Source organism: Oncorhynchus kisutch, linkage group LG27, assembly GCF_002021735.2.
Source record: "Oncorhynchus kisutch isolate 150728-3 linkage group LG27, Okis_V2, whole genome shotgun sequence".
Lineage (NCBI taxonomy): Eukaryota > Metazoa > Chordata > Actinopteri > Salmoniformes > Salmonidae > Oncorhynchus > Oncorhynchus kisutch.
Genome location: NC_034200.2, coordinates 10,264,305 through 10,336,393, shown reverse-complemented (window position 1 = coordinate 10,336,393; position 72,089 = coordinate 10,264,305). Strand labels below are relative to the sequence as shown.

Sequence of the window (72,089 nt, the reverse complement as noted above, 5' to 3'; positions counted from 1 at the left end):
TTGCAAATAATAATCTCATCAATCTGACAGGCGCAATAGCCAATTCCATATGGAGACCATTCATCCCTTCAAAATATCCTGATTGATTTGACACAACTATTCAACATTGTTAAAATAAAATGTGTGTGAACCTGAATGACTTAATTAGTTTCATAGGCTATTGCATATTGCAGGCAATTATGACCATTGGGCAGGGAGGAAAATCTTTGCGTTACTTCAATGCTCACAGTAGTTGTTGCTGGGCAGATTTATTCTGCCAAATCTAAAGAACCCTGAATCATTTGTTTTGCTTTGAAATGTTTTTCCAGCAGCTGTTGCAAAGTGAGTGGCGCAATGTCAAATATGTAACAGACAACTAGAAGAGAAGCTTGTAAACTCAGACCTACTGACCTGAGCACTTGGACTCGGGAGTCGAGGTTTAGTGACTCGACTACAAGACTTATTGTTTTTCTCTCTTTTCCTTGTCAGTGTCATTTATGATATCCGTAACATGTGGATGTAATGGATATTGCTGTATCATATCTTAGCTTCAGAAGCTTGTGCATAAAATCTGCATTAACATTCTACTTTTTAAAGTGAATCTCACCTTAAGGAACTGTGTTGTGGCCTTCCATGGCTCCCTGTTTTCACTGTGGTATAAAAATGAGGTAACAGGCAAAGTCCCTTTGTCATCCATCACCATCACCATGAAAAGGCAAAGAACTCACAAACAAAGAGGGTGTTGACCTTCATAAATCAGGCATTGGTTTCACTTACCACTATTAGGGCAACAATTAAAGGGAGAGTGACATTGGTTTACCTTGTCCATAGTCTACTTACAGGGTAAATAGCATGATCATTACACAGGTGCACCTTGTGCTGGCGACACAAGGCAACTCTAAAATGTGCAGTTTTGTCACAACACAATGCTACAGATGTTTCACGTTTTGAGGGAGCATGCAATTGACATACTGACTGCATGAATGTCGACCAGAGCTGTTGCCAGATCATTTTATGTTAATTTCTCTACCATAAGCCACTTCCAATGTCGTTTTAGAGAATTTGGCAGTACGTTCAACCGGCCTTACAACCGCAGACCACATATTACCACGCCATCCCAGGAACTCCACATCCGACATCTTCACCTGCGGGATCGTCTGAGACCAGCCACCCAGAAAGCTTATTAGACTGTGGGTTTGCACATCCGAAGAATTTCTGCCCAAACTGTCAGATACAAACTCGGGGAAACGAATCTGTGTGCTCTATATATATTTTTGTTTATAATAATAATGGGGAGATAATGGGGAATCGAATGGGAGATGGCTGATCTCACTCTGTTGGAAAATGTGTCACATGCTGCATTTCGCAGAGAGTGTGTTTTTAGGCGGGTGGGACTTTTTTGTTGTTGCAGGAATTACAGATTTCATTTCCCAAAGCCATTTTATTGGATTTATGCCCAGATGTAATACCTACTTTAGAAAGGCAAACAAATAAAACGCATGCCATTCCGGTGCACATCCAAGTGCTATCCACTCTGGTTTTTGGCAACATTATTTTTCAGCTGGAGCTTGCCATTGGTTTGGCATCTCACAACCCTAGATGAGCTGATTCATGCCAGCTGTTTTGGATGTAATCATCAGCAAGGGTTACAGTTGCATCCAATTTCCATACACCGTCACACAAAAGGTTGAAGTCAAGAGGGGTTTGTTTTCCATCAACGGTTTCTCAAATACGATCAGAGCAATAGATGATACCCCACGTCTCGATAAAAGCACCATCCCAAAACGGGTTCAAATACGATCAGAGCAATAGATGATACCCCACATCTCGATAAAAGCACCATCCCAAAACGGGTTCAAATACGATCAGAGCAATAGATGATACCCCACGTCTCGATAAAAGCACCATCCCAAAACGGGTTCAAATACGATCAGAGCAATAGATGATACCCCACATCTCGATAAAAGCACCATCCCAAAACGGGTTCAAATACGATCAGAGCAATAGATGATACCCCACGTCTCGATAAAAGCACCATCCCAAAACGGGTTCAAATACGATCAGAGCAATAGATGATACCCCACATCTCGATAAAAGCACCATCCCAAAACGGGTTCAAATACGATCAGAGCAATAGATGATACCCCACGTCTCGATAAAAGCACCATCCCAAAACGGGTTCAAATATGAACAGAAAAGATTTCCGCTCAATGAATGTCATATGTGATGCCCAAAAGACGCTACTGAATGTGGTGGCCAGGTGGAACACACGACTCGCTCATTCTGCAGAACAGCAATGATGGCCTTCGCTTACAGGAGGGAGCTGTTGAGGATGGATGGCTTATTGGTGAGTGTTGCCTACTCATATGAAGTATATTTGACATTGCTAAAGCAACTTGATTTGTCCTAATGGTTCTCTCTCTTTGTAGGAGACAGGTTATCTGTTAAAACCCTGGCTGATGACAAGGGTGGGAAATTAACTTTTTGGTCCACCAGCCACTGCGGCAGGAATATGAAAACAATTCTACCAGCCAATCAGATTTTTTTTATCAGACAAAATGTTTTTTCCATAATTACACCAAAGAAAATCACAAAAACATGGATGAGCACGCTTTCTAATGTTTCAAAGGCAATACATGTACTACTAGTAAGACGTAATGGGGTATTGCTTCATTTCATTTTTATGACTTTAACCAATGTATGTTTAAAATAAATCATTTAGATCCAATGATAAAAACAAGAACATCAAGAACGTCTACAACTGAACATCAAGAATCAACAAAGTGCCTGCCCTGCCACAAAATGCTGAGTGATACGACTTATTTATTTATTATCATAGCTCAGGGCTCGACGCTGACATTTTTTACAAGTACATGATGTGCTCCCAAGTAGAAATCTTAGACTAAAAGTTAATGAATCGAAGTTTTTGGTAGTGATCCATTCTCAGTCAAGCACAATCATTAGATGAGACAACAATGTTTCATCTGGCCTTTCAAGGAACAGGCTGCTACTGTGGTAACTTGGGTAACTTGATTTAAAAACAAATCTCAGACTGCGAGATGTCTTCCCAGCAGCAGACAGTTGCAGCAAATGAACATTGAAAAACAACCTGGCATGTGAACAAAACAATGCCAAGAGCCAAAGCACACTTTTAGTAGCCTTCTACATGTGGGCTTTGGATAAAAATAATTAAACTCTGTGTGACCACCCGCCAACGTGGCCTGTGAAATATACTTTCTAACCGCCAAAGACAAAAATCTACCCTCATTTGGGTAGTTAATTTCCTACCCCACTGATGACGGCACAGGAGAGGGCCTGTGAGAACAGGCCCATGCACTTACAAGGTCCATGGTGGAGCACACAATTGGCATTATCAAGGGTTGTGCCTGTGCTTGTCTTCTGTGGTAGGGGCGCATTGCAATATTTGTACATTTTTAATTTTACCTAGGCCAATTACCAATAAGAACAAATTCTTATTGTCGATGACGGCCTAGGAACAGCGGGTTAACTGCCTTGTTCAGGGGCAGAACGACATATTTTTTTACCTTGTCAGCTCGGGGATTCGATCTTGCAACCTTTCGGTTACTAGTCCAACGCTCAGACCACTAGGCTACCCTGCCGCCCTGATATTGACCAGAAAAGGCTTTGCCATATTGTAATGGCTTGTAAGTGTGCTCCAAAATATGTCCATCAAGCCTGGCCTCCCTCTACAGCAGGTGGACCGAACTGACGACCCTATGCATAAATTACATTTTGTAGTTTAGATGAATTTTTTAAATCCATTGAACGTTGGATTTGCACATGTGACCAGTTGCTTTAGTGAATCATTTATGTTATTCAATGCCTCACTCAATTGATTGTTTATTTAGAGGATGGAGTTATTGATCTCGTCTTGTTTTTTCAGGACCGTGTCAGTCGGCACCGTTGGTTCCCGACTTGATGTGGCACTGGCACGAGTTGACTTCCCCTGGTTGGCACTGTCACCAGATAACTCCCCCTGGGTGGCAAGGGGACTGCATCTCTGCGAGTCACTCTCTGCAATAGACGCTCTTTTATGTGTATTAATGACATTGTCGTGTTATTGTTTGATTCATTTTGTTCCGAATCATTAGCCTACAATTATTTGTTTTAAACACAGGACAACGAAAAAACAATTTGTTTTCAATATCGTGATCAATAAATATGAATTGAATGAAATTGATATGCTGTATCCTTACCTTCAACCTGAACTTGCGATGGCCCCCCAGTAGTATCCCTTACAGTAGTGGTTCTAACCAGGGGTACTAGGAGCCCTGGGGGTACTTGACCAATCCATTGGGGGGTACTAGAGAAGATTCATGTGACCATAGACTTACTGGTAAAATGCACATTAGGGGGTATGCACATTAAAATGCACATTAGTTGGTGGTACAGTAACCGGAAATGGGTTGGGAACCACTGCTGTATCTCGTATGATGCCGGCAATTCTTAGTTCTAGAGGAGAGAGGCTCATCTCACTCAAATAAAATGTTATTTGTCACATGCGCCGACTACAACAGGCGCAGTAGACCTTACAGTGAAATGCTTACTTTCAATGCAGTTTTAAGAAAAACGCCTACAAAAAAATGTGAAATAAAAGTAACAAATAATTAAAGAGCAGCAGTAAAATAACACTAGTGAGGCTATATACAGGGGGGTACCGGTATAGAGTCAATGTGCGGGGGTACAGGTTAGTCTTGGTAATTGAGGTAATATGTGCATGTCGGTAGAGTTATTAAAGTGACTATGCATAGATGATAATAACAGAGAGTAGCAGCAATGCAAATAGTCTGGGTAGCCATTTGATTAGATGTTCAGGAGTCTTATGGCTTGGGGGGTAGAAGCTGTTTAGAAGCCTCTTGGACCTAGACATGTTGCTCCGTTACAGCTTGACGTGCGGTAGCAGAGAGAACAGTCTATGACTAGGGTGTCTGAAGTCTTTGAACATCTTCAGGCCTTCCTCTGACACCGCCTGGTATAGAGGTCCTGGATGGCAGGAAGCATGGCCCCAGTGATGTACTGGGCCTAAGGCACTACTCGTGCCTATTAGTGCCTTTTTGGCATTTAACTTAAGATCAAACCACTTTACTTTTTCTCCACTGCTGACCGGCATTCTGAAGAGGCAGCATTCACTGCAACTCCTACTTTCTCCCACACTATGTTTGTACTTTTCCTGGTCAAGCCACAACTGAGTGAGCCAAGTAAAATGTTTTGGTTGCACTCAACCTCTAACACTAGCAGCTTTTATTACAGTCTTGGATCAACAGCAACAGAAATCATTTCTTTTTGTGGTTGAGCCATTTGTATTTCATGGTACGGGGTTGTATATTCACAACGGGCTTTAAAGAGATGATTTTCATCATATAATGGTTAACTATGGGAGTTTCAAAATGCAAATGGCAAAGGCTGTGCACAAGCACTGAAAACAATGGTAATCGACCACCTGTGTGTGTGTGTGTATGACGCTCGTAGGATTGTTTGATAAATCACTATGCATACGAATATTCTAAATTCCTTCCGTATGTATTGTTTTAGAATAGTTACGACGTAATATTGATAAATGAGTCCCCTGGAGTGTGCTACGGCAACGGCATTGGCACTTGGAATGAAACTGCTGCGAGCTTCACATTCTACCTGGTCACCTCAATCAAAACGGCCTATTTTTGGGGCGGATAAAACCATGAATTTGATCAACAGTAAATTGCATAATCCACATGATTCCTCTACCCTGCCGCTGTACCTTCCTGTTTCTCTGGAGCCGGCTGCTGTAATGAGTGAGTTCTGTAATGTTCTCACCCCCCACCCCCTGTGAGTGTATAACATTTCAAAATACAATTACTGGGGTAAAAAACTGCTTTGGAAACAACTAGTTGTCCATATTAAAAGAGAGGATGGTCAGCTTTCTGCAGGTATAACTTTGTAAATCCAAAGTGTGCAAAATGAAGCATCGGCCATTGCGAGTGCACTAGGGAGGCCTCATTGCTAAGTGTTTTTGGTACATTACCTTTACACTTGCGAAATGCACTCGTTAAAAATAACTTCTGTGATCTCCATCTTGCTAGTTAATGTTTTCTGTTTTATTTAAGCGGATAAGGTTGTGACGTAGGCCGTGGCGTGTCCGCCATTGAAACCAGAACCTAGGTCGGGTGTTCGTAGTATATTTTAAAACACCAGGATGTCATACTCATTGCGGCTTTTCGTCTAGTAGAATTCGCTGCACACGATTGAGGAAGATAATCAAGATAAGGTGATGCGCTGTATCAAAATGAACCAACGGCAGGAATCGACTCAATCGAACATTAGATGAGGTTTTCTCAGTATGAATACGCCTGGTACGTTGATATTTGTTGCTTACTGCATTCGTTTTTACGTAACAGTACGTTCTGAAAGTGAAATGATTGCATTTCATTGCTTCCGATTCCAATCTGGTGCCAAGTGAGCCATTCATTTCAATGGAACTCGTCCCCCGTCCCCCCCATGAATAGCAACCCAATAACCAAATTTCTAGGCTTGTGTTAATAGAGACATACATTGATGTATGTATGTACTTTTGACTGTCATCTGCTTGTCCTGTATTTTAGAATGTTTTTCCAGAGGAGTTTGGCCCCAAGTATGACTCAACACTGCAGATTCTGGTGTGGGAGTTCCTGTCCAGACTGGAGAAACTGTTTCCTCCTCCAGACATTAAACAGGTATTATTGTACTGTACATCATTTGAGGTATGCATTACGGATGGGCATTTCTGTGTTTGAGTACTCAAGTACTTACTTACATGTCAGCGTGAAAGTGGGATGAATGCAAAACGTTTACGGTATGCTATCGGTTGCTACAATTTCTGGTTGTTCTGATACAACTGAAAACGGAATGTAGCATTTTCACTGCACTTGACATATATCCCACAAATAATGAACACGTCTTGGAGTTTGAAATGTTGTCTGTGGTTTTAATGTAGACTGCTACTTAATAGAATTTGTACATTGATTGTTATCAATCAAATACAAACCTAGAATCAAGTGCTTGCGCACCATCCCCAGTATGCATGCGGATCTCAAGTAATTATTTGGCCCAAAGTGCCTTTGATTCCCGTCAAGACTTTGAAACGCCATTTTTACTTTCTCCACCTCTTAGACTGCATCGTGGCTCAACCTGGCCCCTGCTCTCTTAGAGGAGTGTGTGCAGTCTGTGGCTCACCCTGAGCCATTACAGGCACTCCTCCATCACCATAAAAATGGAAAACAGTTAGACACCAATGGTAGGTGGGGTACAGGATTTGGAAATAATTGACTTGCCTGTTTGCCTGAATTTCTAATATTTATGGATAGAACGGAGGGAATGCAGGAAATGAAGAAAAAAAGTTCTCATTGATCTCAATAGTTATTCCTGATGTTTACTCGTGATGCTCTCCTTGTTTCTAGCTCTAAGGTCCACTGGTGGTGACTACATCCTCTCTTCACTGTCTTCCCCTTCCTCTGTGAAGGAAGAAAGTGCCTCTTACCAAGCTGGCCCAGAGAGACAGTCCTATCCCACCATGCAGGGATATCAAAGCCCTTTCCCCTGTGATGAACCAGAGATGAGCTGGGACTGCCGAATGGCAGATTGTAGGGTCTGGACTGTAAAGCCACCAGCTGGTTCTGCTTCTGTGGAGGTCGAGGTCGAGACTATAGACGACGCCTCTGATATAATGGTTAAACGCAAGACGATCGTCAAAGAGTCGATCAAAGAGACTAGGAGAGAAGAAGCTGTTCTCTGCCCTCAGACACGCAGCGGGCTGAAAACCAGCCGCTTGACAGCTGCCTGTCTGCGCCGTCAGCCTGTACTGCGTTTGAACAGGCTTGACATGAACAATATGCCGTTCCCCAAGTCCTTGCTAACACTGATTCTAAGGAGGGGGAGACTGCAGGCCGAGGCGACGAGACGCCCAGGACCGAAAAGAAGAGGCAGAAAGAAAAAACGGAGACGAGGACGTGGTGTTGCAAACGAGCAGATTGAAACAGACACACTGGACGTAAGTGACACGCCGCCACCCAAGTCATCACTAACACTGACCCTAAAGAGAGGGATAGTGCAGGCTGAGGCGACGAGTTCCCAGGTACCGAAAAAGAGAGGCAGAAAGAAAGGACAGAAAATGGGACCCGGTATCACAAGATTACAGATTGAAAAGGTTGGAGTACATACGCTTGACATTAGCGATATGTCATTGCCCAAGACCTCGCTAAAGCTGATCATAAGGAGAGGGAAGCTGCAGGCCGAGGCAACGGACGGAAAAGATAGACAGAAAAGAAGAGGCAGAAAGAAAAAATGGAGGAGAGGACGTGGTGTCAGAAATGAGAAGACTGAAGCAAAGGGTGTGAAAAGAGAGCGGTCACCTGAAACGGAGTGAGTGTCCAGCTGTGTAACAGACGTATTCAAATCCAGGCCTCGAGGTCTGCAGTGCTGCTGGTTTTCTTTTCTCCCAGGTAGTAAATTGACTTATTAATATAATTGATTGATCAGAGAATACAGTCACCTAGTGTACAGAGAGGACTGAATCGGTCCCTGATTCGAGGGGTATTAGGGGAAGGATGAAAGCCAACAGTGGTGCAGACCTCAAAACCCAGATTTGAAGGCCCCTACAGTATTGGCTACCCAGCAAACCAAAATTGGTTCTATGAAAGTTCCCAGAATATTTGTTAGGTTGCCACAAATGTTCTCATAACACAAAAATTGTCCAGTTGTACTGATGATTATACAATGTTTGTATAAAATATTTGCCTGCTGTTGCAAGAACGTTCCCAGAACGTTGCTCTTATATTTTGCTGCCTCACTATGTTCTGAAAAACATTACTGGTACATTTTGTTATTACATAACCTGGAGAACGTTTGGGGAATGTTCTGTGGTGGTTGTTACAGATGTTGTGCACAACATTTTAGTGAATGTTAGAACATTCCATGGGTATTTCATTTAATACGTTTTCTGAACAACAACAAAAAAAACGTATGAAAAACATTATTTTCAATGTGTTTGCAAAGTTAACCTAATGTTATTTATAAACCCTAGCTTTATGGTCTGGGAATGTTCTCAGTTTGCTGGGTAGGACCTTGGCAATGAACTCGACGATTGAAAATCATAACTGACTTTAATATTTGGACTCTTCTCAGGGAAGATGCCGAACTATCAGATAATGAACTTTGGACCACTGTCAAGAAAGGGGCCACTGTCGATGAGTCTGGTAAGAGAAGTTCCTTAGTGAGTGTAGAGCAGTGAACATCAAGCTCCTTAGAGATACAAAACTCCTGAATAAAGAAGAAGAAACTAGAAATGACAGGCTTAAAGATGCAAAGAAAGTGGTTACTAGACCTAAATGTCCATGATATTCTGCTGTGAGAGTAGCTAAGTGCTTATCATTCCATTGCGAGTTCAGTAAACACTTCCTCTGCATCTATAAGGCTGCAGTACCTTGTTCTTTATTTTAGGAAAGTTCTGTATCCCTTCACTTTATTGAGCTTTGTTCAACTGTGGTCTATTCTATTTTTATCAAGCACCAGATCTGTCTTGTGCTCTTTTACTTTGATTGAGTTCATGTCAATATGGAGATGTCTTGCTCACTTCTCTCTTTTCAACACTAGGTGGAGTCCGTCCTTCTCCTCATTGTCCATCATCTCATAAGAGGGAGGAGGAATTGCAACAGCCCATACAGAACTTTCACTCAGAGGACCACAGTGGTCATATGGCCAAAGGGCAGAACAGAGAGGAACGGTCAGAGAGTGTACCTCAGGACTCTCTAACTCCTGAGCCATCCAAGATCTCTCACAAAAGAAGCTTCCACTCTGAGCAGCACAGAGGACATATGGCAGAAGGGCAGAACAGAAAAGAACGCTCAGAGAGTGTACCTCAGGACTCTCTAACTCCTGAGCCATCCAACAGCTTTCACAAAAGAAGCCAACGCTCAGAGGAGCACAGAGGACATATGGCAGAAGGGCAGAACAGAAAAGAACGCTCAGAGAGTGTACCTCAGGACTCTCTAACTCCTGAGCCATCCAACAGCTCTCACAAAAGAAGCCAACGCTCAGAGGAGCACAGAGGACATATGGCAGAAGGGCAGAACAGAAAAGAACGCTCAGAGAGTGTACCTCAGGACTCTCAAACTCCTGAGCCATCCAACAGCTCTCACAAAAGAAGCCAACGCTCAGAGGAGCACAGAGGACATATGGCAGAAGGGCAGAACAGAAAAGAACGCTCAGAGAGTGTACCTCAGGACTCTCAAACTCCTGAGCCATCCAACAGCTCTCACAAAAGAAGCCAACGCTCAGAGGAGCACAGAGGACATATGGCAGAAGGGCAGAACAGAAAAGAACGCTCAGAGAGTGTACCTCAGGACTCTCAAACTCCTGAGCCATCCAACAGCTCTCACAAAAGAAGCCAACGCTCAGAGGAGCACAGAGGACATATGGCAGAAGGGCAGAACAGAAAAGAACGCTCAGAGAGTGTACCTCAGGACTCTCAAACTCCTGAGCCATCCAACAGCTCTCACAAAAGAAGCCAACGCGTCAAAGCATGCTCTTTCTGTGGCAAGACTTTCACTGACACACTGGGCTTGACAAGACACATGCGATCTCACATTGAGCAGATGTCACATCAATGCACCCAGTGTGGGATAGACTTTGAATTCAGTGAGGACTTAGAGGAACACCAGAAGCATGGCTGTGAGATGAACAAAAAGGATAATAGTGAGGAAAATGGTGATGACTACTGTGGGAGAACTGTACAGCAAAAACCTGATCTGAAAAAAAAACCTGAGCTAAAAAGAGACAAAAAACCTGATCTGAAAGGAGGCAAAAAACCTGATCTGAAAGGAGGCAAAAAACCTGATCTGAAAGGAGGCAAAAAACCTGATCTGAAAGGAGACAAAAAACCTGATCTGAAAGGAGACAAAAAACCTGATCTGAAAGGAGACAAAAAACCTGATCTGGAAGGAGACAAAAAACCTGATCTGGAAGGAGACAAAAAACCTGATCTGGAAGGAGACAAAAAACCTGATCTGGAAGGAGACAAAAAACCTGATCTGAAAGGAGACAAAAAACCTGATCTGAAAGGAGACAAAAAACCTGATCTGGAAGGAGACAAGAAACCTGATCTGGAAGGAGACAAGAAACCTGATCTGGAAGGAGACAAAAAACCTGATCTGGAAGGAGACAAGAAACCTGATCTGGAAGGAGTCAAAAAACCTGATCTGCAAGGAGACCTAAAACAACATGTGAAAGGAGACACACAAGACTGCTCCATAAAGTGCCATGTGTGCGGGAAAATAACTACTCGTATGCTGGGCTTGCGAAGGCACCTTCTAATTCACTTCAACAATGGAGCATACAAGTGCTCTGCATGTCCAAAGACTTTTATATCAAATGCTGATTTGAGATCGCACCTGAGATCAAAAAGATCTTGCAGGGAGAAATGTTCTGATGAAGTAATTACTACCGGGCACCACCTCAAATCTGTCCCTGGTGAGTACAAGTGTCCTTACTGTGGGGACACTTTCCAGCTCCCAGATGATCTGAGAGGACACACAAAAGACTGTTCCAGAAAGTGCCATGTGTGTGGGAAAACTACTGCTCGAATGCTGGATATGCGAAGGCACATGTTAAAGCACAACAACAATGGCCCATACAAGTGCCCGGTGTGTCCAAGGACTTTTATATCCCATACTGATTTGAAGATGCACCTAAAAACAAAAAAACTTTGTCGGGAGAAATGTTCTGATGTGATGATGAATGAATTACTCTCTTCAGCAGATGGTAAATGTAGGGAAAATGTCAATGAAGCAGGACTCATGACAAGGTGCCAACAACCAAGCTCTAACAACACAGCCAGGCCTTTGAAGAGCATTGAAGAGTTCTTTGAAGAATTCTCTCATGACTTGCAGCAGTCCGATAACAGCATAAGTAGTGAAGTGAACCTGAATAGCCTGAATAGCCTCGACGAAGACTACAGTGACGAGATCAGTCAATACCAACCCATGAAGGATGTTGACCTGAATTGCCTCCACGAAGACTCCATCATGACCACTGAAGACTACAGTGACGAGATCAGTCATTACCCACCCGTTAAGGACGTTGACTTGAATACCCTCCATGAAGACTACAGTCAGGCTGAGATCAGTCAATACCCACCCGTTAAGGACGTTGACCCAGTGGAGGACAGAAGGTCTGTGGATGATTCAGGGGGAAATGAGATGGCCAATGACAAAGAACCAAACTCAACCGAATGCTTAACAGAGGAGCAGGTGTCCCACACTGAGACATGCCCTCTCCAGGATTCTCAATCAGAGACGAGCGGAGAAGTGAAGAACGAGATACAGGTGATACCGGTATCAACAATAGATACGACAATACTAAAGGCACTGCAATTTGAGGTTTTAAGAAAATGATGGACGGCAACAACTTCCTACCACTTTCCCTATATTTAATTGTATTGTATGGCCATAGCTCTCCTAAACCTGGGGCTGTATTCACAAAGTGTCTCAGAGTAGAAGGGATCTAGAATAAGTTTTTCCTTTCAGATCAGAATAACTAAGAGGAGCTGATCCTAGATCAGCATTCCGACTCTGAGAAGCATTAGGAATATGGGCCCAGATTGGAAGGCAAATGGAGCACCAACATGTTGCTGTAACCGAGTGAGTTCCATCTCATCCTCTCTCTGTACACAACCCTTGGCACCGAAGTCAACCGTGCTGACAGACGGAGCTTGTTACTCAATGAGAAATAGTTGCCGTGAGATCTCGGCGCGGGTGACATCACCCCATGACGGCTACCAATTCCAGCCTGCTAGTTCCACACCCACTACACTCACTCCCTATTAGTCTGCTACAGCCGATTTGTAATCTTGAGTCACGGCACCATTGTGACAGAGTGAGTTTTGTCCCCACCTGGGGGGCAAACTCTGTGTTGCCTTTGGACTGGGCTGAAATGACATTACTTTTGTTGTTTGTTTTTTGTTTTTACTTCATGTAAAAATGTGACAACTATATCTTTCCCCTTTCTCTCCCTCGCTATCATTAAGTCTCCACTTTTATATCACTTTTATAACACGTTAATATCATGTGATGTCACTGTATACTGTAAGTTACTTTGGATAAGTGTCTACGCCGTCTAGTATTATCTATCTAGTATTATCGACATGTTTATCCGCCTTGTTTTGAAGTTTTACATAGGTGTGATACATTTAAATTCATTAAAGAAAACTTATGAAAAGGCATGGCTTTGAGTCAGACTGTGCATTTTTATGACTATCATATATATTGTATACAGAGAGGGAAACTGCAGGCTGAGGCAACGGGTTCCCAAGGACAGAAAAGAAGAGGCAGAAAGAGGAAAGAGAGAAGAGGACGTGGTGTCAGAAATGAGAAGACCGAGGCAAAGGGTGTGAAAAGAGAGCACTCACCTGAGACTGAGTGAGTGTCAGCTGTGGAACAGACGTATTCAAAATCAGGCCTCAAGGTCTGCAGTGCTGCTGGTTTTCTTTTCTCCCAGGTAGTAAATGGATTTATTAATATAATTGATTGACCAGAGAATACAGTCACCTAGTGTACAGAGAGGACTGAATCGGTCGCTGATTCGAGGGGTATTAGGGGAAGGATGAAAAACAGATTTAATGTCGCTACAGTGGTGGCTACGCTGCAGGAAGTGAAATCGAAAGCAAGCTATAATATATTGAGAGATAATTCACTTACATTTTTTTATTCATTTTTCTCTACCAAGCTCAATTATTTAACGCCATTGGCAGATCATTTTGCTTATTTTAACTTTAAAAAAGGCTTAATACAAGATACGGTCCTGTGTGGCTCAGTTGGGTAGAGCATGGTGCTTGTGGGTTCAATACCCACGGGGGACCCGTACGAAAAAGATGTATGCACTCACAACTGTAAGTCTCGCTGGATAAGAGCGTCTGCTAAAAATGTCAATGTTATTAAAGGTAAAAAATATTGAAATGAGATAAATTACTTCTATTATGCCTTTTTTTTGGTTAACATAAGCCAAATGATTGGCCAATGACGTTATATAATTTAGCCTATCACTCAATATAAGATATTATGGCTTGCTTAGATTTCACTTTTTGCACTGTAGGATCTTGGCAGTGAACTTACCCATTGAAAATCATACCTGACTTTCATTTTGGTCTGTCCTCAGGGAAGATGCTGAACCATCAGATAAAGAACTTTGGACCTCTGTCAATGAAAGGACCACTGTCAATGATTCTGGTAAGGAGTGTTCCTTAGTGTTTAGAACACTGAACGTTGAGCTCCTCATGCAGAACTTCTGAAATAAAGAACAAACTGTAAATGACAGCATTAAAGATGCGGAGAAAATGGTTCCTATACCTAAACGTCCATGCTATTCATGCCTAGTGCTTATCATACCCATGCGAGTTCCGTAAACACTTTCCCTGCATCTACAGGGAGCTCCAAAAGTATTGGGACAGTGACACAGTTTTTGTATTTTTTTTGTCTCTGTACTCCAGCACTTTGGATTTGAAATGGTACAGTGGTACCACTATGAGGTTAAAGTGTAGAGTGTCCGCTTGAATTACGAGTTTTTTTTAAATCAATCTATATCGATTGAACAATATAGAAATAACAACCTTTTTTTGTACATAGTGCCCCATTTTAGGGGACCAAAAGTATCGGGACAGATTCACTTATGTGTATTAAAGTAGTAAAAAGTGAAGTATTTGGTCCTATATTCATAGCACGCAATGACTACATCAAGCTTGTGACTACAAATCTGTTGGATACATTTGCTGTTTGTTTCAGTTGTGTTTCAGATTATTTTGTGCCCAATAGAAATGAATGGTAAATAGTGTATTGGGTCATTTTGGAGTCACTTTTATTGTAAATAAAAATATAATATGTTTCTAAAAACGTCTACATTAATGTGGATGTTCCAATGATTACGGATAATCCTGAATGAAGTGAGAAAGTGACAGAGGCACAAATATAATACCCCCAAGACATGCTAGCCTCTCACTATTACAATAACAGGGGAGGTTAGCATTTTATATCATACCCCCAAGACATGCTAGCCTCTCACTATTACAATAACAGGGGAGGTTAGCATTTTATATCATACCCCCAAGACATGCTAGCCTCTCACCATTACAATAACAGGGGAGGTTAGCATTTTATATCATACCCCCAAGACATGCTAGCCTCTCACTATTACAATAACAGGGGAGGTTAGCATTTTATATCATACCCCCAAGACATGCTAGCCTCTCACCATTACAATAACAGGGGAGGTTAGCATTTTATATCATACCCCCAAGACATGCTAGCCTCTCACTATTACAATAACAGGGGAGGTTAGCATTTTATTTCATACCCCCAAGACATGCTAGCCTCTCACTATTACAATAACAGGGGAGGTTAGCATTTTATATCATACCCCCAAGACATGCTAGCCTCTCACCATTACAATAACAGGGGAGGTTAGCATTTTATATCATACCCCCAAGACATGCTAGCCTCTCACTATTACAATAACAGGGGAGGTTAGCATTTTATATCATACCCCCAAGACATGCTAGCCTCTCACCATTACAATAACAGGGGAGGTTAGCATTTTATATCATACCCCCAAGACATGCTAGCCTCTCACCATTACAATAACAGGGGAGGTTAGCATTTTATTTCATACCTCCAAGACATGCTAGCCTCTCACCATTACAATAACAGGGGAGGTTAGCATTTTCTTTTGGGGGGGGTATGAAATTTGTGCGTCTGTAACTTTCTCATTCATCATTATTCAAGATTCATTCAAGATTATCCGTAATCATGGCAGCTAGGCTTGGGCGGTATACCATATATAGTGTTTACCGTGGTATTTGGAAATAGCCACGGGATGTTTGTTTTTTTAATACCGTTGAAACTTTAAAAAAATACATTTTCATATTTGCAGACACTTTTTAAGTCCATACCTGCAGGTCAACTCGTGCAATACGTTAGCAGATTGTGTTCTTCATTTCCCAGGTCACATTATTTTACATTATGAAGCTTATCATAGTTCCCCATGAACAGTTGAGCCAGTTACGTGTTTGTTTGTAAATAGCACAACGGGAGAAAGCGGGAGCTGGTGAGTCCAGCTGTGTATTGACAGGGGTCGCTTTTCATCTTGAAAGTCAACAGAGTGATCAGGCACGTTCAACTATAGTTTTCCTTCACAGAAAATATATTAGTGCATCACATTTGGCAGAAAATAGCTTCATTTTCATCGGATGACAACAGAAGTGCAATGCTATTTGGTTTGCAGCCATATGAGTAAATGAGCTTGCGATGAAAAAGCATTTTTTGCAAAAATGATGCATGGCTGTCATATTTCTAATGTTTATCACAGAAAGAATGTAGCCAGCTACATTTCCTAAAGTTAATCTCGCATTTTACCAGAGAAAAGTACCAGAGAAAAATAGCTACACATCAGTCAGAGTGCTGTCTGCTGATAGAATGCCCGTTCGTGAATTCTCATTTCAAATTGACTGAAATTACAATAAGAAGCATTTTAGATCTGATTTACAAAACACAGCAAGAGATTTCTTATGCGTTCTTTTTTTCCTTTGTGAAATATTTAGAATTCTGCATTAACGTGACCCCTAAGTTTAACTTGCTAGTTATCGAAGTAAGTTACTGAATTAAGGAGGAATCATATTGTGTAAGATTTCTGCCGTGTTTGAGAAGTCAAAGCTCTTTGTACAGTTGCCACTGCGATCTTTTGATTTCCTTGCATTTTTTCTCCTCTCCATTCTTGGCCAGTCTGCTCCTCCCCCATCTTCACCAAGCAGAGAAGGCAGGCTTATTGCCCTAGAGACTCCAGACTCCATACAGACACAGTGTGTACACATTTTATTTATTTTATTTATTTTATTTTACCTTTATTTAACCAGGTAGGCAAGTTGAGAACAAGTTCTCATTTACAATTGCGACCTGGCCAAGATAAAGCAAAGCAGTTCGACAGATAAAACGACACAGAGTTACACATGGAGTAAAAACAAACATACAGTCAATAATGCAGTATAAACAAGTCTATATACAATGTGAGCAAATGAGGTGAGAAGGGAGGTAAAGGCAAAAAAAGGCCATGATGGCAAAGTAAATACAATATAGCAAGTAAAATACTGGAATGGTAGTTTTGCAATGGAAACATGCTGCTTCAGAGACAGTTCTTCCTTCAGACAAGCATGTTCATTTGCGAAATGTCTCTTGTTTGCTCTCATCATATTTAGCTAGCAGCCTCTATGGACATTCGCTATTACTTGTGCTAATTTTGTTAGCATTCTGGTAACAGACGCCCAATGGTCTTTTTAGCATGCTTTGGCGCCCCTTGTGTACTAAACTGGTAATAATATAAATCCCAGGATGAGAGAAGGATGGTATGACCAGTGGCGGATTTAGGCATAGGCGACATGGGCAGTAGCCCAGGGCAGCATCTTGCCGGTGGCGGTATGAGGCGCCCGCACCATAAAAAAATACAAAATAAATAAATATATATATATATATATATATATTAAATACATTTGGAATGGTGACATTTGCACAGTCGGTTTTCTATCGCTCATTTGCACGTCAATGATGTCATGTCACCGTGTGGGACTGTGGGCCAATTAACCTTGTCGGAGTGGGTACCCTGATTCTAGTTTGTGAGCTAGGCAGGCTACTGCCTGGAAGGTCTCCCACTCAGAAGTACGAGATGTGGAGGGGGACAGGGGCAGGTTGACCTCAGGTCTCCCCATTGACAGCCTGAGGTAGGGGGAGCGGGGGGGAATCTATCAAATAGCGCACCTCTATCTTTGAACAGTACTAATGCAATTAGTAACGTAATAGGTTGTGCAATTTAGTTTGTGTGTTTCTTGTTTGAAATGCAATAGTGTAATAATCAGGTTCTCTTCTTTATAAGTGTGTTATTCGATTTGTGTATTTGTGTGATATAGGATGTGATATAGTTTTATTAGTGTGTTTTTTGTTAGGGTAATGGGGTAATAATTCAATAATTCTTTTATTTGTATTTATATACTACAGTTTGTTTCTATTTGTCTTTGTTACTTCTTTTTGATATTTATGAGTCTTATTTTTAAATATAGTTTTATATTTATATCGTTTTAAATGATTTATTATTTGTGTTGTTCCAAATGTCGGAATAAAAATGACAGTTAGTGCGGAATGGTGCTTTATGTTTTTGTTGGGGGGGCTGATTGGGGGGCTCGCCCAGGGAGCCATACAAGCTAGAACCACCACTGGGTATGACGATGTGGACATCTGGATACTGCCCCAACCCTAGTAGCATCCACATTGATGTAGAAGTGTTCAGAAACATATTCCATTGTTATTTACAATAAAATAGACTCCAAAATGACACAATACATTATTTACCATTCATTTCAATTGGGCACAAAATAATGTGAACCACTTCCCAAAACAAACAGCAAATGCATGTATAAACTCAATGCGTGTTATGAACATGGGACCAAATACTTAACTTTTTTATGATTTAATACACATATAAGTGAATTTGTACATAGGACTATGTACAAAAAGTGCTGTAATTTCTAAACGGTTCAACCGATATGGATGAAAACACCCTCAAATTAAAGCTGGCAGTCTGCACTTTAACCTCATAGTCATTGTATCATTCCATATCCAAAGTGCTGGAGTATAAAACCAAAACAACAACAAAATGGTCACTGTCCCAATACTTTTGGAGCTCACTGATGTTTTTTTGAGGAATTTTCTGCATCGCTTCGCTTTATACTATTCGTACCTGCATTGAGATGTGTTCTATTCTATTGTTATGAAGCACTGGATCTGTCTTGTTTTCTGACTGAGATAAATTTTTAGACGTTTTTCTTACTTCTTGATGTTTATTTGAGGAAAGTTCAGTATCAGTATTATTATTCAGTATTAAGCTTCAAGCACTAAGCTGTTCTCTTTGACTTCGTTTGAGTTCATGCCAATATGGAGATGTCTTGCTCACTTCTCTCTTTTCAACACTAGGTGGAGTCCGTCCTTCTCCTCAGTGTCCATCATCTCATAAAAATGAGGAGGAATTGCAACAGCCCATACAGAACTTTCACTCAGAGGAGCACAGTGGTCATATGGCCAAAGGGCAGAACAGAGAGGAACGGTCAGAGAGTGTACCTCAGGACTCTCAAACTCCTGAGCCATCCAACAGCTCTCACAAAAGAAGCTTTCGCTCAGAGCAGCACAGAGGACATATGGCAGAAGGGCAGAACAGAAAAGAACGCTCAGAGAGTGTACCTCAGGACTCTCTAACTCCTGAGCCATCCAACAGCTCTCACAAAAGAAGCCAACGCGTCAAAGCATGCTCTTTCTGTGGCAAGACTTTCACTGACACACTGGGCTTGACAAGACACATGCGATCTCACATTGAGCAGATGTCACATCAATGCACCCAGTGTGGGATAGACTTTGAATTCAGTGAGGACTTAGAGGAACACCAGAAGAGTAGCTGTGAGGAGAAGAAGACTGAGGATGGAAGGAACAATAACGAGAACGGCGAGGACAATGGGGATGACTACTGTGGAGAAAGTGTCCAGCAAAAAACAGAATTGAAAAAATATAGTGATCTGCAAGGAGACCTAAAACAACATGTGAAAGGAGACACACAAGACTGCTCCATAAAGTGCCATGTGTGCGGGAAAATAACTACTCGTATGCTGGGTTTGCGAAGGCACCTTCTACTTCACTTCAACGATGGAGCATACAAGTGCTCTGCGTGTCCAAAGACTTTTATATCAAATGCTGATTTCAGATCGCACCTGAGATCAAAAAGATCTTGCAGGGAGAAATGTTCTGATGAAGTAATTACTACCGGGCACCACCTCAAATCTGTCCCTGGTGAGTACAAGTGTCCTTACTGTGGGGACACTTTCCAGCTCCCAGATGATCTGAGAGGACACACAAAAGACTGTTCTAGAAAGTGCCATGTGTGTGGGAAAACTACTGCTCGAATGCTGGATATGCGAAGGCACATGTTAAAGCACAACAACAATGGCCCATACAAGTGCCCGGTGTGTCCAAGGACTTTTATATTCCATACTGATTTGAAGATGCACCTGAAAATAAAAATACTTTGTCGGCAGAAATGTTCTGATGTGATGGCGAAGGAGTCACTGTCTTCCGTAGATGGTAGATCTAGTTTTTTTTTTTGTGAAACAGGTGTCATGACAAGGTGCCAACAACCAAGCTCGAGCAACACAGGTGGGCCTTCAACGATCGGGCCTGTGTTGGGCTTGAAGAGCTTTGAAGAGTTCTTTGAAGAGCTCTCTCATGACTCCGACATCAGCATGAGCAGCGACGTTAACCTGAATAGCCTTCACGAAGACTACAGTCAGGAGGTCAGTCAATACCAACCCATGAAGGAGATTGATCAATCCAACCCGGGTGAATACAAGTGTCCTCACTGTGGGGACACTTTCCAGTTCCCACATGATCTGAAAGGACACACAAAAGACTGTTCCAGAAAGTGCCATGTTTGTGGGAAAACAACTTCGAAGACATGTGACATGCGAAGGCACATGTTAAAACACTACGATGGCCCCATCAAGTGCCCGGCGTGTCCGAAGAGTTTTATGTTCCATACTGATTTGAAGAAGCACCTGAAAACGAAAAGACTTTGTAGGGAGAAATGTTCTGATGTGTTGGTAAAGGAACTACTGTCTACGGTCGATGGTAGATGTAGGAAAAACGTCAGTGAAACAGGAGTCATGGCAAGGTGCCAACAATCAAACTGTTTGAAGACCTATGAAGAGTTCTTTGAAGAGCTCCCTCGTGACTCAGATAAGAGCATGAGTAGTGGTGTGAACCTCTATAGCCTCCACGAAGACTACAGTGATGAGATCAGTCAATACCAACCCATGAAGGATGTTGACCTGAATAGCCTCCGCGAAGACTACTGTGATGAGATCAGTCAATGCCAACACATTAAGGACATTGACGCAGATGAGGGCGATAAGTCTTTGGAAGATTCAGGGGGGAATGAGATGCCCAATTGTCACACCCCTGACGAGAGGGGCTGTGACTAAACTCAGTCAGTATCATAGATCAGACGGCACCACCCTATGTTTACACAAAGAATAGGGAGCTCTGAAGAACAGTTATACCATTAGACAACACCGGTTCTTTTAGTTTGGGTTTAAGTAGAAGAACATGGAAGAGTGGTCAATCTCAGTTTCCGTGAACCACATGAGCGTAAGCTTTTGTTCGGCACAAGATGGAGGATACACCATAAAACAAGTAACACCATCACATAACAAAAACAGGTTTCAGTTCAGGTGGAAGTAAAACATTGCAACAAGGTAATACTTCTCTTAGTAAAACCAAAGCTTCCCGAAGGAGCTCTGCCAAAGCTTCAACACAAACACAGCTTCCCTCGCACCTGCACCTCCCCCAAGGCGGCCACACCCCAAACAGAAAGGGTTATAATGGGGCGGGGAAACACAGGGAGACAATCACATCTTTCATTTAATCACGGAGTTAACAAATACTAAATTAGGATCACCTGGGCTAAAGCATGCACAGTATAGGGCATTTGTCACAACTGTGACACAATGACAAAGAACCAAACTCGACCAAAGGCTTAACAGGGAAACACTGACCCAAGCCCTCTCCAGGATTCAATCTGAGAGAAGAATGAGATACAGGTGATACCAACCTGGTCTCAGTATTTCGTATTATTCTTTACGTAAATTCGATACACCCCATTTAGTATTATATGTTACATTTCGAATGGTATTTACAGTTGAAGTCGGAAGTTTACATACACTTAGGTTGGAGTCATTAAAACTAGTTTTTCAACCACTCCATAATTTCTTGTTAACAAACTATAGTTTTGGCAAGTCGGTTAGAACATCTACTTTGTGCATGACACAAGACATTTTTCCAACAATTGTTTACAGACAGATTATTTAACTTATAATTCACTGTATCACAATTCCAGTGGGTCAGAGGTTTACACACACTAAGTTGACTGTGCCTTAAACAGCTTGGAAAATTCCAGAAAATTATGTCATGGCTTTAGAAGCTTCTGATAGACTAATTGACATCATTTGTGTAAATTGAAGGTGTACCTGTGAATGCATTTCAAGGCCTACCTTCAAACTTAGTGCCTCTTTGCTTGACATCATGGGGAAATCAAAAGAAATCAGCCAAGATAAAATTGTAGACCTCCACAAGTCGGGTTCATCTTTGGGAGCAATTTCCAAATGCCTGAAGGTACCACGTTCATCTGTACAAACAATAGTGCGCAAGTATAAACACCATGGGACCATACAGCCGTCATACCGCTCAGGAAGGAGACGCATTCTGTCTCCTAGAGATGAATGTACTTTGGTGCGAAAAGTGCAAATCAATCACAGAACAACAGGAAAGGACCTTGTGTAGATGCTGGAGGAAATGGGTACAAAAGTATCTATATCCACAGTAAAACGAGTCCTATATCAACATAACCTGAAAGGCCGCTCAGCAAGGAAGAAGCCACTGCTCCAAAATTGCCATAAAAAAGCCAGACTACCTTTTGCAACTGCACATGGGGACAAAGATCGTACTTTTTGGAGAAATGTCCTCTGGTCCGATGAAACAAAAATACAACTGTTTGGCCATAATGACCATTGTTATGTTTGGAGGAAAAAGGGGGAGGCTTGCAAGCCGACAAACACCATCCCAACTATGAAGCATAACATCCCAACCGTGAAGCACGGGGGTGGCAGCATCATGTTGTGGGGGTGTTTTGCTGCAGGAGGGACTGGTGCACTTCACACAAAAAAATAGCATAATGAGAAAGGAAAATTACGTGAATATATTGAAGCAACATCTCAAGATATCAGTCAGGAAGTTAAAGCTTGGTCGCAAATGGGTCTTCCAAATGGACAATGACCCCAAGCATACTTCCAAAGTTGTGGCAAAATGGCTTAAGGACAACAAAGTCAAGGTATTGGAGTGGCCATCACAAAGCCCTGACCTCAATCCTATAGAAAATTTGTGGGCAGAACTGAAAAAGCGTGTGCAAGCAAGGAAGCCTATAAACCTAACTCAGTTTCACCAGCTCTGTCAGGAGGAATGGGCCAAAATTCAGCCAACTTATTGTGGGAAGCTTGTGGAAGGCTACCCAAAACGTTTGACCCTAGTTAAACATTTTAAAAGGCAATGCTACCAAATACTAATTGAGTGTATGTAAACTTCTGACCCACTGGGAATGTGATGAAAGAAATCAAATCTGAAAAAAATAATTCTTTCTACTATTATTCTGACACTTCACATTCTTAAAATGAAGAGGTGATCCTAACTGACCTAAAACAGTGACTAGGACTAGGATTATATGTCAGGAATTGTGAAAAACTGAGTTTAAATGTAATTGGTTGAGGTGTATGTAAACTTCCGACTTCAACTGTATTTGTGAATGTCCGTCATCCATTTCATATGATATGTTACAAATAACAATTTGTATATGTTATGGATTTGCAAAACTTAAAATATATTTAACAAATTTGCAAAATGTACAATATGTTACGAATTTGCAAAACAGATGATATGTTACAAATTCCAATTTGTTGTGGTTGACATTAGCTAGGTGGCTAATACTAATGTTTGCTAGCTGGAAAACGTTAGCTAGGCTAGGGTTTAGGAGTTAGGTTAAAGGGTTAAGTTTAGGGTTAGCTAACATGCAAAGTAGCTAAAAAGTAGTAAGTAGATGAAAAGTTGCCAAAATGCTAAACTTATCCATGATGATATTCAAACATGCAATCTTTGGGTTGCTAGACGTTTGCGTTATACGCCCAGCCAACCACCCTCCTTTCATTTTTTTCTTCAAGTAATCTTCTGTCTTACGTAACCATGTACATTTAGTATGTTATGTCTAGTCTATGAGACCAGGCTGCTGATACCAGTAACTACGGTAGTAGTAGTTAGTAACTAAAGGCACAATCATTTGAGGTTGACATATATATATTTTTTTACAGAAACAACTTCCCTATATGTCTTTGTTCTTTTGTAGATATAGGTTAGGTAGTTTAGTTGTAGGAACACAAAATAAAAATGGGGGGTAAGTAAAGTAAAGTTTGGAAAAATTCTGGAAATACATAGTCGTGATTATGTGAGTTTAAAAAAATCTATTTTCGTTTTGGAGGATGTGTTATGGGGAAGGTGTTTGTTATTTAAGTAAGCATGAACACACTTGGACACTACACTGGCATTTCCACACTCCATCCCCAGGGGGCAGCAGCAACTGGGTCCAGGTGCTGAGTACGGCTTTGATAAGCCCACAGGTGTAGGTAATCAGGAGGCTAGTAGCCTGCCATTTATTGTTTGAGTTTCCTTTTTCGTTTTGGGCATGCCTTATTGTACTATCGTTTTTGTATATATTTATTTTGTCACCATGAACTGGACAAGTCAAGAATCAGCTTGGGCTGCCGACCCAAGGAATCATTACTGAGCTGGACCAAGGTAAGGTTGCTGTCTCTAGGGGGCACAGGCAAACAACACAGTTTGCATACTCTTACTTATTACATAAATGCACACATTACATCAGGTTACAGATTATTTAGCTAGGCCTAGGAGCCCTAGACATAATGAGTGTAGCAAAGTCAGTAGGGTAGTTAATCGGTTTCATAACATAATTGGAGCTTGTCCAGGCATACATGTTGGCATTTGGGTGCTTATGTGGGGCAGGTGTTAAGTCTGGCGGAATTTGAACCAGTTTGGTATTGTGGTGGTGCATTTGTTGAGAAAGTTTGTAGCAAGTGTCGAGCTCGCATGCTAGGAGAGGTTTCCAGCAGCACTAGTGTGGTTTTCAGTTTGTTAGTTAAGCAAGATAGCTGATATTATTGGTCAACAAAACACTTTGGGCTGTCAGCCAAGAGGTTAGTCCAATTGTTTCCAGCTGGTATTCGTTATCTACTGTAGGGCTGGTGAGTGTTTTGCCGGAACATTTTCTGTTGAGTTAATTACTTGTTAATTCCCAAGTTTTTCTGTGGTAAACTGTTGAATATTTGCATGTTGAAAACCTCAACTTCCTACTAAGTCCCACTGTTTGTGCTGCTTGATTTGATTTCTCTCTAAAAACTCCACTTTGAGCTCACAAAAAATGGAATTCAAATAATTGAATCAGTTTTTTAAAACTGAAAATAAACCAACATTTCAGCTAATCCCTCAGCACTAGTGTACATATTGGTATCTTAGTTAAGTTTATTAAAATAAAGATTTTATTAAAATAAAGATTAAAAGTTTGAAAAAATTCAGGAAAATAGATAGGGGTAACTGAGATTTTATTTTCTTGTTGGGGCAGGTGTTCTGGAATATGTTTGGTAGTTAAGTAAGTAGGCCAAGGACCTCGACACCATGAGTGTAGCAAAATCAGTAGGCTAGTTAATCGTTCGTAACAATGTGTAGGAATAGGAATATGGCTGTAGCTCTCCTAAACCTGGGCCCCTATTCTCAAGAGTAGGAGTGTTGATCTATGATCAGTTTTGCCTTTCAGATCATAATAAATAAAATAGGGAGGACCTAATCCTAGATCAGCACTCATCCTCAAAGATAAACTTTAGAAGGCAAATGAAGCATCAAGATGTCGCTGTACAGAATTCCATCGCCACCCTCCGTACACAACACTTGGCTCTGAAGTCAACTGTACTGGCAGACCAAGCTTGTGACTGAGAAACAATTGACCTAAGATGATAATAATATCCATTTAGCAAATGCTTTTATCCAAAGCGACTTAGTGAGGGTGACTTCACTGCATGATGACTACTAGTTCCAGCCAGCTAGTTTCACAAACACTACATTCGCCTCCTAGTAGCCTGCTAGAGCCAACTGCAATCCAAGTTAGGGCAGAGTGAGTTCTGTGCCACCCGGAATGCAAACTCTTGGCTGACTCTGGACTGAGCTGGTGACATTTGTTTTTACTTTGTCAAAATGTGACAACTATATCCCATCTTTTCCCCTTTCTCTGCCGCTCTTTATCATGATCCACTTTTATAACATGATTATAATTCTTATGATGTATTGTCACTATACACTTTGGATAAAAGCTATGGGTTGCCACTGGACCGGGCTGAAGCGACCAGCGTTTTTTGTTTGTTGTTTTTGAACTATGTGTTCTGTGCCACCCGGGACGCAAACTCTTGTTTGGCTCTCGACTGAGCTAAAGTGACATTCCTTTTTTTGTTTGTTTGTTTTTGTTTTTACTTTACGTCAAAATGTAACTATATATCTCTCCTTTCTCCTTTCTGTCCCTCTCTATATCATTATTATCCACTTTTATAGCATGTTTATAATACTCACATATTATGTCAAGTCACTGTACACTGTAAGTTACTTTGCAGAAAAGCATCTACGACTCTTGGAATTATCTACATGTGTGTACATCTTGTTTTCAAGTTCACGTTGGTGTGATACATTTAATGTATTAAAGAAGAAAAATGAAAAAGCGTGGCTTTGGAGAGTGCATTTTTATGACTAATATATATACAGTGCAGTGGCGGTCGGTGCCGTTTAAGATGAGGGAGGACCCTTCATATTCCATTCACCCAGTTCATTGTAATCTTCCCTATACCCATCATGAGGTTGCTACAACCTAGCCTATGAATGAAAGTTTACAACGTAGGTGCACACAGGTCGAGAGAAATTTGAGGCGATGGACAGTGACACATGGACAGACTGTGACGCATTCAGTACCGCCATGCACACTCGTGCCTACATCTGGCTGATCTAGGGTGTAATCATTAGTCCAACAGTTGCAAACGAGAGTTTCTATTGGACAAATTCAGGTATGTTTATCCCCTTCCGTTTGCTTCTATTTAATAAACGTTTTTCAACAATCGGCGGAATGAATACATCCCTGATCACAGGTAAAAACAGTTTCCTTTCATAGCAGCCACGTTTTCCATCTCGCATCTACATGCTCTCCTCCTCTCACCTTTTCCCTTCGCTTGTGGACTTCAATGCACAACACATCAGCTGTATATGACCAGGCGAAAAAAAACTTTCCAAGTTAAGTCATATCATAACCGCTACCCACAGCCTACATCATTGTCACCATATTAGCTAAAGTACTGTCATAGTCAACATAGCTAGCAGAACTAACACGTTAGTAAACCCGTTACAAGCTCTATTTTCATCTCATCTGACCACAGCACCACCTGAAGTTTGCTAAATGGCTTTGGCACTTGGTTTGGAACCAGTGCTATGATCAAATTACATGAAAAATAGAGGACTTTGGCCACACACACCAGCGGTGAGTTTGTCATTCAAATAACAATGCATAGGCAGAAAATACGGTGGTGGAGCTTTGATGTTATGGGGCTATTTTGCTACAACTGGTCCTGGGGCCCTTGCTAAGGTCAACAGCATCATGAACATTACCAAGTACCAGAATATTTAGCCAAAAACCTAGATGCCTCTGCCAGGAGGCTGAAAGTGGGCCGCAAGTGGATCTTCCAGCAAGACAACCCATGTCTACCTCAGATCAGCCTTTCAGAATAGTACTAAAAACAAAATAAATGAACAAAAAATAAACCATATTAACATATGTAGCCTGCAAAACAAGGTTCATGAAATTGACAATTTACTAACATCAGAATATTTTTATATTCTAGCCATCTCTGAAACACACATAATTCCTTTTAATGCAGTAGTAGTTATACATGGTTATACAGGAAAGATAGAAATGCAAATGAAGGAGGTGTTTCTATATACACTGAACAAAAATATAAACGCAACGTGCAACAATTAGATTTTACTGAGTTACAGTTCATATAAGGAAATCAGTCAACTGAAATACATACATTAGGCCCTAATCTATGGATTTCACATGACTGGGAATATATATATTTTTTCTTAAAGGTAGTGGTGTAGATCAGAAAAGCAGTCAGTATCTGGTGTGACCACCATTTCCCTCATGCAGCGCGACACATCTCCTTCGCATAGAGTTGATCAGGCTGTTGATTATGGCCCGTGGAATGTTGTCCCATTCCTATTCAATGGCTGTGCGAAGTTGCTGGATATTGGAGGGAACTGGAACATGCTGTCATACACGTCAACCCAGAGAATCCCTAACATGCTCAATGTCTGGTGAGTATGCAGGAAATGGAAGAACTGGGTGTGCAGACTGTTTCAGCTTCCAGGAATTGTGTACAGATCCTTGTGACATGGGGCAGTGCATTATCATGCTGAAACATGAGGCGATGGCAGAGGATAAATGGCATGACAATGGGCCTCAGGATCTCACCTCGGTATCTCTGTGTGTTCAAATTGCCATCGATAAAATGCAATTGTGTTCATGTCCATACCGTATGCCTGCCAATACCATAAACCCACCGACACCATAGGGCACTCGTTGAGATCAGCAATCCCCTCGCCCACACGTCTGCCATCTGACGGGTACAGTTGAAACCAGGATTAATCCGTGAAGAGCATACTTCTCCACTGTGCCAGTGGCCATCGAAGGTGAGCATTTGCACACTGAAGTCGGTTACGACGCAGAACTGCGGTCAGGTCAAGACCCTGGTGAGGATGACAACCACACAGATGAGCTTCCCTGAGACAGTTTCTGCAGAAATTCTTCAGTTGTGCAAACCTACAGTTTCATTAGCTGTCTGGGTGGCTGGTCTCAGATGATCCCGCAGGTTAAGAAGCCAGATGTGGAGGTCCTGGGCTGGCATGCTTACACATGGTCTGCGGTTGTGAGGCCGGTTCGACGTACAGCCAAATTCTCTAAAATGACGACGGAGGTGGCTTATGGTAGAACAATTAATATTCAATTCTCTGGCAACAGCTCTGGTGGACATTCCTGCAGTCAGCATCGCAATTTCACGCTCCCTCAACTTGAGACATCTGTGGCATTGTGTTTTGTAACAACTGCACATTTTAGAGTGGCCTGTTAATGTCCCCGGGCACAAGGTGCAAGTGTGTAATGATCATGCTGTTTAATCAGCTTCTTGATTTGCCACACCTGTCAGGTGGATGGATTATCTTGGCAAAGGTGAAATGCTAACTAACAAGGATGTAATCAAATTTGTGCAGAACATTTGAGAGAAATAAGCTTTTTGTGCGTATGGAACATTTCTGGGATCTGTTATTACAGTTCATGAAACATGGGACCAACACTTTACATGCTCTTTTTTTCAGTGTATGTCCAGAGTCATATTCCTTTTAGGCTCAGAGACAATCTCTTCACATGATGGCTACAGGTTAATCTACCTTACGTGAAGCCTATTCTCGTAGGAAGTTGCTAAAAGTCAGTATTTGGACTATATGTGTGAAATGTATGTAATATCAACAGAGGTATATATTCTGGGTGACATAAAAATTGACTGGTTGTCATCAAGCTGTCCACTCAAAAAAAAGCTGCTTTTCTTTTCTTAGTCAACCTTGTGTTATTTTTCTTTGTGTTCTTGAACGTAGCCCTGTTTCTTTGTGTTCTTGAACGTAGCCCCGTCCTCCATTATTGTTCATTGATTTCACTTGCGTTTGTTTCTCACCTGGTCTCATCAGCTCCCTATTTAGTTCAGTTATTTCTGTTTGTGTGGTTGTGAGGTATTGTTTGTTTTTGACTGTCTACCTGTGTTTGACCATTGCCTGCCTGTGACCACAATTCCTGCCATTCTGTGAAGGTTGAATAAACATCTGCCGCGCACTACGTGTGAATCTACACCTTTTTCTCCCTGAGTATTCATTACAGTAACTGATGCCTGCAATCTGGTTCAGGTTATCAGTCAACCAACCACTGTTTTTACAAACAGAACAGGAAATAAATCATGCATGTGTAAATCTTCTCTAAAGCAGTATCCAAATAAAGTGCTTTTTGTTACATGCTCCGAATACAACAGTGAAATGCCAGCAATGCAGTTTTAAGAAAATAGAGTACAGTAAATATTTACTAAATAAATAAAGTAATACAATAAAATAACGAGGCTATATACAGGGCAAAGTGAGGTTAATTGAGGTAATTTGTACATGTAGATAGGGGTAAAGTGACTATGCATAGATAATAAACAGCAAGGTATAGGCAAATAGTCTGGGTGGCCATTTCATTGATTGTTCAGCAGTCTTATGGCTTGGGGGGTAGAAGCTGTTAAGGAGCCTTTTGGACCTAGACTTAACAGAGAGAACAGTCTATGACTTGAAACTTCAACAAACTTGAAGCATTTATGAAATTGCTCCTTCCTGTTACTGATAGGCATGCGCCCATCAAGAAACTGACCGTTAGAACCGCCAAATCCTCATGGAGAGATGATGAATTGAAACTGTATGGCTGAGGGGAGAGGCAAAAGGAATAGCAAATAAGTCTGATAAAACAGCAGATTCTCAAACATACAGTAAATTGAGAAATCACTTAACTAAGCTTAACAAAAATAACCACTTTAATAACTTTTTTGTTGATACGATTAGCATACTTAGGCATGACATGCAAAGAACAAACACTGAGCATTCATATTCGTGCGTAACAGACCAAATAATTAATTACAAGAACTGTATCTTTGAATTCTGCAAAGTTGGTGTTTAAGAGGTGATTTTTTTTTGCTATCTATCAATAAGGACAAGCCACCTGGTACTGACAACCTGGGTGGTAGGTAAATTGCTGAAGTTGCTAGCGGGATACAGGCAAAGGCAAAGTTCATTCCACTACCCAAGAATAGCAAAGCACCCTTTAATGGTTCAAACAGCCAACCAATCAGCTCGTTACCGGTGCTTAGCAAACTTTTGGAAAAAACGGTGTTTGACCAAATATGTTCGATTTGACCAATTATTTTGACCAATTATTTTAGAGAAAACTAAATTAACAAACTTTCAGCATGCTTATAGGGAAGGGCACTCAACATGCTCGGAACTGACACAAATGATTTTGGGAGATGTTTTGTTAGATTTCAATTTTTGATATCATTGATCATAACCTATTGCTGAAAAAACATAGGTATTTTATTAGCATCCACATTAGCTGTTGCAAAAGCAGCAGCTACTCTTCCTGGGGTTCACACAAAACATGACATAATAGAGAACATTAATAGACAAGAACAGCTCAAAGACAGAACTAAATATTTGTTTTTATGGATGGAAATTTACCTTCTAATAGAACACACAGGGTTTTGTTTAATGGAAGCCTCTCTAATGCAAATTTGTTTGATTGTGGTGTACCGCAGGGCAGCCAGCTTGGGCCATTATTGTTTTCTGTTTTTACCAATGACCTTCCATTGACCTTGAGTAAAGCCTGTGTGTCTATGTACACTGACGACTCAACCGTGTACACATCAGCTACGACAGTAAAATAAATAACTGATACACTTAACATAGAGCTCCAGTCAGTTTTAGAATCAGCTACGACAGTAAAATAAATAACTGATACACTTAACATAGAGCTCCAGTCAGTTTTAGAATGGTAACTAGCAATAGGCTGGTGCTAAATATCTGAAAAACTAAGAGCATTGTTTTTGGTACAAATCACTCACTCAACCCTAAACCTCATCTAGATCTATTACAGAATCATGTGGCAATTGAGCAAGTTGAGGAGACTAAACTGCTGGGTGTTACCCTAGATAGCAAGCTGTCATGGTCAAACATATAGACTCAACGTTAATAAAATGGGAAGAGGTCTGTCTATGATAAAATCCAAACTCTCATACAGTTGTTCTGTCATCATTATAATCCCTTAGAAATCAGTGGGATCTCGTATTTTTGCAACACACAGTTTGAAAAAGCAGATGATCAAACAAAGCTTTGGTCATCATTGATGACATATTCTAATAAAGTAATACACGCATCGGCACACTCCTTCAAAGTTAGCTGCTTCAAGATTTGGATGCATGCCTTGGTGCTCCGGTATCAAACGTAACATCAATAGGATTTAATAGAGCAATGGTAAGGATTTTTGGTGTGCTGAGACATGTAATGTGTGTGTTTTGGTCAATTCAATTAACCAAAGGTAGCTAGGTCAAATCCTGGACTGCTATTTTTACACAACGTCATTGATAGGTACAACGGTCAACTCTGTCCGATGTGCCTCCAATGATGATCCATGGCACAAAGCCTCCAGTGATGATTCATGGCAAGAAGCTTCCAGTGATGATCCATGGCATGAAGCCTCCAGTGATGATCCATGGCATGAAGCCTCCAGTGATGATTCATGGCACGAAGCCTCCAGTGATGATTCATGGCACGAAGCCTCCAGTGATGATTCATGGCACGAAGCCTCCAGTGATGATCCATGGCACAAAGCCTCCAGTGATGATCCATGTCACGAAGCCTCCAGTGATGATCCATGGCAAGAAGCCTCCAGTGTTGATCCATGGCACGAAGCCTCCAGTGATGATCCATGGCAAGAAGCCTCCAGTGAGGAGTCATGGCACGAAGCAGTCAATGGCAGTCAATGGCAGTCAATTAAAAAACATTGTAATAGTATTTCTGATTGTCTTCTCAACTCACCATTACATACTTTTAATGTGGGGCTATGACTGTCAAATGCAAATTAGTCTGGCATAATGTCTCTTATCTGGTCCTCATCTCTGCTGTCACATCCAACCTGGAGCGATATTTGGTTTGAATGCAAACGAGAGAAATGAATCCAGCTTCACACATATGAGCTGTTGAAGGGTACCATGAGTTGTATGGTGCTTTCAAGACAACTGGGAACTCTGAAAAATACGAAGTCAAATCATGACGTCAGTGATCTTAAGGTTGGAAAGTCATAGTTCCAGAAAGAGGCTTGAGTTCCAGAGTTGCAATTCCGAGTTGGATGACTGTGAAAAAATCATTTTTTTCCAGTCAGAGCTCGTATTTTTTCAAGTCCCCAGTTGTCTTCAATGCGCTGAATTCTGAGATTTCTGAATTCCAAGTTCCCAGTTGTTTATTTATTATTTTTGTGTCAGGAACCAAAACTCCTCCATAGTGACTCGTGAATGCTTGTCTTGCAGCATTCGGTCACATGACAGCTCGATCATCAGTTCAATTTCACTTACCGGCATGTCAACTGAGCCAGGATCACAGTCAAACAGATTGGGTAGTAGGTCCCAAAGTGCTCTTCTAAGCGTTAGAAGTGAGCAATCATCATTGGTGTGGGACACTTACCGATGCTGTTATTTAAAATGTTGTACACCTTTTCTCACCAATTTTATGAAATCCACTTGGTAAGTTACAATCTTATCCAATCGCTGCAACTTCCTTACGAACTCGGGAGAGGCAAAGGTCAAGCGTCATGCATCCTCTGCATTGCTTCTTGACACACTGCTCACTTAACCCAGAACCCGTACAGCTGGCGACCGAAGTCAGGGTGCATGCACCCGGCCTGCCACAGGAGTCGCTAGAGCGTGATGCGACAAGGACATCCCATCACGCATCACATTCCCAGTGGGTCAGAAGTTTACATACACTCAATTAGTATTTGGTAGCATTGCCTTTCAATTGTTTAACTTGGGTCAAACTTTTTGGGTAGCCTTCCACAAGTTCCCACAATAAGTTGGGTGAATTTTGACCCATTCCTCCTGACAGAGCTGGTGTAACTGAATCAGGTTTGTTGGCCATCCTTGCTCGCACACGCTTTTTCAGTTCTGCCCACAAATTTTCTATGGTATTGAGGTCAGGGCTTTGTGATGGCCAGTCCAATACCGTGACTGTGTTGTCCTTAAGCCATAACTTCCTGACTGATATCTTGAGATGTTGCTTCAATATATCCATATAATTTCCCTCCACATGATGCCATCTATTTTGTAAAGTGCACCAGTCCCTCCTGCAGCAAAGCACCCCCACAACATGATGCTGCCACCCCTGTGCTTCACGGTTGGGATGGTGTTCTTCGGCTAGCAAGCCTCCCCCTTTGACGATGGTGACGATGGTCATAATGACGATGGTCATTATGGCCAAAAAGTTATATTTTTGTTTCATCAGACCAGAGGACATTTCTCCAAAAAGTACGATCTTTGTCCCCATATGCAGTTGCAAACCGTAGTCTGGCTTTATGGCGGTTTTGGAGCAGTGGCTTCTTCCTTGCTGAGCAGCCTTTCAGGATATGTTGATATTGGACTTGTTTTACTGTGGATATAGATACTTTTGTACCTGTTTCCTCCAGCATCTTCACAAGGTCCTTTGCTGTTGTTCTGTGATTGATTTGCACTTTTCGCACCAAAGTACATTCATCTCTAGGAGACAGAACGCGTCTCCTTCCTGAGTGTTATGATGGCTGCGTGGTCCCATGGTGTTTATACTTGCGTACTATTGTTTGTACAGATTAACCTGGTACCTTCCGGCGTTTGGAAATTACTCTCAACGATGAATCAGACTTGATGAGGTCTGCAATTATTTTTCGGAGGTCTTGGCTGATTTCTTTTGATTTTCCCATGATGTCAAGCAAAGAGGCGCTGAGTTTGAAGGTAGGCCTTGAAATACATCAACAGGTACACCTCCAATTGACTCAAATTATGTCAATTAGCCTAGCAGAAACTTCTAAAGCCGTGACATAATTTTCTGGAATGTTCCAAGCTGTTTAAATGGCACAGTCAATTTAGTGTATGTAAACTTCTGACCCACTGGAATTGTGATACAGTGAATTATAAGTGAAATAATCTGTCTGTAAACAATTGTTGAAAAATTACTTGTGTCATGCTCAAAGTAGATGTCCTAACCGACTTGCCAAAACTATAGTTTGTTAACAAGAAATTTGTGGAGTGGTTGAAAAACAAGTTTTTATGACTCCAACCTAAGTCTAACTTCAACTGTATACCACAGGTATTAGTAAAATAGTGTTGTAAAACATTACTCAAACCCATATCAGTGCAGCTTGCTTTTTTCCCACAAACATATACACATTTGATCAACAAGTAATCTCAATTCACGAATTCATCCCTGTTCCAATCTGGTCAATAGTGAAATATCAAAACAACACCAAGAACTTAGCCTCTGTCTTTGGTCCATTGAACATCACCTCTGAATAGTCCGTCTTTCTGGAGGCCTGCACTGTGTCATTAGCTACTGTCACACTCCCAGTACCTGGTGTCCCAGAAACATCCACACTACTGTCACACTCCCAGTACCTGCTGTCACAGAAACATCCCCACTACTGTCACACTCCCAGTACCTGGTATCAAATAAACATCCCCACTACTGTCACACTCCCAGTACCTGCTGTCACAGAAACATCCCCACTACTGTCACACTCCCAGTACCTGGTATCAAATAAACATCCCCACTACTGTCACACTCCCAGTACCTGCTGTCACAGAAACATCCCCACTACTGTCACACTCCCAGTACCTGCTGTCACAGAAACATCCCCACTACTGTCACACTCCCAGTACCTGGTGTCCCAGAAACATCCCCACTACTGTCACACTCCCAGTACCTGGTATCAAATAAACATCCCCACTACTGTCACACTCCCAGTACCTGGTGTCCCAGAAACATCCCCACTACTGTCACACTCCCAGTACCTGGTGTCCCAGAAACATCCCCACTACTGTCACACTCCCAGTACCTGGTGTCCCAGAAACATCCACACTACTGTCACACTCCCAGTACCTGGTGTCCCAGAAACATCCCCACTACTGTCACACTCCCAGTACCTGGTGTCCCAGAAACATCCCCACTACTGTCACACTCCCAGTACCTGGTGTCCCAGAAACATCCCCACTACTGTCACACTCCCAGTACCTGGTGTCCCAGAAACATCCCCACTACTGTCACACTCCCAGTACCTGGTGTCCCAGAAACATCCCCACTACTGTCACACTCCCAGTACCTGGTGTCCCAGAAACATCCCCACTACTGTCACACTCCCAGTACCTGGTATCAAATAAACATCCCCTCTACTGTCACACTCCCAGTACCTGGTATCAAATAAACATCCCCACTACTGTCACACTCCCAGTACCTGGTGTCCCAGAAACATCCCCACTACTGTCACACTCCCAGTACCTGGTGTCACAGAAACATCCCCACTACTGTCACACTCCCAGTACCTTGTGTCACAGAAACATCCCCACTACTGTCACACTCCCAGTACCTGGTGTCACAGAAACATCCCCACTACTGTCACACTCCCAGTACCTGGTATCAAATAAACATCCCCACTACTGTCACACTCCCAGTACCTGGTATCAAATAAACATCCCCACTACTGTCACACTCCCAGTACCTGGTATCAAATAAACATCCCCACTACTGTCACACTCCCAGTACCTGCTGTCCCAGAAACATCCCCACTTGTTTCTGTTTCCTGTGTGCCCAGTGGCAGTATGCCTGTTTCCGGAGCGTCTTCAAATGTCTCTTGTGTTTTCAAAAGGTTTTGTCTATTGCGCCGATACACAGCCCCATCTTCTGTCCTGACTGTATATGACTCCAAGACAGTAGCCTTTCTATCCCATGAATCCGGACCCCGAATTCGAACTACATCCTGAGCTGCCAATGGTGGCAACACTCTACCAGTTTTGTCAAAGTAGAGTTTTTGTCTTTCCTTCAGCTGCAGGGCCCTGTCCTGCACAGCTGATGTCCAGTCATTCCTGCAGAGAATAGGCAACCTGGAACGCAACTTAGCATCCCATTAGGATTTCTATAGGTGACCAGACATACTCCAAGGTCGCAGCTCTGTAAGATAATACATTCAAGTTTAGGTCAGTCCCACTCTCTGAGTCTTTTTAAAGAGTATTTTCATGATTTTCACACCCTTTTCAGCCGTATCATTACTTTTAGGATATAGTGAACTGGAGGATATATGTCTGATCTCATAATGCTCTGCAAAAATCTTAAACTCACTGCAAGCAAATTGGGGTGCATTATCGGAAACCACCACTAGGGTGAGCCCATGCCTAGCAAAACATTATTTCAAATGTAAAATGACAGTCGTTGCTGTCGTGCTGGACAGGAGTGCAATTTCAGGGTAATTTGAGAAGTTGTCGATAGTTAACATATAGTCCTTATCATTGCAGTGAAACAACTCCAACCTTCTCCCAGGCTGTATTGAGTACCTCTCCCATAACCATGGGTTCCCCGGGCTGACTATAATTACATTTGAGACGTGTCACAATTTCCAACCATTTGCTCTATGTCCAAATTTATATTGGCCAATAAAGGAAATCTGGCCCTTATCTTACATTTTTTTGCTCCCAGATGTCCTTCATGCACTCTCTGTAGCATCTCCTGATGCATTGAAGTGGGTATCAATATTCTGTTTGTCTTCAACAGCACACCGTCGACCAGCTCTGCACTTAGTGGGAAGTACTGCTTACAAGAGACTTTTTGCCAGCCATTTTCCAGATTCTGGGTCACCTTGCAAAGATTGGGATCTTTTGTGGTCTCTTCAGTTGCTGCTCCGAAACAGGAAATGACCATGACCATATCCACCTGCAAGGCAACCTCCTCCATAGACTTCCTGACTGATGCTGATTTGGGTCACCACTGGTGGAGCCCTTGAGAGGGCATCTGCTAACACCAAAGCTGATTCCGGCACATAGGTTCGAACAAAATCATAGCATTGCAACCTCATCGTCATCCTTTGAATATGAGGAGGCATGTCATTCAGATTCTTTAAAGGGATTGGAATAAGTGGTTTGTGGTCTGTTTGTAGAATCAGCTTTGGTAAGCCATGAATGTAAAGGTAAAACTTCTCACAGCCAACAACCAAATAATTGAGCATGCCCAAAACAACACTGACTGCCTTTCCTATCAGTGGGGTTTGCCATCTCCCTCACAGCTTTGACATTGGTATTATCAGGCTGCACACCCTCAGAGGACAGCTTATCCCCATGAAATGTAATCTCCTTCACACAGAACTGGCATTTAGCCTGGTTTAGCTTCAAACTATGCTCCTGAACCCTGAGCAGAGTATTTTCCAGCCGCTCAATGTGTTTCTGAACGGAGAACCCCAGAATCATCCATATACACTCGGACTCCCTCTAATCCCTCATTGACACTTTCCTTGGCCTTGTGAAAGATCTCAGGGGTAGAGCTTATGCCCAAAGGTAACGTCTTAAAGGAATATCTTCCAAAGGGGTTATTGACTGTATAATGTTTGGTGCTGGCTACATCCAACCTCACCTTCCAGAATCCATTTGAAGCATCCAACTTGGAGAATTAGTATGCACCAGCCATTTCACATACCATATAGATTCCTCCCTCTTAGGAATCTGAAAATGCTCCCTTTTTAATACATTTATTAAGGTCCTTGGATTCCATACAGACTCTCAGATCTCCATTCCTTTTACGAACATACAGTTGAAGTCAGAAGTTTACATACACTTAGGTTGGAGTCAGTAAAACTTGTTTTTCAACCACCACACATTTCTTGTTAACAAACTATAGTTTTGGCAAGTCGGTTAGGACATCTACTTTGTGCATGACACAAGTAATTTTTCCAGCAATTGTTTACAGACAGATTATTTAACTTATAATTCACTGTATCGCAATTCCAGTGCGTCAGAAGTTTACATACACTAAGTTGACTGTGCCATTTAAACAGCTTGGAAAATTCCAGAAAATGATGTCATGGCTTTAGAAGTTTCTGTTAGGCTAATTGACATCATTTGAGTCATTTGGAGGTGTACCTGTGGATGTATTTCAAGGCCTACCTTCAAACTCAGTGCCTCTTTGTTAGACATCATGGGAAAATTAAAAGATATCAGCCAAGACCTCAGAAATAAAATTGTAGACCTCCACAAGTCTGGTTCATCGTTGAGAGCAATTTCCAAATGCCTGAAGGTACCACATTCATCTGTACAAACAATAGTACACAAGTATAAACTCCATGGGACCACACAGCCGTCATACCACTCAGGAAGGAGAAGCATTCAGTCTCCTAGAGATGAACATACTTTTGTGCGAAAAAAGCTAATTAATCCCAGAACAACAGCAAAGGACCCTGTAAAGATGCTGGAAGAAACAGGTACAAAAGTATCTGTATCCACAGTAAGTCCAATATCGACATAACCTGAAAGGCCGATCAGCAAGGAAGAAGCCACTGCTCCAAAACCGCCATAAAAAGCCAGACTATGGTTTGCAACTGCACAAGGGACAAAGATCGTACTTTTTGGAGAAATGTCCTCTGGTCTGATAGAACCTTTTGGCCATAATGACCATCGTTATGTTTGGAGGAAAAAGGGGGAGGCTTGCAAGCCGAAGAACACCTTCCCAACCGTGAAGCACAGGGGTGGCAGCATCATGTTATGGGGGTGCTTTGCTGCAGGAGGGACTGGTGCACTTCACAAAATTGATGGCATCATGAGAAAGAATAATTATGTTGATATATTGAAGCAACATCTCAAGACATCGGTCAGGAAGTTAAATCTTGGTCGCAAATGGGTCTTCCAAATGGTCACAAGCATACTTCCAAAGTTGTTGCAAAATGGCTTAAGGACAACAAAGTTACGGTATTGAAGTGGCCATCACAAAGCACTGACCTCAAACCCATAGAAAATGTGTGGGCAGAACTGTAAAAGTGTGTGCGAGCAAGGAGGCCTACAAACCTGACTCAGTTACACCAGCTCTGTCAGGAGGAATGGACCAAATTCACCCAACTTATTGTGGGAACTTGTGGAAGGCTAACCGAAACGTTTGACCCAAGTTAAACAATTGAAGGCAATGCTACCAAATACTAATTGAGTGTATGTAAACTTCTGACCCACTGGGAATGTGATGAAAGAAATGAAAGCTGATATAAACCATTCTCTCTTCTATTATTCTGGATTACATGTTAGGAATTGTGTAAAACTGAGTTTAAATGTATTTGGCTAAGGTGTATTGTAAACTTCCGACTTCAACTGTACACCATGGAATATACTCAGTCTGTTGGCTTCTCTGTTTTCACAAGCTTCAAGTTTCACCATTCTACCCAACTCCTTGTCTTTAGATCCTTTCATAGTGGCAAAGGAACTCTTCGCGGTGCATGAATCACTGGCTTGGCATTTTCTGTGAGAGTAATATAGTGAATGAGAGGCAATTCTCCAAATTCTGTGAATACATCAGCATATCTTTGAGCAATATCCTCACCGTTTTGATAACTTGCTCACCTGGTGAACACCTGCTGAACACAAAGTCATTAATGGTGTACACTCGCTTAACTAGACCCAACGACTCACATGCTTGTATGTGTGTGCAAAATGAGGTAAGATAAGGGCAATAAATATGCCATGGTGGCGAAGCAATTACAATATACCAATTAAACACTGGAGCGATTGATGTGCAGAAGATGAATGTGCAAGTAGAGATACTGGGGTGCAAAGGAACAAGATAAATAAATAAATACAGTATGAGGATGAGGTAGTTGGATAGGCTATTTACAGATAGGCTATGTATAGGTGCAGTGTCTGTGAGCTGCTCTGACAACTGGTGCTTAAAGCTAGTGAGGGAGATATGAGTATCTAGCTTCAGTGATTTTTGCAGTTAGTTCCAGTCATTGGCAGCAGAGAACTGGAAGGAAAGGCGGCCAAAGTAGGAATTGGCTTTGGGGGTGACTATTGAGATATACCTGCTGGAGTGTGTGCTATGGGTGGGTGTTGCTATGGTGACCAGTGAGCTGAGATAAGACGGGGCTTTACCTAGCAGAGACTTGTAGATGACCTGGAGCCAGTGGGTTTGGCGACAAGTATGAGGCGAAGGCCAGCCAACGAGAGTGTACAGGTCGCAATGGTGGGTAGTATATGGGGCTTTGGTGACAAAACGGATGGCACTGTGATAGACTGCATCCAATTTGTTGAGTAGAGTGTTGGAGGCTATTTTGTAAATGACATCGCCAAAGTCGAGGATTGGTAGGTTGGTCAGTTTTACGAGGGTATGTTTGGCAGCATGAGTGAAGGATGCTTTGTTGTGAAATAGGAAGCTGATTCTAGATTTAATTTTGGATTGGAGATGCTTAATGTGAGTCTGGAAGGAGAGTTTACAGTCTAACCAGACACCTAGGTGTTTGTAGTTGTCCACATATTTTAAGTCAGAACCGTCCAGAGTAGTGATGCTGGACGGGCGGGCAGGTGCGGGCAGCGATTGGTTGAAGAGCATGCATTTAGTTTTACTTTCATTTAAGAGCAGTTGGAGGCAACGGAAGGAGAGTTGAATGGCATTGAAGCTCGTCTGGAGGTTAGTTAACACAGTGTCCAAAGATGGGCCAGAAGTATACAGAATGGTGTCGTCTGCGTAGAGGTGGATCTGAGAATCACCAGCAGCAAGAGCGACATGATTGATGTATACAGAGAAGAGAGTCGGCCCGAGAATTGAACCCTGTGGCACACCCATAGAGACTGCCTGAGGTCCAGACAACAGGCCCTCCGATTTGACACACTGAACTGTATTAGAGAAGTAGTTTGGTGAACCGGGCGAGGCAGTCATTTGAGAAACCGAGGGTGTTTAGTTTGCCGATAAGAATGCTTGTGGTGCCTTTGTTCATAGTGCCCCCTTGTGTCCTTTTCAACAAAATCCACTGCTGCACTTTCCACCTCCATAGCAGTGTTTGTTGGTATGGAGCTAAATATTTTAATAAGCAATGGTGGCAGCTCATTCGCCTGACATATTTTTACTGCAGTGTCCAAATGTAAGTCACTTTGCCTTAGCGATCTTTCTCTAATTTTGGAGTCATTTACACCAAACACCATCTTATCTCTAAGCATAGATGAGGTTAGGTCTACAAAATTGCATGTCTGTGCTTTTAATTTCAAGTCCGTAAGAAAGACGTGGAACTTCTCACCTTGCCGTTGAACACGACAACGAAACCCAAAACGTTCATGTGTCTCGTTCTTCTTAGGTGAACAATATGCATCGAAACGATTCAGTACCAATGCGAACTGTCTTTATCCTCCTCGTTTGCAAGCGTGAAGGCATTGAATATATCAAATGCCTGCGGTCCTGCTTTGGTGAGCAAGAGAGCAACTTTATGTTAATCTGGATTCCTTATGTAACTCCAATGGCAAACATATAGAGCTACATTTTCACTCCTGGTACCATGTATTACTTTGTTGGTTACAGCGAGCAAAGACGACCGTCAATCATAGTTAACACGTTTTTAATTTTTTAGGTTGTTCAGACAGTTGCCACACATACACATCAAGTATAGGAAAAGAGTGTCGTAAAACATTACTCAAACCCACATCAATGCTGCGGTATTTCTCCGAGTTCTGTGCTCGGAGTTCTGTGCCCAGTTGCTCTCGGTGTATTCATAATAGTTCAGTGGGTGTATCATACAATGCGTTCATATGGCAGAGGGAGACACATTCATAACTAGAGTGCAGAGGCCTGTCTGCCGTCGCGTGATAGATGGAGCTCCATCTGTGCAAAAGCCCACCATTCGATCCCATGGATTCTGTTTTTCCTCAGTATAGCCATGCAGCACACTGAACATCCCCTGTGCCATTTCATGCTCGGGAATTGTGAGACAGAACAATATGTCCTTGTGAATAGCATCCCACAACATGTATAGTGAACAAAAGTCAATGCATGGGCATCTCGGCTCTCACAGCTAACGTCTATTTCGTGAGCATAAGATGGCTAGCAATAGCATACATTATTTGTTTAACAGTGTTATCTGACAGAGGTATTGATGTGAGTGGCTGTGCTTCTGCCTCCCCACACCTTGTTTTCACCATATCAATTGTGGCCAGTAATATCAAAGTCTCCGCAATAGTGTGTGGTTTCATAGCGCAGCGGGCCTAGTCATTCACCGGGGGCATTGTGCAATGGTCAAGTGCAGCCTTTTCCCTTGATCTAAGGGTGCTCTCTTTTTAAGGTTAACCATATTACAATGAAAAGCACATTTTTGTCCATTAAAATAACATCAAATTGATCAGTAATAGGAGTGTAGACATGGTTAATGTTGTAAATGACTATTGGAGCTGGAAACGGCAGATTGTTTGTGGAATATCTACATAGGCATACAGAGGCCCATTATCAGCAACCATCACGCCTGTGTTCCAATGGCACGTTGTGTTAGCTAATCCAAGTTTAGCATTTTAAAAGGCTAATTGATCATTAGAAAACCCTTTGCAGTTATGTTAACACAGCTGAAAACTGTTGTCCTGATTAAAGAAGCAATATTACTGGCATTAGCATTAGCATTTGTGGGTCCGATTACAGGCTCAAAATGGCCAGAAACAGAGCACTTTCTTCTGAAACTCGTCAGTCTATTCTTGTTCTGAGAAATGAAGGCTATGACATGTGAGAAATTGCCAAGAAACTTAAGATCTTGTACAACGCTGTGTACTACTCCCTTCACAGAACAGCGCAAACTGGCTCTAAACAGAATCGAAAGAGGAGTGGGAGGCCCCGGTGCACAACTGAGCAAGAAGACAAGTACATTAGAGTGTCTAGTTTGAGAAACCGACGTCTCACGAGTCCTGTTGGGGAATAATCAGAATAGTTGGTTAACATAGATAAGTTGTTTTATTTTCATTAAATGCTTATGTGAGATATGTCATTAGAATGTCTATTTTTGGATAATACTGTTGGCCGATTGCAGTTTCTGTCATGGGGTCAGTTACTTGGGCCGCAGAGAGGGGAGGGGTCAAGCTTGTCTTCATATGTAAACATATCTTTTAAACCAATTATCTCTTGGCTCCACAATGTCTGTGTGCCAGTCACTGTGTCTCTGTGATCTTGTCCAGGAGGGGTGTATGTGATATATGCCTGTTGGGTGAGGTTTTGTTTTATGGTCCTGAGAGCGAGATAAGAACATAGTTTAGGAGACAAAGCTGAACGATAATTTATAGCCAATGCTGTCTGGCTATGTGTGTCTTTGCTATAAAGGATCTCAGTTGCAATGTGTAAAGACTCTCAGAGAATTAATTTATAGACTCTGAATTGATCTGAGAGTCACAGGGTTGTGATGGAGCTCATATAATTAAAGACAGACTTTATGATAACTCTGACTTGTTTGTGGTTTGCTCTCATGATTTGGTAAATACAGGAAATTTCCACTAGAGTCCTCAACTGGCAGCTTCATTAAATAGTACACGCAAAACTCCAGTCTTAATGTCAACAGTGAAGAGGCGACTCCGGGATGCTGGCCTACGAATATACAATGTTTGTTTGCTTACGGTCATTTTTATTCATGCATTCAATATATATCATCGCATTAGTTTACCGTTCTCATTGTCGGAATGGACACGTTGTTTGCAGAGCTCTCAACCTATGCTACATTTCTGAGAAACATGTTTTGGTTTATTTCATTCCATTTACGAGTTTTGTCAATTTATTCTCCCGTCAATGTTGAGTAAAGACGAGCACCTGATTATGCATATAAACTCAGCAAAAAAAGAAACGTCCCTTTTTCAGGATCACGTTTATCGTCGAAGGAATGAGCATTACACCGAGGCATGTATTCTGGAGCGGGATCAATTTGGATCATAAATTTTGGCATGCCTCGAAAAAATATAGTGTGCACAACAGTGGGAAAAAAAACCTTGCCGAAGACCAAAACTAACAAAAATGTCCCACAGTGTCATCATAATATATGCACAAACTGTTCCACACTGCTTCGGATGCGAAGCATGCGGATGCCTTAAGCCGGCCCTAAGTAACATCTTGCTGGGGGTACCCCTGCATTGCTAGCAAAGCATTTTAGTTTTAGAGTTTGTAATTATACAAGTTTAGCCAAGCGGCATTATGGAATGGCATGTCGCGTTGAGGGGTGGTAGGTAGCCTAGTAACCGAATGGTCGCTGGTTCAAACCCCGAACCGACTAGGTGAAAAATCTGACAATGTGCCCTTGAGCAAGGCACTTAACCCGAATTGCTGCTGTAAGCCAATAAGAGCGTATGCTAAATGTAAAAAATGAGCTTAGAGAAAATGTTGAAATTGTTTATGTAAATTCATGCAATTCTACAAATTTTGCCATGTGGCGGAGAGAGAAATGTGCAGTTTTACAGCTAATTTCCTGCAATTCTACACATTTTGCCCTGACTTATGCCATGTTAATATTATATCTGAGTGAGAGTCACTTGCAAAATCATTGGGGGCCTCCCGGTCTGTAATTCGACCATTATTACTGCACGTTTAGATAGCTGGCTAGACTATCTAAATCTAAAAAATGTTAGCTTACATGGGCTAATTGAGTGACTGTCAATGGCTGACATAACAAGAGAAAAACTGCTGATGCACAACCAAATTTAGAAATTGCACAAATATAAAATATAAATGTATTTTTTTTTAATGACTGAGGTGCGTGTTAGTCGGCTGGTGAAGAGTGTGCCAGCCTCACGCACTAGGCCTCCTGTGTACCTACCTAGCCTTGCATGTCCTGTGCCAGCCCTGCTCTCAGGCTCTCCAGTACACCTTCACGGTCAGGTCCATCCTGTGCCACCTTCACACACCAGCCCTCCGGTGGCAGCTCCCCGCACCAGGCTTCCTGTGCGTGTCCTCGATCCAGTACCACCAGTTCCAGCTCCCCGCACCAGGCTTCCTGTGCGTGTCCTCGATCCAGTACCACCAGTTCCAGCACCATGCACCAGGCCTTCAGTGCGCATCGCCTGTTCAACACAGCCAGAGCCATCCTTCTCTCTAGCGCTGTCAGAGCCTCCCACCTGTTCAGCGCAGCCAGCGTTTTCCTCCTCTCCTGCGCTGTCGGAGTCTCCCGCCTGTTCAGCGCACCCAGCGCTTATCTCCTCTCCTGCGCTGCTGGAGTCTCCCGCCTGTTTAGCGCAGCCAGAGCCTTTCTCCTCTCCTGCGCTGCCGGAGCCTCCCGCCTGTTTAGCGCAGCCAGAGCCTTCCTCCTCTATAGCGCTGCCGGAGCCTCCCGCCTGTTTAGCGCAGCCGGAGCCTCCCGCCTGTTTAGCGCAGCCAGAGCCTGTCTCCTCTCCTGCGCTGCCGGAGCCTCCTGCCTGTTCAGTGCAGCCAGAGCTGTCAGCCTGCATGGAGCAGCCAGAGCTGTCAGCCTGCATGGAGCAGCCAGAGCTGTCAGCCTGCATGGAGCAGCCAGAGCTGTCAGCCTGCATGGAGCAGCCAGAGCTGTCAGCCTGCATGGAGCAGCCAGAGCTGTCAGCCTGCATGGAACAGCCTGAGCTGTCAGTCTGCATGGAGCAGCCTGAGCTGTCAGTCTGCATGGAGCAGCCTGAGCTGTCAATCTGCATAGAGCTGCCAGTCTACATGGAGCAGCCAGAGCTGTCAGCCTGCATGGAGCAGCCTGAGCTGCCAGTCTGCATGGAGCAGCCAGAGCTGCCAGTCTGCATGGAGCAGCCAGAGCTGCCAGTCTACATGGAGCAGCCAGAGCTCTCAGTCTGCATGGAGCAGCCTGAGCTGTCAGTCTGCATGGAGCAGCCTGAGCTGCCAGTTTGCATGGAGCAGCCAGAGCTGTCAGTCTGCACAAAGCTACCAGTCTGCATGGAGCAGCCAGAGATGTCAGTCTGCATGGAGCAGCCAGAGCAGCTAGATCCGCTAGTCAGCCATGATCTTCCAGATCTGCCAGTCAACCAGACTCTTCTAGATCTGCCAGTCAACCAGACTCTTCCAGATCTGCCAGTCAACCAGACTCTTCCAGATCCGCCAGCCAGCCAGGATCTGCCGGAGCCAACTACCTGCCTGAGCTTCATCTCAGTACTGGGCTTCATCTCAGTACTGGGCTTCCTCTCAGTACTGGGCTTCCCCTCAGTACTGGGCTTCCCCTCAGTCCCGGGCTTCCCCTCAGTCCCGGGCTTCCCCTCAGTCCCGGGCTTCCCCTCAGTACTGGGCTTCCCCTCAGTCCCGGGCTTCCCCTCAGTCCCGGGCTTCCCCTCAGTCCCGGGCTGTCCCTCAGTCCCGAGCTTCCCGTCAGTCCCGAGCTGCCTCAGTCCCGAGCTGCCCCTCAGTCACGAGCTGCCCCTCAGTCCAGTGGGGTTCTGGGTGAGGACTACGAGGTCATGGTCGGCGGCGAGGGTGGACTATCCCAGGACGCAAGGGGGAGGAACTAAGACATTTATGGAGTGGGGTCCACGTCCCGAGCCGGAGCCGCCACCATGGACAGACGCCCACCCGGACCCTCCCTATGGTTTTGAGGTGCGTCCGGGAGTCCGCACCTTGGGGGGGGGGGGGGGGGGGGGGGGGGGTTTGCTCTGTCACGCCTTGGTCTTAGTATTTTGTGTTTTCTTAAATTATTTGTTCAGGCCAGGGTGTGACATGGGTTTATTGTGTTGTCGTATTGGGGTTTTTGTAGGCATTGGGATTGTGGCTGATTAGGGGTGTGTCTAGCATAGGCTTGGCTGCCTGAGGCGGTTCTCAATCAGAGTCAGGTGATTCTCATTGTCTCTGATTGGGAACCATATTTAGGTAGCGTGGGTTTCACTGTGTGTTTGTGGGTGATTGTTCCTGTCTTTGTGTTAGTTAGCACCAGACAGGCTGTATAGGTTTTCACGTTTCGTTTGTTTTGTATTTAAGTTATTTCATGTATCATACATATTTTCATTAAAGAACATGAGTAACCACCACGCCGCATTTTGGTCCGACTCTCCTTCAACAGACGAACGCCGTTACACTTACAAGCCACTGATGCAGACCTTTGGAACATCTACATTTAAAAAAAGTCTAATAAATCCATGTAATATAGCCTACACCATCACAATAAATCCATGTAATATAGCCTACACCATCACAATAAATCCATGTAATATAGCCTACACCATCACAATAAATCCATGTAATATAGCCTACACCATCACAATAAATCCATGTAATATAGCCTACACCATCACAATAAATTCATTATTTATTTTTAGACAGGTCCAAAGAAACATGATTTGAAGAAAATGTTGTTTATTTCAGAAATTCAGAATTGTCCTAATGTTAGGCCCTGATCTGGCTATGCCATATTGCTGTGGGCTACACCAGTTAATTTAGCAGACAAGATTTGCTTAGAAATCCGTGGCATTACTTTATAGTATGAAGAATACAACTGAACACCGCTGAATAAAATAGAAAGGATATTGTCTTAAAACGATTTGAAGGAGTGTGCTCATATGGCTGTTCTGTGTTGAGTGGTTAACAAAGGAACAGGTCCTCCTATATGCTTCATTTAGTTATTTATGTATCTTTCATTGTGATACAAACAGTGGGCTATATGTTTAGATTTTTAATACATTCTAAGGCTGCATGACATTGATGTTGATTTTTTTTAAAGCTGCATGAAATACATGAGCTCTACTTGTTTTTTTCTGCAGACTGCACAACCTTCATCAGTCTCTCATTCACAATTTGACAAGCACTTGATAATGCCTTGAATTTCCCGGCGGCATCCCCTTTGTGTGGCCGTAATGCCCCCTAAAAAAATCCATGCCTTTTGTGGCCAGTGGCCGGTGTGCCCTGAATATAATAATTATAATTCCCTTCTTCCGGCTGCGTGCTCAGAAGCACATCTCACTCACATGGCTCCCTCAGCTAGCTCAATTCTTATTAGCCAATGCCTGTCTTTTACACAGGCTACAAGTGAAGACAGACACATCGGGGATGCAACTGAGGTGTGTCCTTATCCAATTCTGAGGCATATATTGAAGATATTGGAAGAACTGTCCACATTTACTTTATGTCAGCCAAAAAGAGTAGGCCTAATAAACAGCAAAAACCACTAGCCTATGTCAATCTACTATCCCCCGTAGTACAAAGGTGCATGAAATAAATGTTCCAAACATAGTCTGGGACAGTCGTGGGATGCCAAATTAATACAACCACTCACATTAAAAAAAACATTTAAAAGGCTGATGCAACAGATCAGAACGTTTAGCTTAAATGGTTGATTAACTATTAGGCTATTTCTTCAGGTTATAAACGCAGCAATGCTCACACGACAGTAGACTCTGACACAAATGTTCCAAAATACAATCAATTAACGGGAAAACACCATTCTCAAAAATGACTGCAAATGCGTTTATGCCTGCAATGCTTTCATTATAATGGTGCATATTTATGGTGAAAATGAGCTTCCCCAAACTACACATGCGCTGCTTATACCAGTTAGGCTCTACACCTGTTGTAAAGTGGATTAATGTGCTCAATTTTAAGAAGTTATTTGGCAACTTTAGTGATACAAACCTTGCCAAAACATATAGGCCTATGGGATACGCTACATTAGGGGTGCGACTATAATTAGAAAAAGTCGCAAAAAAAAAGACTTGCACTGTTTCTTGCCTTACTGCCAACCAGCTGGGCATCATTCACAAGTGATCATTTATCATTCACGAGTGATTGGCTAATATAGTCACCCATCAGACTATTCTTGGTTTAATCCTGTCTTTACATATACTAAATAATAGGTAGGGGCACGGAAAGGGACGGAAGAAAAAGTGTTACATTGATGCTATTGACCCGGATAACTGGTTGCTGCGGAAAAGGAGGAAGTTCCACCTCAGAGAGGCCCAGCCCACGAGCTCCATCAGCAGCAGATGAATATGGACAGTGAACGTGTTAGTGCATCGAACCGAATCGCATCGGTTTGTTCTCTAATCAAACCCGAGTTGCACCGGATATTTTGTAACTATCGTTCCATGTATCCAATCGTCTTGAAAGGGAAAGATGCGCGTCCCTTAACACACACAACTGATGTAGCTGCTAACACACTGAACCCCTTGTCAAAACCCACCCCAACCAAGATGAGAATGACTGCCCCCCCCCCCCCCCCCCCGAGCACTGAAATGAAAGAGCACTGAAAATGCCTAACACACATTTACGTACCAGTGTTATTGCATGACAATCCGAAGGTGTTTATTGTATTGCATTTGATAGAATGAAGAATAAACTGAAAGCTACTGACATTGTGTGGGTTTACGGTCTGCAATTGTAAGCCGCCTTACAGAACACACTTATTGTACAACTGAATAGTGACAGCTACGTGCTATAATGAAAGAGCTATTTTATGACAGTGTTGCTGCAATATCTTTACTCTGTGTGTAACAGAATGTATCTTTATTTTGGACAAACATGCCCAATGAAATTACGAGTTGATTTCGCATAGACTGGATTTCTGTCATTCTACATGAGCATGTCAACCGCAAGAGGAGAGAGAGAGAGAGAGAATGATGCTCCAATGACATGCATGACAGACTCTCCTACGGGAATGACGCAGCCGCCGCTGTCATGCAACGCTGCTAGGTTTATAAGGAGCGAGACGAGCAGTTGCCTAGGTTATAGCGGTAGTATATCCGACAAGGCAACACCAATAGGCTATTGTTTGTATTCATTGGCGTACAATTACCACGATGAAAATAAGAGTGGTGTTGAAGAAATGCCGATGAGGCCACGTATTTAGCCCTATTCAACGTGATGTCAGAGTGTCCTGTAGGCTACATTTCGCATTTGCCCTTGCATCAACAAAGGACAATATATCGCGACGCTTATCCTGGAATTGTAAATGGATGAGACTGCGCCAGCGGGGGAGGCCGGGGGAGGCATGCCCACATCGGGGGCGGGTAGATCGGACCAGATGGATACGGCCGGCCTCTCTCTCAAGCTGCATTCTGGAGACATGGGTTCGTATGTCTGGGATTTATTATGACACTAGTTTAATTGACTAAATACATTTGCATGAGAGATTGTTCAGATGAGCTAAACTGTCAGGAGAGCGCTGGCAACGTTCGACGGGGAGTATAAGGGTTCATTCAGGTTTTGGTCCAGTTGTCAATTATGGTTTGTCTCAGTAGACTAAATTATCTGGCAGTTTCCAGGCCTAAGAAATGATTTATGGTAATAGGCTTATAACTAACCAAGATGGTCATCCTGCTATTTCTAAAGACAAGGACAAGCTGCCAGCAACCACCAAAAGCAAAAGCCTAATTAATTAATGCAGACATTGAGCATTCAGAAGCTGACCTAGTCCTGATTAAAATGTACAGCATGCATTAGTTGGTAAGTAATGTCCAGGGCCTGACTATGTGAAACAGGTCAAGACAAACTGTCTAGTTCGGAACCCAATTAAAGGTCATGTCTGCCAGTCTGTGGCATCAGATCATGGTCAATTTCTATCAAAAGGAGAGGGATTCGGGCCTCCACCGTCAAGCTCATGATTGTATAAGTTTGTGATTTGCAGAGAGGGTGTCTGTCTGTCTGTCTGTCTGTCTGTCTGTCTGTCTGTCTGTCTGTCTGTCTGTCTGTCTGTCTGTCTGTCTGTCTGTCTGTCTGTCTGTCTGTCTGTCTGTCTGTCTGTCTGTCTGTCTGTCTGTCTGTCTGTCTGTCTGTCTGTCTGTCTGTCTGTCTGTCTGTCTGTCTGTCTGTCTGTCTGTCTGTCTGTCTGTCTGTCTGTCTGTCTGTCTGTCTGTCTGTCTGTCTGTCTGTCTGTCTGTCTGTCTGTCTGTCTGTCTGTCTGTCTGTCTGTCTGTCTGTCTGTCTGTCTGTCTGTCTGTCTGTCTGTCTGTCTGTCTGTCTGTCTGTCTGTCTGTCTGTCTGTCTGTCTGTCTGTCTGTCTGTCTGTCTGTCTGTCTGTCTGTCTGTCTGTCTGTCTGTCTGTCTGTCTGTCTGTCTGTCTGTCTGTCTGTCTGTCTGTCTGTCTGTCTGTCTGTCTGTCTGTCTGTCTGTCTGTCTGTCTGTCTGTCTGTCTGTCTGTCTGTCTGTCTGTCTGTCTGTCTGTCTGTCTGTCTGTCTGTCTGTCTGTCTGTCTGTCTGTCTGTCTGTCTGTCTGTCTGTCTGTCTGTCTGTCTGTCTGTCTGTCTGTCTGTCTGTCTGTCTGTCTGTCTGTCTGTCTGTCTGTCTGTCTGTCTGTCTGTCTGTCTGTCTGTCTGTCTGTCTGTCTGTCTGTCTGTCTGTCTGTCTGTCTGTCTGTCTGTCTGTCTGTCTGTCTGTCTGTCTGTCTGTCTGTCTGTCTGTCTGTCTGTCTGTCTGTCTGTCTGTCTGTCTGTCTGTCTGTCTGTCTGTCTGTCTGTCTGTCTGTCTGTCTGTCTGTCTGTCTGTCTGTCTGTCTGTCTGTCTGTCTGTCTGTCTGTCTGTCTGTCTGTCTGTCTGTCTGTCTGTCTGTCTGTCTGTCTGTCTGTCTGTCTGTCTGTCTGTCTGTCTGTCTGTCTGTCTGTCTGTCTGTCTGTCTGTCTGTCTGTCTGTCTGTCTGTCTGTCTGTCTGTCTGTCTGTCTGTCTGTCTGTCTGTCTGTCTGTCTGTCTGTCTGTCTGTCTGTCTGTCTGTCTGTCTGTCTGTCTGTCTGTCTGTCTGTCTGTCTGTCTGTCTGTCTGTCTGTCTGTCTGTCTGTCTGTCTGTCTGTCTGTCTGTCTGTCTGTCTGTCTGTCTGTCTGTCTGTCTGTCTGTCTGTCTGTCTGTCTGTCTGTCTGTCTGTCTGTCTGTCTGTCTGTCTGTCTGTCTGTCTGTCTGTCTGTCTGTCTGTCTGTCTGTCTGTCTGTCTGTCTGTCTGTCTGTCTGTCTGTCTGTCTGTCTGTCTGTCTGTCTGTCTGTCTGTCTGTCTGTCTGTCTGTCTGTCTGTCTGTCTGTCTGTCTGTCTGTCTTGTCTGTCTGTCTGTCTGTCTGTCTGTCTGTCTGTCTGTCTGTCTGTCTGTCTGTCTGTCTGTCTGTCTGTCTGTCTGTCTGTCTGTCTGTCTGTCTGTCTGTCTGTCTGTCTGTCTGTCTGTCTGTCTGTCTGTCTGTCTGTCTGTCTGTCTGTCTGTCTGTCTGTCTGTCTATATGATTCTTATTTAATCGTGGGATGTCGATTAAGGCAGCCCGCCTCACCGCGGAAGACACATTTCAGTTGGATGCATTCAGTAGTACAACTGACTAGGTATCCCCCCTTTTCCCTTTAGAGATCAAACTAGGCCAATGTCTTTGTCACATACAAGTGTTACAATTAAAGATGAAACACCAGGAAGCAGATAGAAACTTAATACATGGCGTTGAATTATAAATGAACAAAAATGCCCTGAGCCTCTCTGCCTCAGCTTTACCTGAGTGTACATTGAATGACCAGGAGAACAGACTATATAGAGTGTATAGGCAACAGCACCACAGTTTAGCCTATATTACAATAATCCTTGAATATAGGAAGAACACCTTGTACCAGATATGTATGTAAGCGAACGCGCAATTGTAATGGAAGAACAGAAAACTGTCTCAGTCCTTCATTGTATTCTAGTCTGTTACAGGATGTCTATTACAGAACCCAGAACCAAATCTCTCACGTGCGCTGGCCAGCTACTCAGTTTTTGATTCTGTCACAATAGACTATTGCATAGTTCCACTGCTATTACTCTGGTATAACAGCAGTATAATGTAAGCGGTCTTTATTTAAAGATGATAAGACAAGAGTCCGAGGTGAACTGGAAGCAGTATGTGTGTATGTGTTACAGATGGATGGTTTGGTTCATGTTAAACCAAACCATCAAGCTGTACTCCATCTTCTGTGCTTCCTGTCAGCGAAGCTGTTCAAGCAGAGTTGAACACTGCACATACACACACTTGTGCTTTCCTCCTTTGTCAAACCAAGTATGAGGGAATGAACAGTACGGAGTAGGAATGAATGAACAGTGAATTTCAATAACATGGCAGAATCCCTATTGCACATGGAGTAAATGGAAATTGAATGGGCAACAGGGGTGTTTGTGTTCGTAGTTGACACACACATTTGATTTGTACAACATAATTGACTGGTTTTCTTAGCAGCTCTTCTTGCAGTCATTTCCCTATTGAATTTTTACAGTTTCCCATCTATAGAGAAGCAGCAACTCCCCCAACGCACACACACACACACACACACACACACACACACACACACACACACACACACACACACACACACACACACACACACACACACACACACACACACACACACACACACACACACACACACACACACACACACACACACACACACACACAGAGAGTAGCAGACCATTATCTGCTGTAATCTGCTTATCAGCAGCACTTAGACTAGTGATGGCGCTAGAGACTGGCATCTGGTACAATCCTCATCCAGCAGACCTCTAGCCCCTCTCTTCCTCTCTCTTCTATTTCTCTTCTATTTTTAGTCGCTTTTCTCTTTCTCTCCTCTTTTCTCTCTCTATTAACCATCCCACCCCTTTTCCCTCAGAACGGCCCTCAGAACAACCTCCATTCGTCGGGGCTTGGACTTTACAAGATGTTGAAAGCGTTCCACAGGGATGCTGGCCCATGTTAACTCCAATGCTTCCCACAGTTGTGTCAAGTTGGCTCGATGTCCTTTGGGTGGTGGACCATTCTTGATACACATAGGAAACTGTTGAGCGTGAAAAACCCAGATGCGTTACATTTCTTGACACAAATCGGTGCGCCTCGCACCTACTACCAAACCCTGTTCAAAGGCACTTCAATCTTTTGTCTTGCCCATTCACCCTCTGAATGACACACATACACAATCCATGTCTCAATTGTTTCAAGGCTTAAATATCCTTCTTTAACCTGTCTCCTCCCCTTCATCTACACTGATTGAAGTGGATTTAACAAGTGACATCAATAAGGGACCATAGCTTTCACCTGGAGTCACCTGGTCAGTCTGTCATGGAAAGAGCAGGTGTTTTTAAGGTTTTGTATACTCAGTTTACATTGCTATCTGAGCAGTCTGATTTCTCTTACTAAGTGTTGGCACCAGCCCAAAACTGCACCTGCTCAAGCCTGAGGTAAATTGTCTCAAATCTCCTACGTTGGAAATGAGGGATGTGTGTGTGTGCCTGGGAGCACACTTGTGTGTATAGCATCGTGTGCACGTGCGCGTGTGTGCACGCTTGCAAGTAACAGCTCTATCCCCTAGTCGGCAGTGTTGTGCTATTAGACAGTCTTACACAACTCTTGTTTACGTCTCAATAACACACGCCATCAGTCGGCCATCTTCTGAGCTGACCAGTGAGAGGCCTAATCCTCTTCCTACCATAAAACCCACACATGCCGAACAGTCTAATGGCTACAAATTCCAACGCAGTCCCTGGAAATGTCGACGCCTCTGGAAACCCAATCAGTCATTTTATGATCTGAAACCTTTTCAGTCTATATTGCAAAATGAACTGTTGAGCGTATAAGGATGCCAGTGTCTTAGGCACTGACCCACGTTTCTCACTTTGCTCCTGACTAACCGAGTGAGGAACGAGACTTGGAAGTATGGCTAGTAGTAGTGTACTGTGTAGTAATAGTTGTACTTTGAGGATAGCTCCACAGCGTACTATGACTGGCCTCAATCCTACAGCACAATTTCCCTTACTACCTGAGTGTTCGATTCTGAAGGTTTTGTTTGAGTGTTCAATTCTGTTTGTGTTCCATGCGAGTGCTCCTCCATCTGAGCGTCCCGTCTTTCTGTCTGTTCCGTCCGTGTGCTCTTTCTCCGTTTTCTGTCTCGGGATTGTCCTGAGAGTTATGTCTGTCTGAATGTTCCGTCCTGAGTGTTTTTTTCCCCCTCAGTGTTCTGTACACACGTTTCGTGTCTGAGTGTTCTTTCTACCTCAGTGTTCTGTGTGTTGAGTGTTTTGTCTGTCTGAGCGTTCCGTCTGGGTTCGAGTCTGTGTGTTCTATCTTTCTAAATGTTCCTCATATATACAGTGCCTTGCGAAAGTATTCGGCCCCCTTGAACTTTGCGACCTTTTGCCACATTTCAGGCTTCAAACATAAAGATATAAAACTGTATTTTTTTGTGAAGAATCAACAACAAGTGGGACACAATCATGAAGTGGAACGACATTTATTGGATATTTCACATTTTTTTAACAAATCAAAAACTGAAAAATTGGGCGTGCAAAATTATTCAGCCCCTTTACTTTCAGTGCAGCAAACTCTCTCCAGAAGTTCAGTGAGGATCTCTGAATGATCCAATGTTGACCTAAATGACTAATGATGATAAATACAATCCACCTGTGTGTAATCAAGTCTCCGTATAAATGCACCTGCACTGTGATAGTCTCAGAGGTCCGTTAAAAGCGCAGAGAGCATCATGAAGAACAAGGAACACACCAGGCAGGTCCGAGATACTGTTGTGAAGAAGTTTAAAGCCGGATTTGGATACAAAAAGATTTCCCAAGCTTTAAACATCCCAATGAGCACTGTGCAAGCGATAATATTGAAATGGAAGGAGTATCAGACCACTGCAAATCTACCAAGACCTGGCCGTCCCTCTAAACTTTCAGCTCATACAAGGAGAAGACTGATCAGAGATGCAGCCAAGAGGCCCATGATCACTCTGGATGAACTGCAGAGATCTACAGCTGAGGTGGGAGACTCTGTCCATAGGACAACAATCAGTCGTATATTGCACAAATCTGGCCTTTATGGAAGAGTGGCAAGAAGAAAACCATTTCTTAAAGATATCCATAAAAAGTGTTGTTTAAAGTTTGCCACAAGCCACCTGGGAGACACACCAAACATGTGGAAGAAGGTGCTCTGGTCAGATGAAACCAAAATTGAACTTTTTGGCAACAATGCCAAACGTTATGTTTGGCGTAAAAGCAACAAAGCTCATCACCCTGAACACATCATCCCCACTGTCAAACATGGTGGTGGCAGCATCATGGTTTGGGCCTGCTTTTCTTCAGCAGGGACAGGGAAGATGGTTAAAATTGATGGGAAGATGGATGGAGCCAAATACAGGACCAAAACCTGATGGAGTCTGCAAAAGACCTGAGACTACAATCAAATGGTTCAAAAATAAACATATCCAGGTGTTAGAATGGCCAAGTCAAAGTCCAGACCTGAATCCAATCGAGAATCTGTGGAAAGAACTGAAAACTGCTGTTCACAAATGCTCTCCATCCAAACTCACTGAGCTCGAGCTGTTTTGCAAGGAGGAATGCGAAAACATTTCAGTCTCTCGATGTGCAAAACTGATAGAGACATACCCCAAGCGACTTACAGCTGTAATCGCAGCAAAAGGTGGCGCTACAAAGTATTAACTTAAGGGGGCTGAATAATTTTGCACGCCCAATTTTTCTGTTTTTGATTTGTTAAAAAAGTTTGAAAAATCCAATAAATGTCGTTCCACTTCATGATTGTGTCCCACTTGTTGTTGATTCTTCACAAAAAAATACAGTTTTATATCTTTATGTTTGAAGCCTGAAATGTGGCAAAAGGTCGCAAAGTTCAAGGGGGCCGAATACTTTCGCAAGGCACTGTAATTAGGACTTAGAACTTTGCGTGACTGGCAAACTCCTGCCAAAAAGACCCTGCTAGCAAGACAACCTTCCAGAAGCTGCTCTGTTGTCTGATGGTCATTAGCCCAGTGTCATTGCTAGACCTTTAGGTCGATGACTAACGAGATTGGGTCGGCTCTAGTGTGTCCCATTGTTTCGTCTCTGGTGTGTGTGTGTCTATCTGTCCTTCTCTCACACTCATCTGTAAGTCTCTCTCTTTCTTTTCACGGGCCAACTTCCTGGCGCTGGTTGTTCCGGCGGCTGGCACCCCTCTTAATCCTGCACTCTGATTGGCTGCTCACTGCTCAGGGCATCCGGTCTCCTGGGAGACGGTGGTGGTGTCAACCAATGACAGGAGAGTTCAGATTAGAGAGCCTGTCGATCCTAAAGAGTCACCTTCCCAGGACAGATCTGCTCTAGAAATAGATTATATCTACATTAAATGCAGACAGAAACTACCGGCAGGTCTGAGGTTTTGGGGTGTTTTGGTGTTTTTGGTGGCTATAACTGGAGTAGCGTTGCACGTTCAGGCTCGAGTGACAAAGAGTTGGGTGAGACATTCAAAACTCTTCAGGTTAGATATGTTTACGCATACTCAGGGTGTTAAAGATATGAATATATGTAGAACCAGAATTGTTTCCTGGGTTGTGTCTGGCAGTGCTTGTGTACATATCCATGAAGGATTAGCCTTCAACTACTACCTGTGGATATTCTGATTGAATTTGTTATTTTTAATCCTGGGCATCGGTTTTGGTTAACTACACTCTGCATTGTATTTCTACGTCTGTAATGCTATTTGAGCCGAGAACCAGGTGTAAAGAATCCAAGCGCAGCATAAGGCATTTGATGGATAGGTCCGTATGTGTGTGTGTGTGTCAGTAATGTCAGTATGTGTCGTGGATGGTGTCCAAGATGGTGATAGTAGACAAGCTCCAGTTGGGCCATCTTCACTATGCCACTGATACTTTCCAGAGGGAATACACCTTTTAATAGTCGTGTAGATACAGTGCATGAACACTGATGTGTGTAGCTTTGGTTTCAGTCTTTTAGTACACTGCTGGCAATAACCGGTGCATACTTTGCCCTGGAACCCTTTTCCCTGGTTCCTGCATGTGTCTCACACTTAAGTCATGCATTGATGTTATCTCCTGCTGTCTTCTCTGTTCTTCAACAGAAGACGCTGGTCCTAGGAGGGCTACAATAACAAGCGAGGTGAGGGCTAGTTACACACACACACACACGCACACACACACACACACACACACACACACACACACACACACACACACACACACACACACACACACACACACACACACACACACACACACACACACACACACACACACACACACTTACATACACCTAAAATGTTTTATGCAGTAAAGCGTGCACTGCAGTGCAAGTAACCCACAAATAAAACCCCCCTTTTCTCCCTCAGATGCCGTCCCCCACAGCTCAGGGTCTAGGCCCAGGTCAGGAGAAGAAGATTGGCCACAGGAGAGTAGACGCCTCTGGAGAGACCACCTACAAGAAGGTACACTACTCCTTTCCTCTTCTGCATCCCTTTCTCTCCTCCCTCCCTCGTCCTCCCATTCTACTTCTCTTCCCTTTCTGCCCTCTCCTTCGTTTTATACCTGTTTTCCCTCTCTTCTTGTCTTACCTCTCTGTTTTCTTCCTCTCCCCTGACCTTTCTGCACTTCTTTTACTTCTCCTATCTCACTTGTCCTCCTTTCATCCTCTTCCTCCCTCATGTTCATCCTCTTCCTCCCTCATGTTCGTTTTCATGGCTCTATTTAAGTGACTTGGGGTTTGTAACCGGACTGCTTGTGCCCTCCAGACCACGTCCTCTGCCCTGAAAGGTGCCATCCAGCTGGGCATCGGCTACACAGTGGGCAACCTGAGCTCCAAGCCAGAGAGAGATGTCCTCATGCAAGACTTCTATGTGGTGGAGAGCATTTTCTTCCCCAGGTGTGTTTCTGATTGTGTATGGATGACAGATGTGTTTGTAAATGGGGAGGGGGGGTTGTTTGTTTGTGTGTGTGTGTGTGTGTGCATAGACACTTAAAACACCTCCAATGTGAAGTGCTCTCTAGTACGATGCCCCGTTCTCTCTCCTGTCTTTCTCTCTTTCTGGCTCCCAAACCCATATTCTCTCCCTCTTCTCACCAGTGAGGGCAGTAACCTGACTCCTGCACATCACTACCCAGACTTCAGGTTTAAGACCTACGCCCCAGTGGCCTTCCGCCACTTCAGAGAGCTGTTTGGGATCCGACCCGATGACTACCTGGTGAGAGACAGGAACCATAGTGAAAACACTACAGATAGTCTTGTTAATATCTAGGTTAAATGTAGTATCCTACATCAGGTGATTATTTGCACAACATGACATCATTTGGATTTTTCAAGGAAGCATATGCCCCTGGCCACACACACACTGGAATGCATATTTAATTTGACCTTTCTTTAACTAGGCAAGTCAGTGAAGGTGCAGGAGAGATATGCACCGATTGATTAACACACAGGCGGGGACACACACACACCCTGACACACATCCTTTAAAGACTTGCACATGCACACGTGCACACACCCAGTCACTCCAATAACCTCACACTACCTGCACCAGATGGAGATTAGAGTACTAAGACTTTCTTTGTAAAGCTCCAAGCTGATAACAGTAGACACTCCGTTATAGTCTAGGCCAACTCAGAAGCAAAGTTGGAGTGTCTGGTTCTATGCGTTTCTATGTACATGCATGGTTTTACAATGGCAGGAAAATAGAATATTTGAATAGAATACACTGTATTAATCCAGCATGAGGAATCCATTCCGCGACATTCGTAGTTGTTCTCAGAAAAAGAGACAGTGCGGGGGTATGTAATTCTCCTCAGTGTGTAGGGACAGAGGATCTTCAATCTCTCCCCTTAAGCCTGTTCAAGTCCCTGTGTTTATCTGGCCTTCCAGACTCCACTTCAGTGAGCTGTAGAAACCCTATAAAAAGTGTCTCACGAAGGACCATCTAAAGCACCCTATAAAGTGTCTCATGAAGGACCATCTAAAGCACCCTATAAAGTGTCTCATGAAGGACCATCTAAAGCACCCTATAAAGTGTCTCATGAAGGACCATCTAAAGCACCCTATAAAGTGTCTCATGAAGGACCATCTAAAGCACCCTATAAAGTGTCTCATGAAGGACCATCTAAAGCACCCTATAAAGTGTCTCATGAAGGACCATCTAAAGCACCCTATAAAGTGTCTCATGAAGGACCATCTAAAGCACCCTATAAAGTGCCTCATGAAGGACCATCTAAAGCACCCTATAACGTGTCTCATGAAGGACCATCTAAAGCACCCTATAAAGTGTCTCATGAAGGACCATCTAAAGCACCCTATAAAGTGTCTCATGAAGGACCATCTAAAGCACCCTATAAAGTGTCTCATGAAGGACCATCTAAAGCACCCTATAAAGTGTCTCATGAAGGACCATCTAAAGCACCCTATAAAGTGTCTCATGAAGGACCATCTAAAGCACCCTATAAAGTGTCTCATGAAGGACCATCTAAAGCACCCTATAAAGTGTCTCATGAAGGACCATCTAAAGCACCCTATAAAGTGTCTCATGAAGGACGATCTAAAGCACCCTATAAAGTGTCTCATGAAGGACCATCTAAAGCACCCTATAAAGTGTCTCATGAAGGACCATCTAAAGCACCCTATAAAGTGTCTCATGAAGGACCATCTAAAGCACCCTATAAAGTGTCTCATGAAGGACCATCTAAAGCACCCTATAAAGTGTCTCATGAAGGACCATCTAAAGCACCCTATAAAGTGTCTCATGAAGGACCATCTAAAGCACCCTATAAAGTGTCTCATGAAGGACCATCTAAAGCACCCTATAAAGTGCCTCATGAAGGACCATCTAAAGCACCCTATAAAGTGTCTCATGAAGGACCATCTAAAGCACCCTATAAAGTGTCATGAAGGACCATCTAAAGCACCCTATAAAGTGTCTCATGAAGGACCATCTAAAGCACCCTATAAAGTGTATCATGAAGGACCATCTAAAGCACCCTATAAAGTGTCTCATGAAGGACCATCTAAAGCACCCTATAACGTGTCTCATGAAGGACCATCTAAAGCACCCTATAAAGTGTCTCATGAAGGACCATCTAAAGCACCCTATAACGTGTCTCACGAAGGACCATCTAAAGCACCCTATAAAGTGTCTCATGAAGGACCATATAAAGCACCCTATAAAGTGCCCTATGTGATCCTCTCCAGTGTTGGTGCCATTTTATATGGTATCTCTACGGCCCACTGATGTATCCTGTGTGTATATCTGTGCTTTCTCTTCAGTACTCTCTATGTAATGAGCCCCTAATCGAGCTGTCCAATCCCGGTGCCAGCGGCTCCATATTCTACGTAACCAGGGACGACGAGTTCATCATCAAAACAGTCAATGCCAAGGAGGCGGAGTTTCTGCAGAAACTACTTCCGGGATACTACATGGTCAGTATGTCACAAGCCCCTCCTTCATTCCAATGAACGTGTGTGTGTGCGTGTGCGTTGGTCACATCTTAGCCCCCCGGAGGTTAACCTATGTTCAGCTATGACACCAGGAGGGACTGCCGTGGGCTAAGCACATCACTAAGAAACGTCACGCGCCTTAGTAGACACACGGACAGAGGTTTTAAGTCCAACCGACTCACGTCTGTCAGGTGTCTTGGGACAGGAGCCAGGAGTTAGGGTCACTGCAGGCAGCATCTGCAAAGGCATGCCTTCTTAATGTTATTATAATAATGTTTTCATAGCGTATAGCAAGTTATTCAATAAGGCTTTTGTACAGTGTTCATGTTTTTCTGTCAATGTATGGCTTAAGGAACATTCATTTCCCAGGCATTTATTAGTTCTACAAATGTTTTAAGGGGAAATATTTAACAAGTCGGACTGACATGTCTAAAATCCACTGGATTGTCAGTAATTGATTTTATATCCTACTTGTTAGCAATTTATGTTATTCTTCAATTACACAAACTCCAAAGCAAATCAAGGGGAGAAAAATAGGTTTATTTGAGAAAGACAAATCAAGATGTTATGCTGGGAGGCAGATGTTCAGTCTCCCCTGTCCTCAGCTTTTCTCCCCGGATGCCATTTATAACCCCCTACCCTAGCCTGGTGTTGACCCAGGCCAATGGCCAAATAACAAGTATCCTGCTCCCGACACAATATACAGACCAATGAAAACGTGGCGCACGTAGCTCTGAGTTCAGGAGTGACATTCCACAGATTCTAAACAGATGTTGAACTGAAAACCAACTCCTATTGATCGTTAACTCTACTCCTCTTGTCCTCTCCTCCTTCACGTTGTGTATTTATCTTCAACATATTCTTATATACTCAATATAATGGCACCATATCATTTCCCATTGTTGCATGTAAAGAAGACTTCAATAGGCACAGAATTATACTTTTCTCACTCTCCTCCTTCCTCTTCTCCCATCTTCCTCTCCTCCTCTCTCTAGAATCTGAATCAGAACCCGAGGACCCTGCTTCCTAAGTTCTTTGGTCTCTACTGCGTCCAGTCTGGGGGTAAAAACATCCGTATCGTGGTCATGAACAATGTGTTACCGCGCGCCGTACGCATGCACCTCAAGTTCGACCTGAAGGGCTCCACGTATAAACGGCGTGCGTCGAAGAAAGAGAGGGAGAAATCGAATCCCACCTTTAAAGATCTGGACTTTATAGCAGATGTACCGGAAGGACTGACCCTGGATCAGGATACATACAGTGCCCTGCTAAAGACCCTACAGAGAGACTGTCTGGTGAGAGAGGGAGGAGAGGATGAGGAGCAGGGATATGAGGAGAGGGTGGGGGGGGATAATACATACCGAGCTTTGGTCAAGACCCTCCCTGTCTGGTGAGAGAGGGAGGAGGGGAGGAGAGGGGAAGGAGAGGAGGGTGGTTTAGGATGGGCTTACAGGGGGAAACCCAAAAGAGAGAGGAGGGGAGATTAGACGTGGACGGAAGGGGAGGATGAAAGCCATTATGACCTGTGTGTCTGTGCTGTCTGGTAGATCCTCCGATCATTCATTCTGACCTTCATTCTCTGTCTGTGGTACTCCAGGTTCTCGAGAGCTTTAAGATCATGGACTACAGTCTACTGCTGGGGGTCCATAACCTGGGCCTGGCTGTGAGAGAGTCCCAGGGCTCACCAGCAGGGGGCGATGAAAAGAAGCCTCAGGCCCAGAGAGCCCTCTACTCTACTGCCATGGAGTCTATACAGGGAGGGAAGGCTTGTAGAGACACATTAGACCACGATGCTACGTGAGTTACTGAGCTGACACACACACACACACACACACACACACACACACACACACACACACACACACACACACACACACACACACACACACACACACAGTATCTTGGAGTCCTCTCCCACTAAATGAGATTCTCTCTCTCTCTCTCTCTCTCTCTCTCTCTCTCTCTCTCTCCAGGATGGGTGGTATTCCTGCTGTGGATGGTAAAGGAGAGCGTCTCCTTCTCTTTATTGGAATTATCGACATCCTGCAGTCCTACAGGTCAATTTCACCAAATCACTCATTGAGTTACTACTGATGTCCTGCTAATCAAACGGACCAGTACTAATTTAATGATGTATGAATTACTGAGTTATTTTTTCTTGCTCTGCAGGCTAATCAAGAAACTGGAGCACTCGTGGAAGTCTCTGATCAGTGACGGGGTGAGTCCAGTTGCAGGTTGCCGTTTATTGTCATGAGTCTTACCTTGGAGGCAGAACTGAGGGATTTCTGTTAGATGGGCCAGCTGCAAAGTCAACATTGTCTATATCGAGAAAAAAACCTAAATTGAGCTTTTCTTTTCTTCATTTAAGGCATTAGGGTTAGCAGTGTGGTTAAGGTCAGGGTTAGGTTTAAAATCAGATTTTATGACATTGTGGCTGTGCCAGCTGGTGACTACTCTACAGAGGTGCCTCCAGGGCAAGATTTATGACAACAAATGCCAACCTGCAGTCCAGTCCTCCAGCTTACACAGGCCCAGTGATGAGCTGCTCTACACACAGCTGCATAATTCAACACAGACAGTCAATAGCATATAGACAGACAAAGTGTCCTTAAACCTTTAAGGGCTAACCTATGGATGGAACATTAGTCTGATACTGAGAATGGCTAGTAGGTTATTATTTTAGAACTAGACGTTTTAAAAAGGTGACATGGACTAACTCTCCCATTTCAATAATTCCCTATGCCCGACTGTACAGATGTGTTTGATGGTTTGTTTGCTGAGATGGTTTCCCCTTCTCTCTATCTCTCTCAGGACACAGTGTCTGTCCACAGGCCCAGTTTCTATGCAGACAGGTTCTACAAGTTCTGCAGCACCACTGTCTTTAGAAAGAGCTGCTGTGAGTAGGAGACACACTACACCACCTTGCGCCGAGCGTTCTATTTGATATTTCGAGATTGAGTCATCGATTCATCGAGTTTGCCCCTTGACTGCTTTCTCTTTTCTCTCTCGTCCATCTCCACCCTCTTTTTCTTGCCTCTCCTTCCCCTTCAGCCCTGAGGTCTTCTCCCTCCAAGAGAGGGCGGGGGGGGGCTCTGCCCGCACCCAAAAACAGTGTCCAAACACAGCTTTCCGTGGAGAGAGAGGAGAACCAGGAGAACGAAGACCTGCACCTCAGAGGGGCTCGTGCCTTCCCTCTGCTGGAGGAGGACGGTAAGACGGTTACCACACCTAAGGAAACTGTCTCTCCTGTTTGAGCCAAAATGGCCGACAAGCATTTGAGGACCAATAGCTTTTTTCCCCACACGGCTATTTGCTATTTGGGTGAAGTGTCATGCTGTGGTGGTAGATTACTAATACTCTATCACAATCATTTCTCTCTCTCTCTCTCTTCTCTCCTCTCAGGTCTGAGAGAGCATCCCCACACTCCTCCATCTTTTGAGGATGCGACCACAGCATCCATCGCTACCACTCTCTCTTCAAACAACTCTCTCCCTACCACACCCTTTGATACACCAGAACACCCACGCTTCAGGTACACACACACACACACACACACACACACACTAGAGAACGACCACAGCAGCAAGCTAGCTCATTCTCTGATGGAAAAGTGCAGGATTCAGAAGTAAGTGAATTGACACAGTGACCAAAATCGAACTCCTGTTGGAAATGTTAAATCAAATCGAAATGTGTTTTATTGGTCGCATACACATACAGTTGTAGTCGGAAGTTTACATACACTTAGGTTGGAGTCATTCAAACTCGCTTTTCAACCACTCCACAAATGTCTTGTTAACTAACTATAGTTTTGGCAAGTTGGTTAGGACATCTACGTTGTGCATGACACAAGTAATTTTTCCATCAATTGTTTACAGACAGATTATTTAATATATAATTCACAGTATCACAATTCCAGTGGGTCAGAGGTTTACATACACTAAATTGACTGTGCCCTTAAACAGCTTGGAAAATTCCAGAAAATTCTGTCATGGCTTTAGAAGCTTCTGTTAGGCTAATTGACATCATTTGAGTCAATTGGAGGTGTACCTGTGGATGTATTTCAAGGCCTACCTTCAAACTCAGTGCCTCTTTGCTAGACATCATGGGAAAATCAAAATAAATTGTAGACCTCCACAAGTCTGGTTCATCTTTGGGAGCAATTTCCAAAAGCCTGACGGTACCACGGTCATCTGTACAAACACTAGTTCGCAAGTATAAACGCCATGGGACCAATCTCCTAGAGATGAACATACTTTGGTGCAAAAAGTGCAAATCTATCCCTGAACAACAGCAAAGGACCTTGTGAAGATGCTGGAGGAAACAGGTACAAAAGTATCTATATCCACAGTAAAACGAGTCCTGTATCGACATAACCTGAAAGGCCGCTCAGCAAGAAGAAGCCACTGCTCCAAAACCGCCATAAAAAAGCCAGATTACGGTTTGCAACTGCACATGGGGACGAAGATCATACTTTTTGTAGAAATGTCCTCTGGTCTGATGAAACAAAAATAGAACTGTTTGGCCATGATGACCATCGTTATGTTTGGAGGAAAAAGGGGGAGGCTTGCAAGCCGGAGAACACCCCCCCAACCGTGAAGCACGGGGGTGGCAGCATCATGTTGTGGGGGTGCTTTGCTGCAGATGTATTTGATGGTGCACTTCACAAAATAGATGGCATCATGAGGTAGGAAAATAATGTGGATATATTGAAGCAACATCTCAAGACATCAGTCACATTGTCAGTGATGTGTACAACCAGGAACTTGAAGCTTTTCACCTTTTCAGCTGTGGCCCCCATCGATGTAGATAGGGGCGTGCTCCCTCTGCTGTTTCCTGAAGTCCACGATCAGCTCCTTTGTTTTGTTGACGTTGATGGAGAGGTTGTTTTCCTGGCACCACTCCGCCAGGGCCCTCACCTCCTCCCTGTATACTGTCTCGTCATTGTTGGTAATCATGCCTACCACTGTTGTGTTGTCTGCAAACTTGAATGAATTAGTTGAGTTAATTCACAAATCCACGAATAATAATGCTTGTGTCGAGGTGCCCGGACATTCATGCAATAAGCAAGCTAGCTAAGCAGATGGCTATGTGACCTGTTAGCAAAGATTATGTAGTGTTAGCTAGCTGTTTGATTTGAAAATGGATGCATTAATGCATACATGACTGTCTCTGAGAAATGTTGTCATCAAAATGTTCACATTTTATTATATTGGCCTAAAATATCGGTATCATCATCGGCCCTAAAAAAAATGTTTCTTTCTCTAACACACACACGCACGCTCCTACAGATACACACTCACCTGTCCCTGTTCTACCCCACAGGAGGCCAACCCACTCTCCACGGGACCGTGACGGGAGGTAAGCAGTCTGATTTCATACCCTTTCAATCTAATACATCTCTTCTCATCTGACCATTCTGACTCTAATCGATGATCCGATGTCACTTCCTGTGCTGTCCCATGTAGTTTCAGGCCACAGCAGGAAGTAGTGGCGGTGCACGAGCAGACCATCACTGTAGCTGTAGAGGTGAAGAGGGAACCTACAACCAGGTACACACACACACACACAAGAACGCACACACACACACACGTATGTTATCAACTGTCTGACAGCAGTGTTTCTATCTCTGTCACAGTGTGGTTCCAGAGGACCTTCAGGACTCTAAAGCAACAGAGGAGGAAGTCATCACACAGACCACAGCTACTTCCTCTACACCTCCTTCAACCCCTCCTCCATCCTCCACTACTCCCTGCTCAGTCCCACTAGCCTCCACTCTCCCTCGCTCCCTTCCTCCCTCAGTCCCTTCCTCCTCTGCCCCTCACCCTCACTCTAACTCCACTCTCCCTTCTTCTTCCACTCGTCCTTTCTCCACCAATCAATCATCAGCTCACATCGCCTCCACCCTTCCACCCTCTGCAGTCCCTCCAGCCTCCAACTCGCCCTCTTCCACCACTCCCGCCTCCACCCTTCCCCCCCCCCCCCCCCATTCTTCCCCCCTCCTTCCAAGCACCCCTCCCTCCTCTCTCCCTCCGAGTCCCCAGGTGACAGCAGAACGCTTTTCGTCCAATCATCTGTCTGTCACCTCGTCCGTCAGCCACAACTCACTGGAGGGGGAGGTGCCAGTCTCAGACATCTACTTTGTAAGTCGTGGGTGTGTGCGCGTGTGTAACAGTCTTCAGCGTGTGAGTGTAGCTCTGAAGCTCTTGTGGTTTACTGGGGTTTTGGATTTCTTACAGTCGGGCAGTAAGGACAGCGTGGTTGATCTATGAGGGTGAGGGTTGGTGTAGTTTGCTGTCATTGATCATTAATCACAAAGTGTGGCTTGAAAGCATGTGGCAATGTTGGTTACTCTCCCTGCAATAAAGAGGTTGGATTGAACCCTGAGACACCACATGCCTGATAACAAACATTCCGCTGAAATAGCAACTGGGAGAGAGAACAGTATACAGTGCTAAAAGTCTCTTTTGTGTTGTGTCGTGTGGATTGCATGTTGGCTTGTGTGTTGCTCATGCCTGGCTGATCCATATTAATCCAGTCATGTGATTCCTTCTTATAATCCCCCAGTCATATCATGATGGGTTGTCAACAGCAATCTGGCCTTGTGGTTCATTCAACATTATGTTCTTTCGTCATCCATTTTGAATATGTATTATTCCATTCTCCACATTTTCACTCTCTTTTTCCTCTCTCTCTCTCCACTGTCCCACCCCACCCATGTTGTCACAACATCCTTCTGTCCATCTCTCTCTCTCTCTCTCTCTCTGTGTCTCTGTCTCTCTTGCTCTCTCCATTCTCCTCCACATTTTCACTCTCTTTTTCCTCTCTCTCTCCACTGTCCCACTCCACCCATGTTGTCACAACATCCTTCTGTCCATCTCTCTCTCTCTCCCTCTCTCTCTCTCTATGTGTCTCTGTCTCGCTCTCTCCATTCTCCCTCTTTTTCTCTTACTTCCTTTTCCATTTCTCTTCATCTACCCCCCTGTCCTTACCCGTGTGTGCATGTGTGTGTGTCTGTGTGTCTTTGTGTATGCACATGTTTTGTGTATTATCAGTATGCTGATGGGAGGTATTGGGTGTACTCCCCAATTCTGGGTCGTAAGAAGCTCAACTCAAGCTCTAGCTGCAATGTAAGTCACGGCTGCTGGTTGCACAAGCCATAGTCCGTCGTAGTGTAATGTCAAGTGGTGTAGACTGGTGTCGGCTTCCTTCCCCTGATTCTGAGCTTCTAGAACCCATCTGAAATCACCCCCTAACATAGCCCCTTAGGCACTTTGTGTAACTTAGATCGGAAAGGATCGGACAAGTGTGAGACAAAATGGCAAAACAACTAAACAATTAACACCCAACATAGGGCTAGAAGACCTATTTAGGACTTGTGGAAGGTCTTCCTCCCTAAATGTACTTTTCTCTCTCTTCCTCCGGTTTCTGCGAATGCTGACCTGTGTGTCTGCTGCCCCTGCTGGTTGGGTGGTGTAACAACAGAATCAGGAGGACAGGAGCTGGGTGTACTCTCCTCTGCACTACGGCTCAGAGTCCAGACCTGGCTCTGACGGGGAGAGCGAGACAGTAAGTGTGCACTTCGTCCATACCCCTACAGAGAAGTTTCCTTCACTCATACCCTGACTCTAACTCGCCCTCTCTCTCAAATGTCTCTTTCTTTTTCTCAACAGTAATTTGAGTGGAGTCTCCAATGTAAGCAAATCACCTTGAGAGGTTTGAAGACTACAGACAGACGCCGTGATGCTTTGCGACACTCCGGGAAGCTCTAGGAAGCTTCTACGGCATTGTGTAACCCTTGTGGCCCAATCTGCATGTGAAGGCTTGTTTTACCCACATGGATGGAGAAGGATTCTGTGGGAAAACTTAATAAAATGTTATTTCTCTGCTTTGGCAACACCTTCCTAACACACACGCACGCTAACACACACGTCTTCACACTCACACACCCTAACATTGTCCTATATAAGTATGCAACAATGATGTGCCCTTTGCCGCAAAATCAACTCATAAACATGAAAGTATGCATAATCTTCAATGGGAGTATTTTGAATAAAACCATATTGCAACCATTTCTAAACATCAGCTAAGGCTGCCCAGAGAGACTATCGTAATAGTACTTTAGTTGGTTTTGTTGTGTTAAGAATGCTATTTGTCTTTTGTTAACTGTGCTGTAATATCACAAATGGAATATCATGTGTTATATTGTCTTGGTCAGGTTTTTGACTCCTATGGTTAAATGTTGGAGAGTTTTGTCTTTTTATGAAGCAGAACCTTTTTTTTCTCAAGTTGTTTATAATGTTTTGTGGTGTTCACTGGTCTGATGGTGGTGGTTTCAAATTCAGCTCAATCAATCAATGTAAGTTGAGAATCGTGAACATTTCTGTCTGGAATTGTGCTGTGCTCCGTGTTCTCACAGGGCATACTGAAGTCTTCACAATGGTCATGAAAACCTGAACATTTTATTTCATTATTAGCCCTCTAAAACTATCATTTTGTAAATGTTTTTTTTAAAACCAGATCTTTGTCATTGTTTTACATTTAAATGTTACATTTGAGTAATTTAGCAGAAGCTCTTATCCAGAGCAACCCTACAGTTAGTTAGTGCATTCATGTTAAGATAGGTGGTGGGACAATCGCATATCATATGCATAGTAAGGACACATTTCCTCAATAAGGGAGGGGGGGGGGGGGGGGGCGGTCAAGCGGTCAGTTTATTTATTTGTTGAATTATTTGTTTCCTCTATTGCTGGGGAATGTTTTTGTTTTTTGTTGAAATATACTGAACAAATGTGATATAAGATCATATAAATGTGTTATTATTGCCTTACTGAGAAATATTCCCCTGGTCAGTTTCCTTAAAAAAAAAAAATTGGGGGAATCAAATGGGCCAGGGTAGGTGTATTATAAAATATGGTAATATATGCCATTTAGCAGACGCTTTAATCCTAAACAAATCACAGTCATGCATGCATCCATTTTTACCGATGGGTGGCTCCAGCGGGAATCAAACCCACCACCCTTGGAGTTGCAAGCGACTGAGCCACACACAGGACCAACACAGTGTGTTGAACTTCAGCGTAACTTTCAAAAATAAGAATATAATTATCATTATTGTTAAAATACTAAATTATAAGAGGTCCATAAACTCCTCAGTAGTTCTATAATGTCATTCTTCAGCATCTAAGTAGAAAAAAATACATTTTGTGAATTGTAAATAGTGTGTGTGGTAGTGGGTGCGTGGGTGACGAAGCGAAAGGGTTGGTGAGGAAAATAAGATATTGCACTTTGTCCTGGTCGATAATGTCAAGGGTTAAAAAAGATTACAAAGTTGTTCCAGTCCAGGGAACTTTAAAGGCTATAAACATTACTGTAACATTGAATCAATGTCCATCCTTCTAAAGGTGCAATCTGTAAGTTATCTGACTCACTGTGGCTCAACCAGACAAAGGAAAAAAACACAATTGACCTGAAACAAAACACAAAGCAAAAAGATATAGTTCAAATTTGTCAATGATACTGTACTTGTACGACTTCATCATCAATCCCCCGAAAGGTACAGATTGCCCCTTGAAGACAAATGGCTGTGTGTAAAGTGTTTTGACAAGGAGTTAGAGATTATCACTGAGTAAAAATTAAATAATATCTTGGCTAAGAATTAGTCAATTAAATCTCTCACTTAACAGGATTGGTGGCTCCCCCACGGGACGGTTGAGCTAACGTAGGCTAATGCAATTAGCATGAGGTTGTAAGTAACATTTCCCAGGACATAGACATATCTGATATTGGCAGAAAGCTTAAATTCTTGTTAATCTAACTGCACTGTCCAATATACAGTAGCTATTACAGTGAAAGAATACCATGCTATTGTTTGAGGAGAGTGCACAATTTTGAACTTGAAAAGTTATTAATCAACCAATTGGGCACATTTGGGCAGTCTTGATACAAAATTTCGAACAGAAATACAATAGTTTATTGGATCAGTCTAAAACTTTGCACATATACTGCTTCCATCTAGTGGCTGGGCTGGAATAATACATTATGGCCTTTCTCTTGCATTTCAAAGATGATGGTACAAAAACACGGTAGTTTTCATCTTTGTATTCTCTTTTACCAGATCTAATGTGTTATATTCTCCTATTACTTTCACATGTCCACAAACTTCAAAGTGTTTCCTTTCAAATGGTAACAATAATATGCATATCCTTGCTTCATGTCCTGAGCTACAGGCAGTTTGATTTGGGTATGTCATTTTAGGTCCTGAGCTACAGGCAGTTTGATTTGGGTATGTCATTTTAGGTCCTGAGCTACAGGCAGTTTGATTTGGGTATGTCATTTTAGGTCCTGAGCTACAGGCAGTTTGATTTGGGTATGTCATTTTAGGTCCTGAGCTACAGGCAGTTAGATTTGGGTATGTCATTTTAGGTCCTGAGCTACAGGCAGTTTGATTTGGGTATGTCATTTTAGGTCCTGAGCTACAGGCAGTTTGATTTGGGTATGTCATTTTAGGTCCTGAGCTACAGGCAGTTTGATTTGGGTATGTCATTTTAGGTCCTGAGCTACAGGCA

The 72,089-nt window shown here is 43.2% G+C and overlaps 2 protein-coding genes across 7 annotated transcripts in view; both read left to right on the top strand.

Annotated features, from left to right (window-relative positions):
* Positions 1-21,866, top strand: part of LOC109887801 (uncharacterized) — a 29,278-nt gene extending 7,412 nt beyond the window's left edge. For 2 of the 4 annotated variants that reach the window (XM_031807087.1, XM_031807086.1), the window contains 8 exons: positions 6,579-6,689; positions 7,126-7,249; positions 7,413-8,373; positions 9,136-9,206; positions 9,604-12,332; positions 13,282-13,424; positions 14,161-14,231; positions 19,011-21,864. In XM_031807087.1, coding sequence (XP_031662947.1) covers positions 6,579-6,689; positions 7,126-7,249; positions 7,413-8,373; positions 9,136-9,206; positions 9,604-12,332; positions 13,282-13,424; positions 14,161-14,231; positions 19,011-21,061 — 6,261 coding nt within the window. In that variant the 3' untranslated portion in view covers positions 21,062-21,864. Of the gene's footprint in view, positions 1-6,578; positions 6,690-7,125; positions 7,250-7,412; positions 8,374-9,135; positions 9,207-9,603; positions 12,333-13,281; positions 13,425-14,160; positions 14,232-16,775; positions 16,863-17,164; positions 17,495-19,010 lie in introns of those variants that run through there. The other 2 variants (XM_031807089.1, XM_031807088.1) reach the window with 2 other exon arrangements.
* A 28,133-nt stretch (positions 21,867-49,999) lies between these two features.
* On the top strand, positions 50,000-70,361 carry LOC109872091 (phosphatidylinositol 4-phosphate 5-kinase type-1 gamma). 3 transcript variants are annotated; one of them, XR_004205825.1, is made up of 19 exons: positions 50,000-50,410; positions 58,172-58,209; positions 58,439-58,534; positions 58,838-58,968; positions 59,170-59,287; positions 61,354-61,506; positions 62,520-62,819; positions 63,122-63,321; positions 63,498-63,581; positions 63,694-63,742; positions 64,336-64,420; positions 64,576-64,734; positions 64,927-65,056; positions 66,847-66,882; positions 66,990-67,073; positions 67,160-67,664; positions 67,761-67,795; positions 69,007-69,090; positions 69,195-70,361. XR_004205825.1 is itself a non-coding variant. In XM_031807084.1 (19 exons), the coding sequence occupies exons 1-19, from the start codon at positions 50,293-50,295 to the stop codon at positions 69,195-69,197; spliced, it is 2,448 nt and encodes an 815-aa protein (XP_031662944.1). In that variant the 5' UTR covers positions 50,003-50,292; the 3' UTR covers positions 69,198-70,361. The 3 variants fall into 3 exon arrangements, 2 of the variants coding, with proteins under 2 accessions (XP_031662944.1, XP_031662945.1); XM_031807084.1 differs by lacking the exon at positions 67,761-67,795 and adding an exon at positions 68,577-68,651 and having other exon boundaries at positions 50,003-50,410; XM_031807085.1 differs by lacking the exon at positions 67,761-67,795 and having other exon boundaries at positions 50,003-50,410.
* Positions 70,362-72,089: the final 1,728 nt, after the last annotated feature.

Bases quoted from the DNA above. Each gene is read 5' to 3' on its own strand.
- LOC109872091 (XM_031807084.1), top strand. From the start codon at position 50,293: ATGGATGAGACTGCGCCAGCGGGGGAGGCCGGGGGAGGCATGCCCACA. The intron at 58,210-58,438 runs GTGAGGGCTAGT...TTTCTCCCTCAG, and splicing joins GGGCTACAATAACAAGCGAG to ATGCCGTCCCCCACAGCTCA. The intron at 65,057-66,846 runs GTACACACACAC...TCTACCCCACAG, and splicing joins CCAGAACACCCACGCTTCAG to GAGGCCAACCCACTCTCCAC.